Source organism: Miscanthus floridulus, chromosome 19, assembly GCF_019320115.1.
Source record: "Miscanthus floridulus cultivar M001 chromosome 19, ASM1932011v1, whole genome shotgun sequence".
Taxonomy (NCBI): Eukaryota; Viridiplantae; Streptophyta; class Magnoliopsida; order Poales; family Poaceae; genus Miscanthus; species Miscanthus floridulus.
The window spans coordinates 94567063-94639151 of NC_089598.1; the positions used below are offsets into that span (position 1 = coordinate 94567063).

General features: G+C 44.5%; 2 protein-coding genes and 1 pseudogene across 2 annotated transcripts; all 3 read right to left on the reverse strand.

Moving 5' to 3' along the window:
- Nucleotides 1-525: 525 nt before the first annotated feature.
- Nucleotides 526-1704, reverse strand: LOC136528529 (BTB/POZ and MATH domain-containing protein 2-like; annotated as a pseudogene).
- A 1350-nt stretch (nucleotides 1705-3054) lies between these two features.
- Nucleotides 3055-3702, reverse strand: LOC136526410 (BTB/POZ and MATH domain-containing protein 3-like). The gene has a single exon (XM_066519077.1). The coding sequence runs from the start codon at nucleotides 3700-3702 to the stop codon at nucleotides 3055-3057; it is 648 nt and encodes a 215-aa protein (XP_066375174.1).
- Nucleotides 3703-27713: 24011 nt separating this feature from the next.
- Nucleotides 27714-28790, reverse strand: LOC136526411 (BTB/POZ and MATH domain-containing protein 2-like). Its single transcript, XM_066519078.1, has one exon. It carries the CDS (start codon nucleotides 28788-28790, stop codon nucleotides 27714-27716), a length of 1077 nt encoding a protein of 358 aa, XP_066375175.1.
- Between the last annotated feature and the right edge of the window lie 43299 nt (nucleotides 28791-72089).

The window sequence follows — 72089 nt, forward strand, 5'->3', positions numbered from 1 at the left end:
TCATAGATGAATAATCAGAGTTGATGAAATGCTAAAAGAGGCAGTTGCTGAATGTCAGTGCCTTCCTGTATTCTCTCTTTCTCGCCGTTCTCGCTCTGTAGCTACTTGCCTTGCCTTCCTCCGTCATCAGTGGCAGGAACGCTTCAAATTCGCCTTCTCAATGGCTCCATCCACATCTCTGCCGAAGGGCGAAGGCCATCCTTCAGCAGCGGCAGCATCTTGTCTCGCCACCTGCCTCCAAGGGCTCATCATCTCTATAAATTCAAGGAACGACACCGGACAATGCTAACATCCCTCTAGAAATAGTCTCGAAATCTAGGAGACGCACAAAAGTAAGGATGGTAATCTGAAGGACCTCTCACTCCCATTTGCCGTCTGATATCTCAGTGCTATAGATTTTGAAATAGATTAATTCACTAATAATACTGTATCTGAATTTTTCTGAATAATTAAGCTTCAAGCATAATCATAAACAAATAAAGAAAAAAATAAACACTAGAAACCACATAGGACTGCTTTCTGTCTCCTAGAGTAGAATATAATGCCCAACTACTACTTATTCTTTAGTGACCCTAACCAACTAACCAAGTGCAGCAGAAGTTCAGTCAAAACCGAGGGGCAGCTCGCCTCAAGATGCTTGTACCCTTCCGTCGCAGCGAGCGCAAAGAGATTCTCGGGGGCAGCCAAGATGAACTCGATGCAGCTGGCCTTGAGCTTGGCGCACCCGTGCTGCTCGGCCAGCGCCAGCGTGGTGGTGACGTTGCCCACGCTGATGTCCGTGGACACCTTCTCCTCGCACATCCTCTTGAGCCGCTCTAGCCCGTACCGGTCCGCGGCTTCCAGGAGATGCTGCGCCATCGCCGTCGCCTGCCACCCGCTCCGCTCCAGCTCCGGCGCCGTGTCGGTGTAGATGAAGCGGAGCATGGCCCTGAACACCTCCGCCTCCATGTCCTTGACCTCCACGCACGGCGCGGACGTGGACGCCTCCTTCGTGTGCCCGTACAGCTGGGCCATGAACACGGGCGACCTCGTCGCGAGCACGGACCGGTGCGCGGGGACGGACTCACCGGAGACGTGGAACGTCACGTCCGCGCCCTTCTGGCTCCGCAGCAGCTCGCCGAACTGCCTGTGCAGGTCGGAGGACGGAACGCTCGGGGGCGGGCGGCGTCCGACGCCACCGCATTCTTCGGTTCCCCGAGCAGGACGGTGATCGCGAACTGCACGAGGATGGAGTCGTCTTTCAGGTACCGACGCTGCCAACCTTCCAGCTCGCTCCGCCTGACGAGGTAGACGTCGTGGAAATCGTATCTGCGGAACGAGGCGGAGGAGATTTGGTCCGAGGAGTCGCCCAGTCCCGATTGGTTCGGATCCACCAGGCGGCAGGCGAACGACGCTGCCACCCCGCCGCCGGCTGCTTTGCTCATTAGCCTGAGGCGGAACATGACCCAGCTAGCGCCGTCGGAAGGGTGGTTCGGCGGCCCCACCGACCTGTTGGCGCAGAACTGGATCTGCCAGTCGTGGCCGCCGACGGCGCATTTCCTCGGCGCGGAGAACGACCTTGGCTTGTGCTTCGTCGCCGTGAAGCCGTTGATCTTGAACAGATGCTTGGAGCGCGCAGCCTCCGTGAGGTTCACGGAGGTGTGAGCCATGGCGGATCGAGGAGCGGGTCCGGGTGGAAGAGGAGCACGCGCGCGGTGGATCTCGCGTGAGAGAAAGGCGACGACGCCGTTCCTGCGTTCACGGTGGACAGGCAGGAGCCGTTTATATAGTATCTCAACAGAATTGCTATAAATCTCAATCATCTCCTAATATCTTGGAGCAAGATCTCAACCATGGATATACTCCTACATGGCAACCACGAGCCAAATTAATCTCTATCTCTGCGGGCCGCGCTCCCGAATTTCCTTCCCTGTTTATCGTCCATCAGGTTTACGCCGCCGTCGCCGCCACTGCTTGGTGTGCCGAGATCTCCGCCTGGTCTGCGGTGCAACCTCGCATCAGGCATGCTCCGCCTCATCTATCCGACTATCCCACGACGACTTCGTCGGAAGGGGCACGTATGCGCACCGCACTTGATCTGTCCGTCCACCTATCCCTCGGCCGGCCGGCCCAAGGTCGAGCTCCTACAGTCCTGCCCTGCCAGCCATGCTCATGTCGGTTCTGCTGCCTCATTTGATTGATTGCGATTCATTGATTCCCAGGGCTCCCCGGTTCTCCTGTGCCGTCCCCGACGACGAGCACAGCGTGGGCGCCGACACGACGCTGTCCCCGGACGCAATGGAGCTCGTCACTCGTGCCAAGGCCGCGCGCCGTCGACGAACACCAACAGTGCACCAAGGTTAGCTGTGCGCTGACATCTACATCCACAATTATGTTACTAGTTAGCATTCTGATGAGGTGTGTTACTTCCACAATTGCCAGAGATCACTTTGCATGTAGCAAAACACAGAAGGAAATGGAAACATTGGGAATTTCTCACTGTGTCACCTAAATATGTTTTTATAACTTCCTGTGAAACTATATGTTAGGTCAGGGGAAAGCAAACTTTTTTTTAATCAGAAAGGGCAGGGCAAGTATTGAGCAAGCAGCAAGATCAATACTGAATAAATGGTTCTTGCAAAACTAAATCTGTCAGGGTTCAGGGCAAGTTAGTATTTTTATGCTGTTGATATGATCGACTTGCTCCTGTAGTGTACCTTTTTTTAATCAGATCGGAAAGGGCGGGGCAAGTTTTGAGCAAGCAGCATGAACGACACTGAATAAATGGTTCTTGCAAAAATAAATCTGTCAGGGTTCAGGGCAAGTTAGTATTTTTATGCTGTTGACATGATCGAGTTGCTCCTTTTGCTACAGAAATTCAGAGAGAGAGCAGATACAATACAACTACTCTAAATTACATACTACAGAGACTATTCATCAGCCATCGCCAACGTGCTTCAGTTCTTTCTTCCACGCACAGCTCTCAGGAGGTCATTCAGAACCAATGGGGAGCTTGTCATGAGATGCTTGTAACCTTCTGTCGCCATGACGTCATCAAGGTTTGCAGCGATGAACTCAACACACCTGGCCTTGAGCTTCGGGCAACCGTGCTGCTCTGCCAGCGCCAGAGTCGTCGCTGCCGTCTCCACTCTGGTGCAAGGAATGCAAGCCCGACAATGGCCGAAGTCGGGGCAGGACGACATTAGTCTTTGCTGTGTCAGGCTCAGGTAGCTCGGTGACCACCGTGATGGTACATTCGGCAGTGAAAGAGTCGTTCTCGATGACCCGAGCCGCCTCCACATAATCCCTTTTGCGGAGCGGAATCCATCCGGAGCTCTCCTTCGCCTGCTTGAACGCGTGAGACATCTGACCTTCCATCCCGGCTGCATCCCTGACGCAATAGACGCGCTGCTGACGGGAGTTGGAGGAAGCATACAGCAGCCGGCATCTGAAGGCGGCCTTCACGTCGTTCCGGCGCGGCGCGCTGAGGAGGACGAGCCTGAACGCTATCCAGTAGCCGCCATCGACGACGAGGCTCGGGGTGTAGTGGACCTCCCGCTCGTACCCGCCCACCGCCAGCCGCTTGGACGGGAGCGAGTCCGTCCTCGCCATGGATTTGGTGGCCGAGTAGCCGTTGATCTTAAACTGGTGCACGACGCATGCGGCGTCGGTGAGGTTCGAGAGATGGACTGCTGCTGCCTGCTGCTGTACGGGCGAGGGCATCAGAAATCAACGGGGGATTCCGAGAGTGGGAACTGAAGCTCGCAAGTGAACAGTGAGCATAAAGTAGCGGAGAAATGTATCCAGCAGAAAGAAAATAAGCCAAGTCGATCTGAAAAAGTCTCGAGTGGATCCGTTTCAACAAGTGCGACATTAAAAAGAAGTCTCCATTGATTGATCTAAAATGTTTCGATTTCGTCTGAAAAACAGAACAGTTGACGGAACTTAAGAACCTGGGGTTTGAGCTTATTACCTCCATCCTCTGCGATGGCGGCGAGTCGGAACCGGCAGTGAGAATGGCGGATTGCGGGCGGCCTCACCGTCACCGGCGCAGGCGACTCACCTCTATTTGGGACCTTGGTGTTAGGATCGTAGGATTGGTACATCTATGTTTAACCCTTACATCCGTTTTGGACAATAGCTTCGTAACCTCGCGGACATTGATGTCGAGGCAGCTCTGGCTCGGTGGCGAGGTACAGTGGTGGTCCAGAGGGGCCGGTGTAGACCTGCAGGGACGACGGCGATGGTGGGGCATATCCCATCGCTTCCAGCACGACTTTAGATTGGTTTTAGGGTTTGTCTGTAAGTGGATGGCGGCTCCGTTGAACCTCGTAGTTCGAGCCCTCGCCCCCCACCTTCCTTTTATGTGTGCTGTGCGACAGGGGCCCACCAACCGAATTAGGGTTGGGCTCCCCCGATCAGGAAGCAGAGATAGGGCCCAATAGGCCGTTGGGCCTATTGATGGAGATCAACTAACATTCTCGCCCTTATCTCATTTCATCTTTCACTTTCATGTCATTTGCTTTTGTTCATTCCATTACAGATTAGCTCATAGAGCATGTCTCATCGTCACGGTCCATTGCCGATAGACTTAACAGCTACAACCCACTACTCTGTTCTGAAATAGATACTTATCTTTGGGCCTTCTTTTGTCCAGGAATATTTTAGGCTTTCCCTTAAACCCAAGCTAGCTACATGTTCTCTGAACACCACGTCCTCTGAACATGTTGGGTGGTAAGCCTTTTGTAAGCGGATCTGCGAGCATCCTTTCTTTACTTATATGCTCAAGATTTATGACTTGATTCCGGACTTTATCTTTCACAATATAATACTCCATGTCAATATGTTTGGTAGCACCACTTGACTTATGTTGTGAGTATCTTGTACTGCCAGATTATAATCGCAGTATTACTTTAGTGGTCTATAGATGTCGTCAACCACCTTCAAACCGGGTATGAACTTCATTAGTTAGTTCACCTGCCCGTTGCCTCATAGCACGCTACAAACCATCATACATTGTGGACGATGTAGTGACAGTTTGTTTTGAGCTTTTTCATGAAATAGCTCCCCTTTGCGAGATGATAGAAAATCTACGTCTGGATATGCATTCACTCTCGTATAATCAGAATCTGAATATCCCACCATGTAGAGTGAATCAGATCTTCTAAATGTCATCATGAGGCCTTTCGTTTCTTGCAAATAACTCAAGACTTTCTTTATCAATTTCAGTGTTCCATTCCAGAATTCTTCTGGAATCTGCCAAGTAAAACCCGGTAACAAATGCAAAGTCAGGGCGCGTACATACTTGAGCATGTTGTAAGCTTCCGATAGCTGAAGCATATGGAACCACTTTCACTTTATCGATTGAGCTCATATTGGTTCCTGGGGCATTGAAAATCCCCACATCTGTCGCCCTTGACTATAGGAGCAGGTGAGGGACTATATTTGTGCATATTGAATTTCTTTAAGATCTTTTCCATGTATGCCTTTTGTGACAGTCCTTATACCCTTTTTCTTTTATCTTGGTGAATCTCGATCCCTAGAACGAACGAGGCTTCGCCAAGATCTTTTATATCAAATTTCTTTGTCTCCAGTAGTAGACTGACATCACTACTAGCAAGTAAGATATCATCCACATACAGGACAAGGAAGATAAACTTCCCATTCTTAAACTTTGCATAGACACAATTGTCCTCTACATTCTCTTTTAAAACCCAAAATTTTTTATTGACTGATCAAACTTCAAGTACCACCGTCTTGAAGCTTGCTTTAATCTATAAATGGATTTTTTTAGACGGCATCCCATTCGTTCTTTTCCTTCCATGACAAAACCTTTCGGTTGTGCCATGTAAACATTTTCCTCCAAGTCTCCGTTGAGAAATACCGTCTTTACATCCATCTGATGTAATTTTCAATCGTAATGTGCCACTAATGCCATTATGATTCTAAAGGAAACTTTACATGAGACTGGAGAAAATGTCTCATTGTAATCAATTCCTTCTCTTTGCATATAGCCTTTTGCCACAAGTCGCGCTTTATATTTCTCTATATTCCTTTGAGAGCCAAGTTTTGTTCTGTAGACCCATTTATAGTCTACTGTTTTGACTCCTTTAGGAATTATTTCCAAAACCCAAATTTTATTGACATTCATTGATTTCATTTCATCTTCCATAGCCTCAAGCCACTTTGATGAATGATCACTTCTTATGGCTTCTTCAAATGAGGTGGGATCATCCTCCATTTGAAATTACTTAGTGTTATACACTTTATAATCAGCAGAAATAGCTAATTTTCTAACTCTTTGAGACCTTCTAGGGGCCTTCACATTTGGCACAACTTTTGTTTGAGGCTGTTGTTGCTCCCCCTCATGTGTGGCAATAGGTTCTATAGGATCCCGAGGAACAGGTTCCTCATCGTCATTCATTGTTGCCACAGGTGGGATAACAACAGGTACTGGCACCACAGTATCTAGCACTGTCGGTGCAGCTATAGCAGGTAGTGAGAAAAATGTCTCATAAATCATTAGAGTGGATGCATACACCCGCTCCACTTCAAGGACAATTTCTCGAGCTACCATGCTCCCCCTCATCTTTTCATCCTCTAGGAAAACAGCGTGTCTCGTTTCCACAAACTTTGTATGTCTCTCTGGACAGTGGAAAACGAAAACCTTTTGACTTTTCTGTGTTGCCAATGAAATGGCACCTTACTGTTTTGGGATCTAACTTCTCAATGTTTGGGTTAAATACTTTAGCCTCAGCAGGGCTCCCCCACACACACGCAAGTGGTTTAGTGAGGGTACATTTTCTGTCCACAGCTCATACGATGTTTTGGACACCGATTTACTTGATACTCTTTTGAGAATATGAATGAGGTTTTTAACGCCTCCATCCACAGGCTCAACTGTAAGGTGGAGTAACTTATCATACTGCTCACCATATCCATCAGGGTATGATTGATTCTTTTAGCTACTTTATTCTGCTGAGGTTCACCCGATATAGAATACTGGGCTACTATGCTATTCTTTTAGGGTATGCCGACCGTAGTACTCCTCCACGGTCAGACCTGACTATCTTAATCTTTAATATCTTAAATTTATCCAATATATCTTTTCTTTCTTTGATTGGATAAATATAGCCATAATGGGAGTAATCATCTGTGAATGTTATGAATGAATCATTACCATCCACACTCTTTATAGGAAACTGATCATAGATGTCTGTGTGAATAATCTGTAGAATTCCTGCGCTTCGTTTGTCATCTTTTCTTAATTCTTTTTACATACTTTCCTTTGTTCAAAAACTGAGAGCTCTAATGGAGGAAGAATATCATTATTAACTTGTCTTTCCATTCTCCCCCTCGAAATATGGCCTGAACGATAGTGCCATAATTTCGACAACACATCATGAGCTCTCTTATGCCACCATATCCAGAGTAACACTCTGTCACCAGCTGCTTTATCAGCTGAGTAGCATATGTCTTTGAAGTGTCAGTGAACTGACTCTTTATTCTATCGAGGTACTCGATGACCGTGTCACATTCTAGGATTAAGCCCACAATTGCGGGTTCAGTCATGTTCTTTATCATAGCCAAACATTTCTTGTTGGCAGTGATTCACTTTCTATGCTTAAAGGCCATAGGATATCTTTTGGGATTCAAAATCCCTTTCTTTAGTTGCCCAAGTGACATCATTCTCTTTTGTCTCCCTCATCGGTGCCACAATTTCAGTGGAACATGGTGAGGTGACTACCCAGTCCACCTTAGACAGGATGAAAACCAGATCATAACTTTTCTTAACATAAAATTAACACCATTTGCATGCCTTGATTCCAACGTTGGTCAAAATCAAAACGTACAACTATTCTTATACACTAATTCTACATCACCATTGGGCAGAAATAGAATTAATGTATAAATCATTAACTTTCACAATTGTTCTTACACACTAATTTTATATCACCATTGGGCAGAAGTAGAATTAATGCATAAATCATTAACTGTTATCAACTTTTCTTTACACTAATTCTACATCACCATTGGACAGAAGTAGAATTAATGCATAAATCATTAACTTTCATAATTATTCTTACACACTAATTCTACATCATCGTTGGGTAGAAGTAGAATTAATGCATAAATCATTAACTGTTATCAACTTTTCTTATACACTAATTCTACATCACCGTTGGACAGAAGTAGAATTAATGCATAAATCATTAACTTTTATAACTGTTCTCATGCACTAATTCTACATCACCGTTGGGCAGAAGTAGAATTAATGCATAAATTATTACAATTATGATATTGTTATTAACAACGTTGGTAAGAAAGTAACAACATCATAATCATATCAAAACTCTTTTTCTCCAATACCACATTGGTTCAAAATAACTGGAGAATCAATAATTTCTTTAGCAGCGGAAAACCTTTCTTTTTCTCCAATTAAATACCGCATTGGTTCAAAATAACTGGAGAATAAACAACTTTTCTTTAGCTGTGGAAAAATTCTCTTTTCCTTGAATTTTACCCACAGGAAAAAATTATATTTTCTATTTTCTTTAATCCATTAATCAATTTCCAAGAAATAAAGATTTACTGGAAAACTTTTCTTTTCTCTAGTTAAATATCATGTAGGTTTCAAAATCATTGGAGAGTATACATTTTCTTATACTCAATTTCTTGAATTTTACCCACAGGTAAAATACATTTTTCTATTTTTCTTTTGATCCAATTTGCATTTTTCTAATTTTCAGGAAATAAAATTTTACTGAAAAAGAAAAAATGAAAACTGATTCATTTCTTTACTATTCCTTCGGTCCAGCCGGCAAATCGGCCCAGCCCATCTATTCTCCACGCGCGCTGCCGCACCCAGGCCGCAACCTGGGCCTGGGCCGACAAAGCCGCGCCCGTGCGCTCGCCCGCCTGGGCCGCGGTCGGCCCGATCAAGCACCGCTGTCGGATTGCATCCGACGGTCGCCCGGCCGTTTCGCTCGAATAAAAAAGCCGACGCCGCGCGCCCCAGGCAAAACCCTAGAGTCATTTGCTCCGGTCCTCTCTCTCTCTCTCTTCGCAGCCGAGCACAACCGAGCGAGAGCGAGAGCAGCGACCATGGTGAGCTAGGCGGTGGAGCGAGCCTTGGCGCCGTCGCCGGCCCCCTCGCCGGCATGCATGCTCCCCAACGGGTGAGCACACTGCCGTCGAGCGGCCTAGCCGCGGCGCCCCCTTTTCCGAGCCCAGCGAGCAGCTGCCCCGGTTCGACCTTTCTTCTCCCGCACGCCGGCGTGACAGCAACGCTGCACGGCGGCGAGGTAAGCCACCCCCTTCCCCTTCTTTCCCCTGCGGTTTTGATTCTCTTTTCCTGTTCTTCGATTCGACCGATTGGGGATAGTTAGGGTTAGGGTTTCTTTTCTCTTTTGATTTCTTTTCCTTTTCGGAGTTCATCCGAATCTCTTTCCTTTTCTTTCTCTGATTTGGACTGATCTACCGGAGTTCAAGCCCGTGGCTCCCCTGGCCTCTCTCTTTCTCCTCTTCCTACTCTCGATGACCGAAGGAGGAAGATGAGATGGCGCCGCCGTGGAGCTCCTCGCCGGCGTGCGTGCTTGCCCAGTTGCGGAGCACGCCGCTGTCGAGTAGTCACGCGACGGTGCCCTATTGTTCGCACGCGCCAGGCTACCTAGCCCGGCGGCTCTGTCTCTGTCTCATCGGCCATGGATTTGATCGACGGCAGTGACAGGACGGCCAGGCTCTAGGTAGGTAGCCTCATGACCGTCCTCTTTCTCCATTTAGGGTTCGAGTTCCGTCCCGATCCGATCTGGATCGGGCATTTTCTTTGTTTTTCAATCTGAAACCCTAGATCTACACCCTATGCTAGGGTTCTTTGTTGAAACCGTGTCCACTTTTCCCGTACCCGATCTAGGGTTAGGGTTTCACAGAGTGAACCTAACTCTGATACCATTGTTAGGATCGTAGGATTGGTACCTCTGTGTTTAACCCTTAGATCCGCCGTGGACAATAGCTTCGTGACCTCGCGGACACCGATGTCGAGGCAGCTCTGGCTCGGTGGTGAGGTACAGTGGTGGTCCAGAGGGGCCGGTGTAGACCTACAGGGACGACGGCGATGGTGGGGCACATCCCGTCGCTTCCAGCACGACTTTAGATCTGTTTTAGGGTTTGTCTGTAAGTGGATGGCAGCTCCGTTGAACCTCGTAGTTCGAGCCCTCGCCCCCTCCTTCATTTTATGTGTGCTGTGTGACAGGGGCCCACCAACCGAATTAGGGTTGGGCTCCCCCGATCAGGGAGCAGAGATAGGGCCCAATAGGCCATTGGTGGAGATCAACTAACACTTGGGTCGTCAACTCGTCAATGGGCGGAAGGAAAGCAAGTGAAGGGCATGTTTGGTCGAATGAATGCAAAACGCAGGAATAGGAAAAAACAGAAGAACAAGGTAGGATGAAAAGTGAAAAATATGGGATTTTAAAATATAGGAACAGGAAATTTAGACTGTTTGGAACATAGGAATTTATAATATAGGAATTGTAACATGTTAGACAAATATAGGTACTTATCAATGCAAGCTTCAAAGTAGCATAGATTAAACAGTGACGTGCATAAGCTAGCCCAACGTCTAAGCAGCGTGGTTGTCTTGTACTTCGTGAAGAAAGAGAAAACCTGAGTTCTGATAGGATTTTTGTTTTCCTTTTAAATGAGAAGCCTGCAACAGTATTCCACAGAGAATCCTTTAATCCAAACGCTATTCTCAGAAAGCTTTCCACTGTTTTTGTTTCCTCTACTTTTTCTATGAAAATACTCCATTTCAAACAGGCCTGAAATGAAGAAAAGAAAATATGTACTCTGTACTAAAGAAGAGTGTTTTTTTATGTTTGCGCGTGGGTCCCAGCCATTACAATATGTTTAGTAGTAGTCCGAATTTCCAACAATATATATCGTGGTGTACTGGTGTTTAATACAGGTATTATAAATGTTTGTATTTTTTTTTATAAATTTGACTAAAACTAAAGAAATTTGAATCAAGACAAAGCTAAACTTGTTTACGACTAGCAGGTTGGTCGACACAAATAGCGCAGTTAGCTAGCTTGTTTCTAGTATTTGATTTTTTTATTCAAGTGTCATTTTTATCTATTTTTATTATTTATGTGATTATAATTGTTTCCTCTTAATACGTCTTTACTCTATCTATTGGCATGATTAACTCTGATTTAGAGCTATTGTTATCTTTTTTGTCTCCTCTTTTTTTTCTCTACTAGATAAATGCCCATGCGTTGCACAAAAAAAAATACAATATCATGATAATGGTAGTATGAGCGTGTAACAAAAAGTTTTTTTTCAAATGTGAAGTTAGAACATCAATATTATGAAAGCAGTTATGTTCTAATTGTATCCTCCAACACACCTAAGTTTCGCATCTTCTTAACAACATCCTTAGGTGCTGATTTGGCAAGCACCAGTAGTCAAGTAGTTAGAACCTCTTTATAAACGATATTCTTCGTGAATATATCCTTTTCCGACTTCTTTCCCTTCCCCTTTTTGACGTCCTTCTCAATAGCTGGCATGACCAAGATCCTAATATTCGATCTTGTCGTGGCTCTAGACAAAGCTACGTATAATTACCCATGCGAGAACACTAGTTCTGGTAAGTACACCCTGATGTTAGGGATAGTCTGCCCCTGTGCCTTGTTAACCGTCATGGTGAAGCTAAGCCAAATGGGAAACTGCTTACACTTAAATTGGAAATGGAATATCTCGTCGTCAGACGGGCATAAGGGTATGCAAGGCAGAAAAACTCGCTTTCCAGCATGCTGCTCCAACACAATTTCTACGTCTATAGTATTCTTTTGGAACCCCCATATGATAAGTCTGGTACCATTGCAAAGTTTATTCGCAGGGTCAATGTTCCTAAGCAATATGTCTGGGCAGCCAATCTTCAACTTTAGCATATGTGGCGGTAGACCATTTGGTGTCAAAGTGTTAAGAAATTCATGAGGGTAGTAATTGTGTGAATCATCCATCGCACAGTCGAAGCTATGGTACACCATCTGATCCCCTTGAAAATGGTCTATCATCTTCATGTTAATCATGTCGACCCATTCGTTCCGCGTAGACAATATCGCTCGAGGGGTAATGTAGTCTTTGTTTGGCATATTTTCATTGAGCCTAGGGAATATGCAATCAATCAGCGTATCAAGATCACCATCTTTCCCGTGTATGGTACGCATATATCACGAGAAAGGCAGACCTCATCGTAATCATGGGCCTCCTCAGAGCCTCCGCTGATGCAGAACAAGTATTCTGCAAACCACGGGTCGCTCTTTGCCCTTATGTTGCGCACCAGTTTTAGATGTCGCATGGAATCCCAAAGGTACGACATCCGCAGCGAGGCACCGACTGTCTGAGCCCTCGATCCTTTTCGAACAACAGGAAGAACTTGTCTAAAATCTCCACCGAACATGATAGTCTTCCCCTCGAACGGCAACTCAGGTCGGTCCATTATATCATGGAGGCTATTATCTAGTGCCTCGATACCCTGTCTCTTTATCATGGTAGCCTCATCGCAAATCATTAGGGATGCAATTTGAAGGAGCTTGGCAGTACCACTCTGTTTTATGAAGCTACAAAAGGACCCCTTTGTCGATGTTGAGTGGAATCTTAAAGCACGAGTGGACGGTTCTACCACCAAGCATTATCGAGGCTACAACACCAGATGTAGCTATTGCCACGGCAATCTTATTTTGACTGTGTATAGTAGCGAGCAGGGCCTTGTATAGATAAGTCTTCCCGGTGCCACTAGGTCCATCCACAAAGAATAGACCACCATTTTTGGTATCAACGGCAGACATAATCTCATCATGGGTAGCTCGTTGCTCCTCATTAAGGGTGTCTGATAGAGCCACATCATCAGCATCAACCTCAATGCTAGCCTCCTCAAAAATCTCCCTAGGAATATCATCGGAGGCGTCATATGAGTCATCGATATCAGGAAGTGGGTACATCTTTATATCCTTCTGCATTGATTGAAGCATTTTTTGAATATCTATGAGGAACATCTGCTCCACTATGAAGTTGGATTGATTGTTGCGCCTATAGTCCTCCGACATTGCCTATTTTTGTTTCTCCCAGAGTCCAAACACATCACTTGGCTCACAGAACACCAATATCATTGCAAAGAGCCTTCTTAACGCATATGGCATCATCCACTCAGTAGCCTCAGCCAAGCTCTCATCCAGCGTGTTGTCCGCTTCAATCAGGCCCCTTCTTTCTACAGCTTCAGGGAAGGTCGGTAGCATTATGCCATTAACGGTCTTAAGATCATCGAAGGAGGTTGCACCGGGCACGTTGTTTAGAAGAACCCTAAGATAGTAACACTCCTCCTCGTAGGATTGGCAGAGACGATCTGACTGATTTGTCGTAGAGTTTTTTCTTTTACCCTCCTCTACCATTTTTTGCCATGTGCGTGCCACGTATAGAACTCTAGAAAGTCCTTGTACAAGATACCTTGGGCTCTTTTGTCTGTCCTATTCATCTCGAAGTACGTTGTAAGCATTGACTTTTCAACTCCTAGGCGGTTAAGCACTCGTTGAACCCCCTTACGTCGGTGAAATGAAACCATATGCATGTCTGGAAGATGGAGCTATAAGTATAGTTGGCCATGCAGCCCGAGGCACGACGGCATGACACAAAGCCTGCTTTTTTAGCCCGACATGAGCACGGCCTGGCCCGGTGACATGCGGGCCTGGGCTGGCTCGTCTCGAGGGAGCAGGCCATGCCTGGGCCGCTGCTCAGGCCCATGGGCTGGCACGATATGGCCTGGCCTTCAACAGACGGCCCGACAACGGCTCGGCCAGCCACCCCCTCCCTCCCCCTCTAGGCTCCAGCCCTCCTCACTCCACTTCCCCTCCCCACGGCGCGCGGCCCAGCTGGCTGGCCCACCATCCCTCGAACCCTAAGTCCCCAAACCCCTCCTCTTCGGCTCTCCCCCACGCCGCACCCGCATCGCACCCCTCCTCAGTCCTCTCCCCCACCGCCCATGCCATCCCGCACTCGCGCACCCGCACCCGCACCCCTCCTCTCCCCCATGTGGCCATGCTGTCGCGCACCCGCACCCCTCCTCTCCCCCATGCTATCAAGCACCCACACCCCTCCTCCTCACGCACAAGCTCAAGCTCCGCCCCACCGGCCGCCGACGCCTCGAGCTCCTGCTTCCCCACGGCTCGCCAAATCCCCTCCATCCCCTTCTCTTCTCGTGGGATCCAACATCGAGCGCCGCCATCGCCTCCCGCAGTCTCGCCTCGCCCGCCGCGAGAACGAGCGCGCTGGCCCCAAGCTCTGCCCCTACGCTAGATCTGGCCATGAGCTCCGCCCCGACGCCACCTCCACTCCAACTCGCCTCCGCCGATGGTGGCCACCTCCTCCTCACCGTCACGCGCTGCTCCTCCTCCACATGCCTCCTCTGTGTGGATCTGGCCTCGTTCTCCATGGATCTGGCCTCCTCATCGCTCATCCTCTACGGATCCGGCCGCCTCATCGCTCGTCCTCCGCGGATGGAGAGGTCGGCAGGTCGTGTCGTCCTCATCCATGGCCTTCCGAAGCAACGACGACAGCCCGGCACCCTGGCCTCCCCCCCTCTCTCTGTTGGTGTAGTGGGCCTTGGGCCGGCCTGGCACGCTGGATTAGCCGTGCTTCTTGGGCCGGCCCAGCACGAACAATGGCCCAGCAGGCCATGCCTGGGCCATCGGCCAGGCATGAAGCCCATGGCGGCACGGCGTGCCTTGTCAGCCCAACCCCCATTGGGCTGTGCCGACCCGTTGCCAGGCTGGGCCAGCCCATTGGACATCTATAGCTATAAGGACAAAATAGAAGGGGACCTCTCACTCAAATCAAAACCATATATCCTCCACAAGGCTTTTGGTGGGGTTACCCATCTAGCATCTCTGTACTGCTTGATCTCATCGACATTTCCTTCACTATCCTCCTTATCAGCCTCTCTCATAGCCACAAACGCCCGGTCATGACCCTTATAAATGTATTTGAACAGGTATTTAACTGCTTTGATGCTCCCACATGTCTCAACATTAATATGACAGTTGAATAGACATAGTAGATATGGGTTGTAAGGCACGACCCATCTATTGTCAAGCTCATGTCCATGAACCTTTTCTTTTCGCCCGTCTTCACATCATCTATAAACTGGGTATGAATCCTTGCACTATCTGTGGCGTCACAAAAAGGTCGTGGGTAACGGTTCTTGCAGGAACCACGTCCATCTGTGCATGGGAATTGCGATTAAGCGCTCCACAAGGACCATGCATCATATGCTTTGTAACCATCTTGTACAATTCTGGGTACTTCTTGTTTGGGAGCTCAGCTGAGATGAGAAGATCATGCTGCTATGGGGATGTGATCTTGTACTTCCTCTTCATGATTAGCAAAAAATGTGCGTGTGGTAGACCCCTCTTCTGAAACTCCACAACATACACGTGTCCGGACCATTCCAAGGATATCTTTTTTAGCAACCTATCCTTTAGCTCTTCCAGTTTTGCTTTAAAGACACGAACAATTAGATCTGGACGATCTTGTGGTTCCTGGCCAGAGTAAAGTTCACACCTGATCTGATCCAAGTTCAAATTACATGTCATTGTTAGGAAGATGTCCGGTTTACCAAACCTTCATACTAGAGCCATGGCGTCCATGTACCGACGCCTCATGTCACGTGGGCCTTTGATAAATGATGAAGGCATGACCGTCCGCTTTCCAACAGCTTCTGCTCTACCCTCGTCGGCATGCAGGCTGTCAACCAATCCTTGGTAGAGGTCAGCCCTAATATCATCTTGATGGTTGCGTATATAATCCAATCGAGAACTCTCAATCTTGATGTACGTGTCAACCGTAAACTACTGGAAAAGGCATTTGTCGTCAAGTATGGGATTAAATATTCCTGGCCGCATCTGAAATTTATAGTAGTAGTAGTCACGCACAGACAAACATAGTCTACCAGGGGAGTCTTCTACACAAAATATATCTGTGAATTAGCAATGTTTGGAGAATAACCATTAAGGTATATACTTTGTGAAGTATTATTAAATAAGAAGAATATCAAACATGTTTGTTCTTCTGAATCACTATGGGCCTTTCGAAGGGCACGGTACTTGATTACTTCCTCCATACTAACTCCTTTTTTTGGAATATCCATATGCCAGCCGAGCTCACCCCTAGGAAAGAATAGAGGGTATGAAAGAGCATCGTAGCATCCATGATACGAGCAGATGCCTTGTCTGCTTCTATCTTTAACATGCAGGACAACACTATTTTGGAACTGACCAAGGAGTTTATTTCCCTCGATCCAGACAACAGCCACCTTTGAAGCTAACGACACATTATATGTTCTTTGATCTAGCCTCTAGTCAAGGTTCAATGTGATATGATAGTCCTCAAGGTGTTCAGCCTAGCCCATACTCCTAAGATGCTTTGAGTATGGGTTGTCACGAAGGATGGTCATCAGCCTCTCAATAAGTTCTTTGTCTTTTTGGCACTGCTCTTCACAACACCTTCGATAACGATGATCAAGACTTGGATCGTCATCATAGAAGTAAAGCTCAAGATGTCTTGGCTCCTTACCATCTTCTCTCCCAAAGATATTGTGATAGATTTGTTCGTGTGCATAGAAGGTGTATATGCCACTATTTCTCATGCTTGCAGTAGCGCTATCGAGGCGACATTATAAAGAAGTGAATAAGAAATGGCCATTGAAAAACCTGATGTTGTTACAAAGTGCCTAGCATCTGCGTTGGCACTCGACCCTCATAAGCTCATCAGGTATGTCTGGTGCACTGAGTTCAACCTTTCCACCGCGGCAACAGAACCCAAGTGTTTCATGCTCAAACTTCTTCGCACCGCAGTGCTTGCAATTCGCGACCGGTTTTAGCATATGTGTCTCTGTAGGTATGTTACTATACACCTTTTCGCACGGGTCAGGTACTTTAGGGATAGAAGCCATATCTTCCTCATGATCATCATTTTGGACATTGTCATAATCTTCCCCGTCTGAAAGGATGTTTAATTCACAATAGTTTAGATTAAGATAAACACATGAAATATTTGTAAGGGTTGGAATTTTTTTGTAATAAATACCATGCCTAGCGAAAAGGTAACCCTCATCCTCTTTCTCGTCATCTTCAAATATATCTCCCTCTTCATCATCTATGACCATCACAAATGCGTGAGTTAGTACAACTATGGGTAACAGTAAATAAAGGGGATTAAATAGTTTAGAGAGTGCTTAAAATAGTTTTAATTACCAGTGTCATCCAATACTGGTTGTGTTGGTATCGATGATGCAAGCTCAATGCTTGGTCCAATGCTTCCTGTAATGGACATAGTTGAGATGTGAATAACATTGTATTAGGTGAATAAAATAGGGTAGTAATGCCTCATTATTTACCATTGTTGGTCACGGCTGACTGAGGCAAGGGTGTGTTATTATCCGTGTGGTCTTCATCCATGCATTCACTATCATTAGGTATCGCTCTTGTTTTCCCACCAATGTGACACTCAAACAACGTGTTTCGACGGGTTAACAACGCATGCCTTGCTCCTGATGGAACACTGCACCTATATGTCATATGGCTGGGCAGTATACCACCGCATTCATCTTCATCCTTATCCTATAAATTTGATGGGATGTAAAGAGGTGATGCACTAGACTCTGGGATACCCCAATTGCTGTGGTTTACTGTAGATCCATGATGCCTAGCTGCTTTTGTAGTTGGCCACACAACCTCGGGAATATACATTGGGTTCTCCATAGCGATGGACTCAGGGTTTAGAGTGTGCTTCTGCACTTCCTTTTGTCTTCTCTGACCCGCTATGATGGACTCTCGCCCTGGGGTTTTATAACTCAGTCTTTGTTATTCATATATCGTTCTCTAAAGTACTGGCTTTTTGACTCTTTTTATTCGCCATGTTTTTCAGTAGGAATAGAAGTAGGGCTAGTAAAAGCAAGGTTGTGCACAGTGTCCACGCTATTTGTTGTACATAGTGGTTGCATTCCCCCTATAAGTCGCACTAATTATTAAAAATGTGTAGTTGTATGGACAAATTACTAAATATTATTATAAGGAAGGGCATTGCAGGTATCACAATTTAGTAGTGTATGTAATGTTACATTTGGATACTTCAGGGAGAATAGATTCAGCTTTTCTTCGATAATACGCTTCACGACGCTTCCAATTAACTTTATCCCATTGGTCTTCGGTCATTGCTGCACGTCGCTTCCTACTATTTGTTTTAATTTCATTCCGTTGCTCTTCAGTAATAGCTGCACGTCGTGCTCTTTCTCTTTGCCTTTTACGTTCCTTAGGATCGACGACTTCCATTAACTTAGATTCACTTTGGCCGCCTAATTTTCAAACTGAAAGAAAGGCATAATTATTTAGCATCTAATTAGCATCATTTCTATTATTGACACGTACATATCATCTTTATTTTTTACCTTCATTGATTGGGTTTGTTAAATCTTTGAATGGTCTCGAACAATCCTGTCCCTGTTTTTGAATACGTTTCATGTAGGAGAAAGTCTCTAAAAACACATAAAGAGACTCATTAGAATATGAGTTCAGAAATAGAGAAAATTGGTTCTATAGCATTGAAAGATCATGAAAATCGAAAAATACCATCGAAAAAACTCCGTTACGTAAAATACCATCGAAAGATAGAACTGTTACCTAAAAATAGCATTCCGTCATGTATTGAGGTAACGGCGTCAGTTCGGTGGATCTCCGTCCATCTAATAAAGGTGGAAAAACCCACTCCAACCTCCGCTCATCGAAGGCCAAAAAAAAAAGAATCTACTCAAAGGCATATCATCTCTCGAGGTCCCTCAGACTCTCGCCTCCACGCACCAGGCTCCGGTGATCCGGTCCATTGCTGGATCGTCGACGGTGGTGGCTAACAGGGCGGATCACGACATGTCAAGGCAAGGGCGGCTCCGGCGATTCCCAATTCGGCGGCTTCCTCGCGAGCGACGGCGGAGGCGGTCTTCAGCACTCGCAGTGCTTGGCACTGCGGCGACTTGTGCTCCTGCGTTGCAGGCATGGCCTGCTTGCCGGTAGCAGCAGCGCTGCTCGCTAATTGCCAAGCGCACGGGATGGGAGAGGATGGAGATGGTTGCCGGTGCCCAGACGACTTCTCCCGTTCACTGGCTTTCTGCCCCTTCCCGAGCGGCAGCGGCGATTGCCTTGGTGCCGGTGGCGCTCAGCTCCGGCCTCCGGCGTAGCGTCGGCTTCGACACGCGTGGGGTGTTTCGTGCTGCCCACACTCGGCTCCGTGTGGGGAGCTCCGGGCAGCAGGGTGGCGGGGGGGGGGGGGGCAGGCCCTAGTGCCCGTGGCGTTGAGCTTCGGCGTTTGGCTGCTGCGGGCGGAGTCACTGGCTGGTGTAGCGTAGCTCCGGCGGCGGCGGCATTCGGTGAACCGGGGCGAGCGCGGCTCCGGTGGCGTAGTGCGTCAGCGCTAGAGTGCTCGGCGGCATCGTCGGAGTCAAGGATAGGCTTCGGGCTTGAGCTCCGAGCTCCCTGGTATGAGGCTCTACCACTGTAGGCGGCTTGCCTAGGTTGATGCGACGTACAGGTTGTTCTTCATGTCCTCAGACGGATGCCAACAGACAGCGTTGACAGCAAAAGTAACAGAGTGCTAGATTGCGGAACGGATACTCACTTTCAATGGTATTTTTAGATACGATGAATTTTCGATGGTATTTTTCGAATCTCGCGTTCTTTCGGTGCTATGAAACTAATTTTCCCTCAGAAATATTGGTTTTCACAATAAAAAATGAGAAGTACTGTAGCAAGGCACGTAGCGTATGGAATTGCATCAAGTAGCAATATATGAGTTCAGAAATATTGATTTTTCCCAATAAAAACTTAGAAGTATTATAGCAAGGCACGTAGCGCATGTGGCCTGAGTACCTGAGTGGGCAGTCGGCGTGCCCCGCTAGTCATCGTTTCGTGCCGTCAAACGCGCACGATGTGCCTGCTTGATTATCTGTTGCAGTTTTCGGCAGGGAGCCTGAGACGCTCACGCGGCACGTTTGACGGTTGCACGTTGGAGTTTTGTAATCGCAGCCGTCGTATCAGACTCGGTTTTAGCCCGTGTTTAGTTGCTGGACCAAATTCTAAAAAAGTGCTACAGTATCTATTACATCGAATTTTGCGATACGTACATGGAACATTAAATATAGACGAAAAAAAATTAATTACACAGTTTGGTAGGAAATCGCGAGACGAACGTTTTGAGCCTAATTAGACCATGATTGAACACTAATTGCCAAATAAAAACAAAATGCTACAGTAACCCAAAATCCAAAATTCCCCTAGCTAAACACCCTCTTATTTTTGGGACGAGCGGACCAGTTTCGTACTCGATTTCTGGGCACCCGGCGTTCGGCGCAAGAAGGAAAGCTAGCTTCCGGTAGCCTCGTACTCGGTTTCTGGGCAGCCGGCGTTCGGCGAAAACTAGCGCGCGGCGCGCGGAAAGAGTCGAGGAAGTTTGGGCCGTAGGGAGTCGAGGAAGTTTGGGCCAGCAGTTTTCGCCGATACGGTCATATCTCTATATAGAATCCTGCTTCCAAAAAAGGCAGTGGATTGGACCACGTCGTTTGTTAGTCTGCTAACCGTCCGATTCGACGAACAAGCGATATCGACCGTTCGATCGTGGTCTTCGTGGTCTCCTACCCGTTAAGCCACGCAACCGGGGCCATCATGAATGCTCCAGAACCCACTTGACTCGCCCCCTCCGCCTCGGACGGATGCACGCTCGTACTCATGCGTCGCCTCTCCGTGCGCCGCCGCCTCCGTCGTCCTTGCTCCCGCCCCGCCGAGGCTCGACGACGCCCGGGGCTTGCCACGTCGACGGGTCGTTCTGCTCTGCCACACGCCGCCCGAGGTCTGAGGAGGATGGCGGCGCAGGGAGCCACGGACACGAACATGCCACATCACGGCGGAGAGAGGGCTGCGCTCTATGGCGAGGTGGAGCTCGGGCTGCGCGGATGGCCGGCAGCGCGGGTCCACGGAGCTACGAACAGGCTGCGGCGTAGCGACGTGAGGGCCACACGGACGGGCGGCGCGACAGCGCCCTGTCCACACGCGAGCTCCACACGCCTCGCGTGCCTACCGTTCGACAGAATGTCACACTCAGTCTAAGCTTACTCTAAACACCAGACGATAGCAATGCTCACACTGGCCCATGTGAAGATCCACGTTGCGTAAAGACGGAGGTGCAGCGCCGGCTGACGAGCTCCTAGCTTTGACACCCATTCACTACTTCTTCAACCTCCTGCGTGCCTGAGCAGTCAGCAAGAACATGTTCACATACGAAGGTAATTCCCCCTCCCCCTTCAAGTCCTACTTGACAGCGCAGGGCAAGATCCATATAAAATTCCACATTTTTAGATAATGAAACAACTTAATTGCAAGCTTTGTGATGAAACAGCCGAAGTATAGTGACCACTTGATCTTCTCAATTTGGTTTTCATACTTATGCTCCTCAACATTTTAGCATATGCTACATTTTTCTTCCATCTGAGTTTGTGGAAGAAAAAAGTTCTATAGGGTTTACCTTTTCTAAAATCTTAGCAAAGGGCTTCCATACTCATGTAAGATTCTTTCTTATAGGCACTCATCATATTGGGTATTATCATTTGTTTATGTTCTAGGTGAGTCTGCAGCTGCAATACCTACAGGTTGTAGTGGAGGCTTACTACCATGCTGCTTAATAGGGTTACATAATTATATATAGATAAAAAGTAAAACTTAATTTATATGATTTAAGATATTTTAGTAATATGAAAGCAAAAAATACATACTTATACCTTTTACTACACATACAGTTCAAATAATAGGCTCTAAAATAGCAACTCATGTGTGTCAAGTTGTTGCTTGACATGTGATTATGCTAATCTCATTGCTTTGATTAATGGTTAGTTCTTTGCTACTTGTAGTTGGGAAAATACAGGTCACAGCCAATTTTTTTTGATATGACTTCAGTACCAGGCTCACTATAATGTGTATCCAGAAATATTGGAATAAAAAATATGTTTTTTGCTGTAGTAGATCCTAATTTGACATCTAGAAAGTAATATTGCACTCATACAAGTAGATTTTAGTTATAGAAAGTCCTGCAATGATGCTATTGGGAAAAAAATAAAATATGAACAGTACACTGGTAGGGTTCCAACCACTGCAAAGTTCTTCGGTTGTTCTAAAGTTTACCGCTCAGTTTCTTTATTAACTCTGTCCTTTCTCCAAATTCATAACCATTTTCATCAGCACATATCAGATATGCAATGCAAAGAAAATATAGCAAAAGAAAGAAAAATATAACAGAAGTATCAAGAAAAGCATGAAGAACTTTAGAACAGGATAAACTATTCATCCAAGAAGAAAGACTATTGCTAAGAGAGGACTTGAATCTATGTAGGTGTAGCTTTGTAGCATATACAAAACAAAATTTCTAGGTACTACTTATTTTCCATTGAATACAGAGCTCTTGAGAACAAACATTAACTAGCAGCAGCTAGCAATACACAATATTCACAAACACCGCTGAGATCAGGTGAGAATCTATCTAATAATTTGTTCATGAGCCTGTTTTATACTTCTTAGGTTGATTTAATGCCAATTTCTTGGTTTCTTATCTCTTACATTGCACGTGCATGCGATGGATACACACCATGTACTCAGTGGTTTGTCTATGTGGAATGATCTGTTGACTAATAAACAAACTAAGTAACAAACAAAACAAACATGCATGCCAGCAGCTAATTATAGTTAGTTCCATTGATATTTATTTTGATCAAGTTATGTAGTAGACCCAAGATACTTTATAATATGTAATTAATTGTAATGTGACTCAAGTAATCTTAGTTCAAAATCTATGTCCACTTCCTCAAAGTGAACACTTCTCGGCGCACAAGATGCCTTCTCTTGGTGTTCATCAAGCTGCTCTTCTACGAATTCAGATGACAAACTTTTTTTTTCCTTTGTTCAGTTTTCATCACTCAAGGTCAACTTGTGATTACATATGCCTCCTATTTCAAATATATTTGGGACAAGCTCGGTAGTTGATGCCTTTCGTGAAGGTTTGAAGCACTGCTCCTAGAAATCCAAGGTTAGTGTGTAATGTAGTAAATCCACACTAATTATTTGACAGAATTGTTGTTTGCTTTATTAATCTTGTATGCTTCTGTGTCATGCAGGAGCAACAAAATTACTGAGCACAACAGTGGGTGCTAAAGAATATTACACTAATGATTTCCAATAGCCACTTTGAATATACTCAGATCAATATAAGCTTCCTCTAATACCATTTTCTTATACCTTGTTTGCTAAGTTCCCAAAATGTAAACCATGTTAGCATTTGCTAAATTCTAGAAGTTGCACGAGTAATTCATTGCTGCAACTTATCATTTATATTTTATTATGCACAAATAGACGAGAAACAAGAACAAAGCTCATCATATTTTATGAATTATGACTGTACACTCTATAAGGAAGTTGTAGGCTCTCGATTCAGCTAGACACTTATAATCTGTTATAGATTCATTTTCTTTTCAGTGGACCACATGTGTCATTATAAAATATATATTCAAGAGTTGGGTAAGTTCTATGTTTTTTTCACTTGTGGCTTGGCGATTGGCGTCAGTTCCTACATATGTACTGATTTGTATCAAGAGTTTTATAGATGTAAGTACTCAATTATAGATAGGAAGTTGCAGGCTCTCAATTAAGCTGAACATTAAATCTATTTAGTTTGTGTTATCACCTCATTCGTGCCATCAATTTATTCTTCACTATAAGTCGTGACAATAATTCTTAAAAACTTCACAAAATACTCAATTTCAGATCAACTACATTTGCCCAACTAAAGGTCATGGATTCACGTCTTCATCAATCTTGTATTGCTCCTTCATTTTTGTGAAAGACTATTATCGCTGATTTATCTTTGTCATGGAATGAAATATATTCCTATCATATTAGACGAGAATATGTCTAACACCTAGAGCTTCCTATTGAGCTTCAATACTCTATTGTTTAACCATAGGCCAATAAAATCACATGGGTTATCAAAGATGGCGCGGCAAAGCCGGGCCTAGGTTTTCTAGTTATAGTAGTAATTTGACCACCGATACGAAAAGAGTCGAGGAAGTTTGGGCCATAGGGAGTCGAGGAAGTTTGGGCCAGCAGTTTTCACCGATACGGCCATATTATCGTAATAATTTGACCACCGATACGAATACGGCACTGATACGAATATGGCCAATTTGACATAGGAAATTTTACGGAGGCACGCACACCAAAAGTTTTGGACGAAAGCTGTAAGTGTTTTTTAAGTAGTATAACAGATTACTATCATGTGACCGTTAGCTGAGGCCAAATCAAAAAGTCTTGGTATGATTTCGGTGAGCTCTGTAGTTCAGAATATCGGCAGATTTTCGCCGAAAATCGTTTCTATCGTCAGGGTCCGGTAAAAGCCCATACCGGCCTTTCAATTTCGGCCCAGTTTGAATTTATTTTCGGCCCAACCAAGCCTATATGGCCCATATATCTATGCCCTACTATATTACATGCTGGTTGAAGCCCTAAGCGAGCAGAATTTTATTTCTCTCTCCTCCTCACCCCTCAGCCGCCTCCTCCCTCCATTGCTCTCGATCTCCTGCTGCTCGCATGCCTAGGGAGCTGACATCCAGTCCTCTGCGGTTGGACGGGCAAAGTGCGAGGGGGAGCGAGTGCCCGTGGCGCTGGTGGGAAGGGAGCCGCCTGAGCCCTGAGGCGTTTGCGTGCGCTTGCGGCGGCGACGCTGCTCTCGGTCCGCCGCCAATCAGCCTGCAACCTCTCTGCTCCCGTGTTCCAGTGCATGAACTGTGGATCCCCGGCTGAAGCAACAGAGCAGCAATACAACTTTGCAATACAACAGTGCATCTTCTGTTGGAGATGAAAGATTATCGGATTTTTTGGTCAAAATTTGGGTTGATTTCGTCTAATCTCGGAGGGAAATTCAAATAGGTTTGACTATTTTTTAGACCGAAATTTTCCAAAAATCGCTGAAATTCGCGAAATCCGTTTCTACCGCTAGGGTCCGATAAATTTCATTGAATGATAGCCTGAACTATTCTGTTACCGATAAAAACCACTTTCTAAGTCTTTATCTAATTCTTGGTTGTCTTATATATTTAAATCCGAGATGGCCTTGCATATTCTGTTATGGACCTATAGCTTCCTTTTTCATAAAGTTTCGTTTGATTTATCACAATAGTGCTTTTCATGTCTTGGAGCCATCCTGTAGGAGCCTAACACCACTGTATCCACGCAATCATGACTCATGAGCCTGCTTGATGAACAACTTCGGTTGTAACTTATCTTTTTTATTGTCTCGTAGTAACTCACAATTCTTTAATTTATGCACAGAGGAAAAGAAACATTGTGAGTTGTATTTAACTCGTACAACATTGTGAGATTTGTCACGTAGTCCTAAATTTTAGCTTATTAGGTGGTTGCTTCGTGAAACAATGATATCTTTCTCTCACCTCGCTATCTCTCAGCACCATCAAAATTTCTACATGATTTTTCATTAGACTACCTACAAGTGTAGAAATATACTTGCCCTTAGCTAAGTCGCAGTGGGAGCATCTTGAGTTGTTCAAAAGTGGTTTCTCATCGTCCATGGCTTTGACTGATTTTGGTCATTAGACTGATGCCGGCCAGAATCTTGTTCTTGTCGCTTCATTGGTCTTTGCAAGTGTTTGATATACTTGACATCATCATCTAATAGTAATGAACCTATAGAAGATTAAAACATATTAGTCTCCAATTGTCCCAAGCATATTTTTGTCTGTCCAATTTTTATTGTTCACTCAATGTTGCTGCCTAAAGATGCAACCGAAATTCTATTCCTTGAGATCCATGCTCGTCGGTCTTTAGTGCCACCACTTGATCTTTAATATCTTCGACGATATTATCAAGGAGCATATGAAGTTTTTTTTTTAAAAAAAACACTATTTTTAGTAACTTTCTTCTTCCTTTTAATTTTCACTCGAACCAATATTGCCAAAATTTATTCTTTGGCATCATCATCTAATTAACATACAATTGGGTCCACCTACGAAAGCTTTGATTCGTGTCTAAGTATGTTGTCTTCATTTATATATAGATTAGATTATAATAGCATTTTCTTGCCATATTAGATGTGAAGTGAATCGAGTTATTTATTAATTGTATTTGATATAGATAGTCAATTTATTCTTGACAGTTAGATCACCATGAATCCAACACTTGTATTTTTTTTCTTCTCTAATTAATCTAGTAATTTGTAGACATTGTATTTGACACGGACATTCTGTTTATTCTTGGCATGGATCCAATGGTGCATGATCTTTTATTTATTTTGATTAATATCGTAATTTTTGTGTCTTATATTTGGCATGGATCCTCTATTTTATTTTTGTCTGTTAGATCATCATAAAATCTAACGGTTCATACTCTTTTCTTTTTTACACTCAATTTATTCTCAGCTGTTAGTTCATCTCGATGGATATTCTTCTCCTTTTCTTATTAATCTTATAATTTCTACTCTTTCCATGGACGTAGAGCTCTTTTTGTTACTGTTATCTTAATATATAATAGATTTTGAAAATGTTGTAGAGGAAATGAAACCGTGGAGGCAGCCTTCACCTTTTTTGGATCGGGTATAACTTGAACCTATATAACCCACGTATTCTATACTCACATCACACGCACACATACGCGTGTGTGTCCGTACACACGCAAAGAAGAGATTGAGAGGCGTCGCCGCCTCCGGTGCGTGGGAAACGCGCAGTAGCACCGAATGCGTACGCATGTGTGTACCCTAAAATTTCTGAAAAAATTCCGAAAAAGGTACGATCACTAAGGTTTGAACTCAAATGGGTAGCGTATCATTGTACAGACCTACCACTGCACCACAGACCCATTCATCAGCCTTCACCTTTTTGAAGACCTACCAGTGCACCAAATGTTTCTATGACCAACATAACACCGGGTTGTTTTAGTGTATGGAACTACGGAAGCCTAAGGGCGTGTTCTTTTCCATGGGAGAAGGGACTAAAGACTAAATTTTAGTCCTAATTAGTCCGTTTGAACCAAACACCAGGGACTAAAACAGAGACTAGAGACTAAAATGTAGTAGTCCCTTGAGAGGCTGCTAATTGACACTAATGAACCCTTTACAGCCCATACCTCTCTCTCGTCCCTCGCAGTCTCTCTCCTCCCCTTTAGTCCATTTTAGTCTCTGAAAACAAACAATATTTTAGTTTCTATTTTAGTTTCTGTTTTAGTCTCTAGTCCTAGTACTTAAGAAAAGAACACGCCCTAACTTATCAGTCGCATGGTTGTGCACCTGAATTTAAGTCTCAAACTTAAAACAGGATTTGGACAGCTTGAGAGCTGACGCTGACGCTTCCACGGTATTGATACAGATATAAAACACTAAAGAATCAAAATACAAGAAAAAAAACTCAAAACAAGTCCCATTATATTCCGCGACGCATAATATTGTACTAGGCCCTTATGTAATTTGAGGCGAAAATGCACGCACAACATATAGACACTCAGTCACGGCGAACCGAAAAAAAGAAACAAATGAACTGGAGCGACATGTAAAGGCATATAGTTACTTTTATTTATTAGTAGCTAGCTGCTTCAGTTCTTTCTTCCGTGCACAGCCATGAGGAGGTCATCCATAACCGACGGGCAGCTCGCCGTGAGATGCTTGTAGCCGTCCGTCGCCATGACGGCCTCAAGGTTTGCCGCGATGAGCTCGACGCATTTAGCCTTGAGACGGTAACAGCCGTGCTGCTCCGCCAAGGCCAGAGTCGTCGCCACCGTGTCGACGCTGACACCATCGTGGAGCCTGTCCTCGCAAGCCAGCTTGAGCCTGTCGATCCCGTACCTGTCCGCCGCCGCAAGAAGGTGCTGCGCCGTGTGCATGGCGCTGGCTCTCACCCCGCCGTCCCCGTCCTCCGGCCGGTCGAGCGCCAGGTCCGGCACCGAGTCGGTGTAGATGAAGTGGAGCATGGCTCCGAGTACCGCCGCCTCCATGTCCTTGATCTCGACGCGCGGCGAGCGCTGCTCCTTCATGTGGCCGAAGAACTCGGCCATGAAGACGGGGGATCTTGAGGCCAGTATGGCCTTGTGCGCCGCGAAGGATTGTCCGGCCGCGAAGAGCGTCACGTCGGCTCCCGTGCCCTTCTCCAGCAGCTCGCCGAGGTGTTGGTTCAGGCCGGACGACGGGACTAGATCATCTGCTGGGCGTGGGCGATGAGTGGTTGCATTTTTGTCGAGTTGTCTGAGCACCGCGAGGGTACACTCGACGATGAATGCATCGTCCTTGAGATAACCTGATGTTTGCAAAACACTTCTGGCCACGAGGGCACCTCCATAATGACAATCTCCAGAACGCTTGAACTTTTGTGACACGGGAGAATACCCTTGAGATGGCTTCAGATTCGCGGTCGGATCTATCAACCGATAGCCAAACGTCGCCTTGACATTACCGCCCTTGGGCACCTCATCGCGGAAGTAGAGATTAAGTGCAATGGAACAATTGCCACTGAACTCGAAATACTTTACTGGAAGCACATGAACCTCCCACGTATAGCCGCAGGCGTTCCATCTCCTCTTTGTGAGCACCTCGCCGTCGAACATGGCAGATGTCAAAGAAAATCCTTCGATCTTCATCTGCTTCGACGAGCGAACAACCTCGGTAAGAGTTTCCATGGTTTGGAAGTGAGCTGGGAAGTGGGAACGAATGCGAATGCGGTGGAGGCACACGAGTCTTTTCGCTTCTGTGTGGAGAGGGTGAAATACTAGCACAGTGCGATTTATAGCTCGGCTGTGTACGGTGTACCTTTCGGCCGGCGGTTGAGGTTCAGATGAGTTGAAACCGGTGACTGTTCGGCTGACGAGAAGCGTGCCGACTGCCGACGGTCAGGTTATTGAACTTAAATACTCAAAGAGTTGAAACCGGTGACTGTTCGGCTTCTGCGTGGAGTAAACCTTTTTTTTTTGTTTGAGCAACTGCGTGGAGTAAGCCTGTGTTGTCGTTTGACCATCCACGTTCCTGGTTCAACGCGGCATTTGTTTCTTTGGCTTTCAAAATGTCAGTTCTCAAACTTTTGCGTTTATATGCACAGCTTTTACTAGGACAGCGACCGTTAAATGCTTGGGCTGATTTGAAAAATGTAGCCCAGTAGCCTATGAGGCCCAATAGGTCGTGCAAGCTAGGAGCATCATAAGAGCCCCATCGAGCAGTTGGGCTAACCCAACGGATCGAGCCTACAAATTAAAACAAAGGGTTAGCGATAGATAGATCATGATACTATCTCTACCTCTGTCCCAAAATAAACTAACTTCTAAAATTATTCAAGTTTACCTAACATTATAGAAAAAGCTAATAACATCAATAACACCAAATAAGTATATTATGAAAATATATTTCATAAGATATCTAGTGATATTAATTTGATGTCATAAATTTTTATGCTCTTTTCTGTAAAGCTGTTCAAATTTAAAACAATTTAACTTAGGACAACTCTATAAATTAATTTAATTTTAGTGTGGGGTCGACGGAGTAATAAGAAGAATCCATGTATTACTTCTTCTCTTTTTTTTGGACCCGCCTCTCCTGCCAACATTGCTTGTGGTAGGCGCCGCCTTCTATCCATTCCCACCAGTGGCATCCATCCAATGACCTCTGCTATCGTCCTTCCTCGTTCGATTACTACTACTAGGATCAGGAATTACCATGAGGGCCAGAAACCACTAAGGAAAATAGCTAATTTGCCAAGAAAAGGATTAGTGGTGGCCAACTGTCAAGCATAACCCATTAAGGATAGAGGATAAGGGAAATTAGTTTTCTTGGCAGTTCTAGTCAAGGATGGTCTACTTGGAGGCAAGCCCTCAAGGAAAATAGGGTTGGGTCTAATTTGTAATGTGGACAAGGAAATTATTTCAGATGGTACAAGCACCAAGGATTTCATATTCTTGAGGGCCGAGGATTGCCGGGTTAATACTTATTTCCTTGGTGGATTTGGATCGTCAAGGTAATAGTCTTTTCCTTGACAACCACACCGTCAAAGTCAATTATTGTTTCGTTGACTTTATATAACACTCAAGGTAATGGTCTTTTCCTTGGCAGCGGCAACATCAAGTTAATTGTTGTTTCCTTGACGGTAGATGGTAGTAACACTCAGGGTAATTGATGTTTTCTTTGGCTGCCATTCCCACGAAGTTAAATGTTGTTTCCTTGGCGGTATAGCCCTTAGGGTAATTGTTGTTTGCCTTGGCTATCATCCCCGCCAAGTTAATGCAACCAAGAACATGCAGTTTTCAATAGCATATTTGTATATATAATCAGATGGAAACTACAATTATATTTGCATATACAACACATACAGAAAGCGCTCTCAAAGCCTAAAACTGAAATCACATAGGTCAACTGGTGACCAGATGAATTGACAAAGATTAAAGACAGCAGTGACACAGCACGAAAGCAAGAACATCGGAAAACGCAGCTGAAACAGAGATAACGCAGCGAGAATGCAAACTCCAGTAGCAAAATCGGCCTGGCCGGTTTGAAAACTGGCTTGGTCAGGTGAGGAAACCGGCTTGGTCTCTTTTCTGGATGAGCTGGCCTGGCCGGTTTGTCTAACCTGCCTAGCCAGTTTTTCTGCACAGCAGCCCGAGCCCAAGATCATCGTCGTCAACGCTTTTCAGCCAACTACGGTCATCATCATCATCTTCTAAGTTAGCATTGGTGTGTGTGTCATATATAATCTCCATGTGGTGATATGGTAGCCTACCAAAAGCACAATGTACATGTACGTAATATAATAGTTTCTTGTGGCAAGCAAAACTGAAGTAATAATAAAATCTTATTTAGAAATATCAAGTGCTGTAATTTGTGAGTGCAAATTCTGAACATATTTAGTAGCAATCAAGGTATCATTTTGGTAACTATAGGAAGCTTTGTTGATATGATCTCTAAAGATCTTTATCCCTAATTCATGTTCTCGCCCACTTATTGTGTTGCCATCAACTAGACATCCAGGAAATGGTGACGCTTATATTCAACAAAACTACAGCCTCTGTTGTTGTTGATCACATTTAATTGACAAGAAAAATGTTAATATGGCCACTGTTGTTGTTGTTGATCACATTTAATTTGGCCCCCTCGTAAAAGTGTTCAAGCTCCGCCACTGCCTATTGTAAGAGAAGAGATACAGGTCATGCGTATGGCCTGCATGCTTCGGCAATTGTATGGCCCCTGCATGCTTCAGCAATTATATATGTACCGGCACTCCATCAATACAGAACTTGAGCAGTTCTACTCTCTTATATGGTATCCGCTTAATTTTCGATCCAACTCTCTTGCTTCCGCTCCCTGTCATGGCGAGTCCTACCGACTCTACTTCCTCTGCGGCCACTAACCCATTCGCTGCTGAACCAGCTCCACCCCCAGCCTCCACCCTCGTGTTGCTGAACATCCCAGTCACCCTCGCTGCGACGGACGACGGCAACTTCCGGCAGTGGCGGTCCTTCTTCGACCTCACCTTCAAAAAGTTCGACCTCGTCAGCCATGTTGATGGCTTAGTCGCCGTCGCCGCCATGCTCAACGATCCGGAGTGGCTCCACAGATTGACTCCTGCATATTCCTGGCTCTACTCCACCGTGTCCAAGGAAATTTGGAGCGACGTCTACAAGCCGAACGCCTTCGCCTACGCCGCATGGATGGCAATCACCGAGCAATTCCTCGACAACAGCCTCCAGCGTGCCATCTACGCCCAACAGGAGTTCCACAACCTGTTCTAGGGGGACATGCTCATCGGCGAGTACTGCGGCCACCTCAAACGCCTCGCCAACACCCTCTATGACTGTGGCACCGCCGTCTCCGACCCGGCTCTCATCATCAACACCCTGCGTGGCTTGAGGAAGGTAGGTGGCGGCGTCATGGAGGAGAGTATGCCGATGGCCTGACTAAACTTGTTGTTCAGGCCATGCAGTGTGTTGATGATGAGCGCATGGTCGGATTGAGACGGCGGTGCCGCAGTCGAAAAGGGTGTTGGCGAGGCGCTTGAGGCGGCCGTAGTACTCGCCGACGGTCATGTCGCCCTGGAACAAGCTATGAAACTTTTGTTGGGCGTACATGGCGCGCTGGAGGCTGTGGTCGAGGAACTGGCCGGTGATCGCCGTTCACGCAGTGTAGGCTGAGGCGCTCGGGTTGTAGACGTCGCACCAAATGTCCTTGGACACAGTGGAGTAGAGCCAGGAGATGATGCAAGAGTTGACCTGGAGCCATTCCGGGTCGTTGAACATGGCAGCGGCGTCAACCGAGCCGTCGACATGGCTGACCAGGCCCAAACTTCTTGAAGGTGAGCTCGAAGAAGGATCTCGACTGCCTGAAGTTGCCGTCGCCCCTGGAGAGGATGCAGGAACATGGCTGTGGATGTTGAGCAGCACGAGGGTAGAGTGTGGATGTTGAGCAGCATGAGGGTAGAGGCGGGAGGTGGTGCGGGGTCGTTGGGCATGGCGAACAGGTTGGTGGCCGCCAATGAAGAGGTGGAGTCAGTAGGGCTCGCCATGGCCAAGAGTAGGAGCAGCGGAAGAAGGTGTGGATTAGAAAGCGATAGATACCCATTCATTTGACAGTGTGCGGTACATATACTTGATGCAGAATCACTGTTGGCCAAACAATTCTAAGTTGTCTAGAAGCCGGGATCAGCAGAAGAATGAGTAGCGCACATGCAGCCGCTAATAGGAGGCACACATACAACCGATGGACTCTAACTGAAGAGACCTGATCCTATGCTATCTAGAAATAGGTTGCTGACACCTGTAAGCTCCGCCACAATGGCCGGTTGACAGTTTCCCACTAGCACTTCTTTTGGTTTGTCGAGCACAACACAGGACAGGACGGTGATCGCATACTGTATTTTGTACTCATACGAGAAGAAAAAGGAGTTATCTTTGATCTAGACGCTGCCAGAAGATGCCAGTTTCAGCCTTGGCATTTGACATCACCGAAATCCTTCGCTTGTCCTAGGCGCTGCCAGAAGAGCCGATCACGGACACCTCCAGAGAAGGGTCGTGATTTTCCGTCCCGTGCAGACGTGCGGTCCACCACGGGGCAGGCGAACGCACTAGATTCAGGTTCTTTGCCGAGTGCCTGAGGCACTCGGCAAAGGCTAGACTGCACTCGGTAAAGCCTTTGCCGAGTGCGGCACTCGGCAAAGCACACACGGCAAAAAATTGATCGGCAAAGCACTCTTTGTCGAGTGTATTTTATCGGGCACTTGGTAAAGAAAAGCGATCGTCACGGCGCCGGTCCTGTTGACGGTCACTTTGCCGAGTGTCAACCCTGCAGCCACTCGGCAAAGATTTTTTTAATTTTTTTTAAAATTTCTTTGCCGAGTGCCAACCGGTGAGGCGCTCGGCAAATATTTTTTTTTAAAAAAAATTCTTTGCCGAGTGCCAAACCGTGAGGCACTCGGCAAAGAGCTTTTATTTTTTTTTTTGAAAATTTTCTTTGCTGAGTGCCAACCCTCCAGGCACTCGGCAAAGATTTTTTATTTTTTTTAAAAAAATTCTTTGCCGAGCGCCAACCCGGAAGGCACTCGGCAAAGAGCTTTTATTTTTTTTAAAAAAAAATTCTTTGCCGAGTGCCAACCCTCTAGGCACTCGGCAAAGATTTTTTATTTTTTTAAAAAAAATTCTTTGCCGAGCGCCAACCCGGAAGACACTCGGCAAAGAGCTTTTATTTTTTTTTGAAAATTTTCTTTGCCGAGTGCCAACACGCCAGGCACTCGGCAAAGTTTAATTTTTTTTAATTTCTTTGCCGAGTGTTATAGTCACAGCACTCGGCAAAGCTGGAAAATCTGTTTTCTGGTCGCCCATTTTGCCAGCTTTGCCGAGTGTTGTGACCATTGCGCTCGACAAAGGGGTCCTTTGCCGAGTGCAACACTCGGCAAAGTGACCCAAAACGACAAATTTCATTTTATTTTTGTATTCCATCATGACAAATATATTCATACAAACATATATATCTCATCCATCGCATATATATCTCATCCATCACATATATATCTCATCCATCCACACATCCATCCGCCCATATCACATCCATCACAATATATAATAATAAGTGCTCAAGTCCATCCAAATAAGTTTATAAGTCCATCAAAGTCCACAAGTGCATCACAAGTATATCACAAGTCCATCACCAAGTGAACAACAAATGTAAAAAATACAACATGCACTCATCTCGGCCACTGCGACTGTGGTGAAGGCCCAGATGCATCATTTGTAGGTGCATGAGGTGGATTATTCGAACCACCGTCAGATGGAGACTGTACAAAGGAGAAAAGATTGCATGCGAGACAAGATTATTTTGATAGCTAATCTAGGACGATAGAGACCATACAAGCAAAGCACAAGCGAAAGTAAAAAACTTTGATACTCACAGGAGTAGCTGCAGCTGCAGGACGTGGAGGCGGAGGTGGAACCAACAGCCCAGGTGGCAGAGACAAGCCCATACGTTGCCCAAGCCCTTGTAGGAAATCCGTAATGTCCATCAGCCTCTGCGCTTGGGCCTACTGCTCGGCCCGCTCGGCCTCCAGCTGGGCCCCCAGCTCCTGACGTTCCTTCACTTCTTGTTCCAGCCGGGCCTGCAATATTTCACTTCAATGTTTCAGTAATGCAAAGCTAATTAAGGTGTGTAAAGATCAATGTATGACGAGTAAAACAGGAATAACCTCGAGTGCGTCGACCCGGTGCTGTGCAGCGGTCGACCGTGTGCGAATGGCCGGGCTCTCGCTCGTGCTCCGTGCTTGGATCTGGGAGAGAGAGGGAGTAGAGGCCGTGTCGATGACATCGTCGCCAAGCCAGAACCGCCCATGCTTCTTGCCTTGCCCCGCCCTCATGACGGCCTCTCCATCGAAGTCCTGGGTGCTCGGATCGTGGTCTGCCCCATGGAGCGACCTCGCCACCTCAGTGTACTCACTGATGCGGGAGTGGACGCTTGGGTTCGTGTATGCCTCGGGCGGGTCCTCCAGGTTGAAGGAGACGTCGGACGTCGCCTTACCCTTGTGGGCCATACACCATGCCTGGAAGTCTGAGTAAGCCTGGCCACTATGTGACGCCGACTGCGAGAAAGACAGCACGATGATTAGAAATTAGACAGAACTGAGCGTGACAATAGATAAATCAATTCGCGTACTCATGCTTGTTTGTATCCGGCGAGGTTGCGGCTGCCTTGATGGTGTGCTGGACCTTGCATCAGTAAACGACGGTCCCGGGCATCTCTGTGCATCTTGAGATACTCCTCCGTGAACCACCTGTCCACCATCATCGCCCAGCACTCAGGATACGCTTGGCACCACTAGGGAATCACCTATACGTCATCAAGTATTGGACATATAAGAAGATCAAATTAAACCAACTTAATCTCAAAACGAATCAATATTGATGTTCTTCATTTACCTTAAGGTACTGCTCCCGGGTCAGCTGCATCTCTCTTGTGTCTTTCTTGGTTTTCCTCTCTCCAAACTTCGCCCCGTAGTAGGTTACGATGGCCTAGATGCGCGCCTCGTGATGCTTGTCGGTGACGAGTTTTTTATAGGCTTTGGTAGTTGCCTGCTCCGCCCTGGCCTCAAATCCCTTCTCGCATCTGTAATAAGTCTGCATACAAAAGCGATGTATCCATTCATTATTTCAAGAAAAGTCCAATGAATGCGACGTATTGAGTAATGTTGTGCAAGAGAGCTTACCCAAAACTCTGCCTTCACCCGCGCCGCCTTGTTGGGGGTACTCCGCATCGGAGGCGATGACGTAGTGGTCAAACGAGTAGGCTGGCTCCGTCTTCGATGCGTACGTGACAATGCCAGGGAAGTGCTGCCTGCACAGAAGACCTAGGATGTCGTTGACTAGCCGTGCGCTACCACCCGACACAACCACCCAGTTCCTGCACAAGTGATTAAGAAAAATTATTAGTTTTTTTCATCATATCATATGAAGTAGTGGTGATAACATATACAGTTACTTACTTTTGTCCTTCGGGGTGAATCACTGGGCGTTGGTGAGGAAGCGGAACCTGTGGGAGGCTCGCGGGACCTCGCAAGTAGACACTCGAAGAGGAGTTGGAGGAAGCGGAACCCGTGCCTGCCGCCTCCTCCCCCCCCTCCTCCTCCTCCTCTGTCTGCCGAACCAACTCCTCGTCTGACTCGTCCATGGGTGCCACCTCCTCCTGTGGCTGGCGGTCCTCCTCACGTGGCGTGGGAGGAGACGGCCCCCTCCTGCGGCTAGCGGTCCTCCTCCTGTTCGATCCCTCTGCCGCCCCCTCCGCCCCCTCCTGCGACCGGCGTGGTCTTTGGTAAATCGAGTTCACAGACCTAAGACGGTCGCCCGCCATCTTTGTTCAATCACCTACAATAAAAAAGAAAAACAAGACGTAATTAGAAATAGGTGCAAAAATAAACAAAACATAATTACAAAAAACATAGTATTACATGTATTAGAAATATATGCAAAAATGAACAAAACATAATTACAAAAAACATAATATTACATGTATTAGAAATAATCTTCATGATTGAAATTAGCTGGATCATAGGTCTTGTCATCACTATCAACATTGTCCAACTCATCAACACTATCCGAAGGAGGAATGTTGTCTTCATTGTCATTGCCGAAATGTAATTGCTCAAGCATTTGTATGTCCTTCAGATTTCGCACCTCGTCTCCAGCATCCTCATCATCATCCCTTTCATTATCTACTTCTATTCCTATCTCTTCGGTTAAGTCTATGTCAAACCTCCCTTGTAGCCCCTCTTCTTGATAGAACTCTCCATCATATGTGTTTGTGTTGAAGTTGTAATCTTCATCGTTTGGGACAGGTAGTTTACCGTGTGGCGATACCTTGTGCACAATAGACTAACCCTTAAGATGCTCGGCGTCTTTGCACGCGTATGACATATAATAAACCTGGACGGCCTGTTGAGCCACAATGTAGACATCTTTTCCTGGATAGACGGAATCCTGTTGAACCTCGACTAGCCCAAGCTTAGGGGTCCATCTCGTTACACCAGGATGAAACCAGTGGCATTTGAATATGACAGGAGTAAGAGGTTTGGAACCATAAAATGATAGTTCGTAGATTTCTTCAATTCTTCCATAATAGTCGAGTCCATCAGTGCTGGGCGTAACAACTCTGTTGTTTGTGGTTTGTCGATTGGGCCGACTCTACTCGTAGCTTGTTGTGTGAAAACGATATCCATTCACGTCATAACCGGTAAATGATTTGACCCTAATGGCACAGCCGTTTGCAACCTATCTTAACTCATCACTTATAGGCGCATCAGTTTGGGCTTTCTGTTTGAACCAACAAATGAAATCAGGGCTCCCTGGTCCCGCACCCCATGAAAGAAGGGTATCATTTTCTTGCGGGGTAGGTTGCCTTGATCCATGCCAGGATTGACGAAGAAATTCCCTGTACCAACGAGAAACAAGGGGGTTGGACGACGAAACAAGGACATACGACAAAATGAAACAAGTTCGTTTAGAACTTACCAAATGAACGGTTGCACCTCGACAAGGTTGGTCAACACATATAGCATGATACTGCGCCACTCTTCATTTTTCAATTGCTTAGTGGTCGATGCACTTGCGCTTCCAAGTTGCCCTTGGAAAAGGCTGAGGTTCGATTCATTTTCGCCAGCATTGTAACGAGGGGTGGATTATGAACGTTAGGAAGTTTCTCAGTGTAGTATTTCTCTGTGAAGTTCGACACCTCCTCTAGAATGTATGCCTCTGCAATGGAAGCCTCAATTCTGGCTTTATTTCTACATTTTTTGCGAAGAGTCTTCAGACATCTCTCGATTGGATAGCACCAACAGTTCTGCACGGGCCCCCCATCCATGCCTCATATGGGAGGTGCACAATCAAATGCTACATCGACAAGAAGCAGGCGGGTGGAAAGATCTTCTCCAACTTACAGAGCAACACGGATGCCGCTTTTTCCAAGTCATCAATGACGGTCCGAGAGAGCTCCTTGGCACAAAGCTGGCAGAATAAGTAGCTCAAATCTACCAGCACTTGCCAGACATGCTCCGGGACATAGCCTCGAACCATCGCCAGAAGAAGCCACTCAATCCATATGTGGTAGTCATGACTCTTCATCCCGTTGACTCACAGAGTGCCTAAGTTAACTCCCCTCTTTAGATTCGCTGCATATCCATCAGGGAACATTAGCTTCTTGATCCATTCAAGTACTTCCCTCCTTTGGTTCTTTTTCAAGACGAAATCGGCCTTAGGTCTTCTCTAGGTCTTGCCACGACTAGGAGGTTGCATATCTTGATTTGGTCTATCGCATAACGTTGCCAGGTCTACTCTAGCCTTTGGGTTGTCCTTAGACTTTTTAGTGTCCATGAGTGTTGCCCAAAGTGCCTCGGCGACATTCTTTTCAGTGTGCATTACATCAATGTTATGTGGTAGAAGAAGGTCATCAAAATAGGAGAGCCTCGTCATGCCCAAGATATGAGTCCACATATGCTGCTCATCATATCCCACAAAACCACCTTCTTCATTGGGCACGAGAGCACCTATCTGAGCATGAACCTCAGCACCATTCATCATCCACGGTGCAGGGTTTGTCACTTTGACGCCTTTCGTAAAGTTCTTGATGTCTTGTCTGAATGGATGGTCAAGAGGTAGGAATTGACGATGTCTATCAAACGATGAATACTTGCCACCCTTCTGCAACTAAATAAACCTCACACCTTCCTTGCATATTGGACATGGGAACTTCCCATGAACACACTAGGCGTAGAATATCCCATATGCCAGGAAGTCATGCAGGGAGTAGTGGTACCAAACGTGCATTTTGAAGGTTATCTTTGTAGCTCGATCGTATATCCATACCCCTTCGTCCCAAGCATGGACCAATTCATCAAACACGGGCTCCATGAACACACCCATATTACTCCCTGGGTGTCCAAGAATTATCAACGATAAGAATACGTTATGTCGTTGAAAGGAGACACCGGGGGGGGGGGAGATTAAGGGGGATAACAAAGATGGGCCAACATATGTATAGGGTAGCCATCATTCCATAAGGATTGAACCCATCTGTTGCCAACGCGACATGTACATTACGAGCCTCATCTGCTTTGTCACGATGTTTGTCATTAAAGTGGATCCAAGCTTCTCCATCGGATGGATGTACCATCTTGTCAGAATTGTACCGTTTGCCATTTTTGTGCCATGTCATCTGTTTCGCGGATTCCTCGGTCATGTATAGCCATTAGATCCTCGGTAGGAACGGAAGGTACCGTAGGATTTTCATGGGGATCGTAAGTTGCCTCTTCTGGCCATCATCAGAGTCTACCTCCAGGTACCTGGAGGATTTACACTTTGGACAGAACTTTGCATGCTCGTGTTCTTTCCTAAATAGGACGCACCCTTTTGGACAAGCATGTATCTGATCATACGACATCTTAAGTGCTCGAAGGAGTTTCTATGACTCATACATGCTCTTTGGCAGAATGTGGCTCTCCGGAAGCAGGGTGCCAATCACGGCCAACATCTTATCGAAGCTAGGTGGACTCAAGTTTAACTCGGACTTCAACCCCATTAAGCGTCCAATGGCATCTAGTTGAGACACCGTTGACCGATCGTGAAGGGGTTTTTGTGCCGAGTCCATCATATCATAGAACGCCTGTGCGGCTGCTTCCATCTCCTCCTTCTCACGTCCCTCATCAAACTGTCCTTGGTGAAAGTCATCTAACATGTCTGCTACCCTAGCATCAGCATCAAAAGCCTTCACCCGTGGTCTCACCACCTCCTCTCTCATACGATGGGCTTCACCATGGTGGACCCACTGGGTGTAGTCCGGCGTAAATCCATTCTTCACAAGATGTTTACCCATTTCCACCTTGTTTACCCTTTTCCTGTTTCCACATTTGCTGCAGGGACACAAAACTAGGCAATGTCCTTTAGCAGCGTTGCCAAATGCACTGTTCAAGAAAGCATCGGTCTTGTTCATCCATTCCGTGGTGTAATCACTCTGACTTCTCTAGCCCATGTACATCCACTGACGGCCATCCATCCTCTAACATATGTATCAGCGAGTAATGTAACCATCAATTGCATCTACATGGTGTTCCTACTGTCTAATAGGTGAGGATAGGTCCTAATCCCACCCGCAGATGCGTAGATGAGGTTAGTTTCCATGCTCTACTCCTATCCAAGATAGAATTTCGGTAGCACCTCCCCGCTGTTCTCTAGATACACGTCCTACCAAAGAAGAGTGTGTATCCAGAGAACAATAGGGAGGTGATGCCGAAACTCTATCTCGGACCAGAGCAGAACATGAAAACTAACCCATCTACGCATCCGCGGGCTGTCCAAAAAGCGTGGACAATCCAAAATTGATACGGTCATAGATATGCAAAGATCTGCATACCTCCAACCGTATCTCTTTCGAACGGGAGACGCCTAACTGGGTTACGCGATCTACGACAATGATACGAAAAGAGGGGTTATACCTAGGGTGGCGACGGAGTCAGGCTAGCGGGGCCATGGCGGGTCAGTGCAGTGGCGAGACGACACGGTGCATGCAGACCGACACGGTGGCAAGAACTCTGACTCAACTCCGATGGGCTCTTCTCTACAAAAATGGAACAAAATGCTGTCATTTACAAAAAAATTCGGCAGAACCTCCCCTGCACGGTGAGGTTTTCAAAACCTGCAAAAAACAACGGCATGATGGCCGACAAGCACATATGGCTCAACAGAAGCCATGTAGTTTGGATATCAATCCATGCAGAAGAATATATCCAAGTAGTACCACTACTTGTACTACTACTTTCACTATTGCTACTACTACTACCATTGGTTCTTCTACTACTACCACTATTTCTACAACTACTACCATTAGTTGTACTACTACTACTCCCACTACTTCTACTACTACTACCACTAATTCTACTACTAATACTACCACTAGTTGTACTAATACTACCACTAGTACAACTAATACTACTACAACTACCACTACCTCGACAATAATAAGTGAGAACGCATACCTGACGGGCGACGGGGTAGGGGCGTGCGGCGTCTGGATCGGGCGGAGTCGGGGACGGGGTCGGGCACGGACGGCGTCGGGGCGGGCGGTCCACGGGGCGCGGCCGGGGCACAGGGCCGGCCAGGGTCAGGGCGGCGCGGCCGGGGGAAGGGCCAGCCGGGGGCACGGCGTGGTCGGGCGCGCGGGCAGCGGGCGGCGCGGCTGGGGGAAGGGCCGCGGCCGGGGCACGGTGCGACCGGCGGCAGGGCGCGAAGGCAGCGGGCGGCGCGGCCGGGGGAAGGGCCAGCCGGGGGCAGGGCCAGCCGAGGCATGACGCGCGGGCGGCCAGGCGCGTGGGCAGCGAGGGCACGACGCCGGGCGGCGCGGGCGCGCAGGCGCATGGGCAGCGCGGCGGCCGGGCGGCGCGGGCGCACGGGCGGCCGGTGGCAGCGCAGGCGAGCGGGCCGGTGTGGGCGCGGCGCGGAGGCGGGAGCGGGCAGGCATGGGCGCGGGGCTAGCTGGCTGTGACTGCCCGACCGGCCAAAAACCGCTAAGTCCCCGCGCCCGCGGCTTTGCCGAGTGCCGGATCAGGGAGGCACTCGGCAAAGTCTCTGTTTTTTTGTTTTTAATTTCTTTGCCGAGTGCCCTATATCTGGCACTCGGCAAAGATTTAAATTTTTTTTTTAAAATTCTTTGCCGAGCGTCTCAGATCTGGCGCTCGGCAAAGAAATTTTTTTATTTTTAAAATACTTTGCCGAGTGCCCCCGGGACGGCACTCGGCAAAGATTTATTTTTTTTTATTATTTCTTTGCCGAGTGCTCCTGTGGATGCACTCGGCAAAGAGGAGATTTTTAAAAAAAATTTAAAACATTCTTTGCCGAGTGCCTGATGGCTGCAAAGACACGCTTTGCCGAGTGTCATGCCCCGGCACTCGGCAAAGTTTTTTTTTGTTTTTGGCCTCCAATTTTTTGTGCAGCCTTTTTAAAGCACCAGGAACTCCTAGTTACAATTTGGGAATTTTTATGGCTTTTTGTTATATTTAGTTACTTTATTTCGTTTACTTGAATTTTTTTCGGAAATTAGAAATTTGAACTGCACGTGCACGTGGTAGAAATTAGAAAATTGATAATCATGAAACTCCATTATTCGTAACACGTGCAGTTCAAATTTCTAATTTCCAGAAAAATTCAAGTAAACGAAATAAAGTAACTAAATATAACAAAAAGCCACAAAAAATCCTCAAATTGTAACTAGGAGTTCCTGGTGCTTTAAAAAGGCTGCACAAAAAAATTAGAGGGCAAAAACAAAAACAAAAAACTTTGCCGAGTGCCGGGGCATGGCACTCGGCAAAGCGTGTCTTTGCCGAGTGTCAGCCATCAGGCACTCGGCAAAGAATGTTTTAATTTTTTTTTTTAAATTTCCTCTTTGCCGAGTGTGTCTTTGCCGAGTGTCAGCCATTAGGCACTCGGCAAAGAATGTTTTAATTTTTTTTTTAAATTTCCTCTTTGCCGAGTGCATCCACAGGAGCACTCGGCAAAGAAATAATAAAAAAAAATTAAATCTTTGCCGAGTGCCGTACTAGGAGCACTCGGCAAAGTATTTTAAAAATAAAAAAATTTCTTTGCCGAGCGCCAGATCTGAGACGCTCGGCAAAGAATTTTTTTTAAAAAATTTAAATCTTTGCCGAGTGCCAGATCTGGGGCACTCGACAAAGAAATTAAAAACAAAAAAAAACAGAGACTTTGCCGAGTGCCTAACTGCAGGCGCTCGGCAAAGAAGGCCGTGACCGGGCGCCGTTTTTCACGGGCAGCCTATGCCGAGTGTAGAGATTTTGCCGAGAGTCTGGCACTCGGCAAAGAAGTCCTTTGCCGAGTGCCCGCCACTCGACAAAGAAATCTTTGCCGAGTGCAATTATTTGCCGAGAGCAGCACTCGGTAAAGAAGGTCTTTGCCGAGTGCCCGATTTTTAACACTCGGCAAAGAATTTTACACTCGGCAAAGTCTCTGTTTCCAGTAGTGACGGCGCCACCACGCCGGTCGCCGATCACGTCGCTAGCCAAGGAATGAATTTTCATGGCCGGTGGAATTTCATAGAAAACTTCAAATTAAAGAGGAAATGCAACATGATAAATAAAACTTAATAAACGGGTACAATTCATTCAGTGAAATCATCATAATATAAAAAGAAGCAATAGTTCTACTTCTACTAGCTAGATAGATAGGGTGCACCAAATCTTGGGACGGTTTGAGGAACCAATCAATTCTTCCACGCGCAGCCTTCAAAAGTTCAGCCAACACCAAGGGGCAGCTGGTCGCCAGATGCCTGTACCCCTCCGTTGCCACGATAGCATCGAGGTTTTCAGTGGATCCAGTGATGAGCTCGAGGTACCTGGCCTTGAGCAGCGTGCAGTCGTGCTGCTTGGCGAGAGCCAGCTGGTAGACTACCTAGAACTTTTAGGTGTAGATTAGTGGGTAAATACATAACTTAGATAGGGAAACTTGCTTGGTATACCACACGTCGAGCATAGTTGCAGCCATGGCGCCGCAGTGACGTGGCCGCCGGTGGCGCGGTGTTGTAGTCCGTTGAGCACCGTGCAGTGGAGACGCGGTCCATTGGCGAAGGCGAAGGCAGTGGATCTTTCCGTCGCTAGCAGCACCGCTTTCTTTAGATCGGGTTAGGGTTTCTCTGTAGGCGGGTTACGGCGGCTCAGGTCAACCTCATACCGTGTGCCCGGCCCTCACCTCCCTTTTATGGTGCTGTGCGACGAGGGCTCACCAACCATGGAGCGGTTGGGCGTCCCCGATCAGGGCACGAATCCAAGGGCCTAGGGCCAATTGGTGGAGATCAAACTAACATTCTCCCCCTTAATCTCACCTTATTCCTTAAACTTAACTTAACTTACTTTATCGTGTTCCTATTTTATCATAGATCAGTGCATAGAGCGTATCTCATCGTCACGATCTGTTGCCATTAGATTAAACAGCTACAACACACATCTCTGTTTTGAAACAGATACTCAACTAGGCCCTTAGTATCCAGAAATCATACGCTTTCCCATAAACTCATGTCGACTATGTGTTCTCTGAACGCACTGGGTGGTTAGCTTTTGGTAAGCGGATCCGCAAGTACTTACTCGGTACTTATGTGATCAATGCTTTCAAAATAATTCTAGATTTTCTCCTTTACAACATATACCTTAGTGTCAATGTGTTTGACAGCACACTTGACTTGTTATCTTAGGAGTTAACTTATTTTAAATGGTTATTTCTGTTGTCTACCATTGTTAAATCCGGGTACATATTTCCTTAACCTCTTTTGCCTGTTCCTTAAGCCTCATGATAAGCTATACTATGGTATGCATCACTAATGACATCACAACTGTTTCTTTGGAGTTTTTCCACAATAATACTCTAACCGCGAGTGTTAGCAACTGCTGTGGATTTCACTACACATCTTGCCAAGATTTAACTTTTGTACCCTCAACCATTTGAGAGTATTTGTTCTTTCTTACTCAGCATGAGGCCTATGATACTTTGCATAATTGCAAGACATTCTTAACTCCATTCCAGTGGTCTATATCTGAACTGGACTTCTGCCAAAATATCCTGGATACATAAAATACGTCAGGGTAAGTTCTTACTTGTACTTGTACACACATCAAGCTTCCAATAGCTGAAGCATATGGAACCATATTCTTTTGATCGATCTCATATCGGTTCTTGAAACACTTAAAGTTTCCAAAACTATTATCCTTGACTATAGGAGCAGACGTAGGTTTACTCGCATGCATATTTTACTTCTTTAGAATCTTTTCTAAGTATGCATTTGCGATAGTCCTAATATCCCATTTTCTTTTATCTCGGTGAATTTTGATTCCTAGAACCAATGACACTTCATCAAGATCATTCACATTAAAACTTGAGGACAAAACTTCTTCTTCTCCAATGATAGATTAACATCACTACTAAGGAGTAGAATGTCATTTATTCACAGGATGTGGAAAATGAATTTTCTATTCTTGATCCTCTCATAAACGCTATCATCCTTCTCATTTTCTTTAAAACCCAAACTTTCTCATTGTTTTCATCAACTTCAATACTAATGTCTAGAGACATACATTTAACCCATAAATGGATTTCTACAGGCGACATCCCATATGTTCTTTTCTTCCACGACAAAACCTTTGTGTTGTGCCATATAAACATTTTGATAAAAATCCTCGTTGAGGAATGCCGTCTTTACATCCATCTGATGTATTTCTAAATCATAATGTGCCATGAACACCATTATGGTTCTAAAGAATCCTTGCATGAGACTGGAGAGAAAACTCTCATCGTAATCTTTTCATTCTCTTTGCGTAAAGCATATTGCTATAAGTCGTGCTTTATATCTTTCTATATTTCCTTTGGAGTCACATTTTGTCTTGTAGACCCATTAACAGCCTACTATTTTGGCTCCATTAGAAATTACTTCTAAGTCCCAAAAAATTGTTGGTATTCATCTAATTCATTTCAACTTCCATAACTTCTTGCAATTTAAACGAGTAAACACTTCTCATGGTTTCTTTAAATAAGGTGGAATTACCCTCCATTTGAATTTCTTTACTAACATAGACTTCATAGTCATTGAAAAAACTAGTTTACTAATTCTTTGAGACCTTCTGGGGCCTCATCTACTGGCACTTTCATATGGGGCTGTTGTTGCTCTTCATTGCCAAGAGGCAATTGATTCTACAGGCTCCTGTATTACAAGATCCTTGTTTACATTATTCATCTTCTTCGAAAAGCCAACCACAGATGTTGTATAAGTCATACAACATCAACAGGTATTTAGAGATTCGTTGTTTTTGAATCACTGAAGTGGGCATGCAGTCCCACTTCTCTTCAAGTCTTAGGTCTCTACATACCGTGCTCCCCTAGATCTTTCCATCTTTTCTAAAGATAGTGATCTTATATTGGGTTTAATCCGTTAAAATCTCATATGACGCTTTTAGCACCACCTTAACATCTTTGAGACTGACTACGCTATTTTTCTGTCGGAACTTTAAAAGGTCTAGAAATTTAGCTATTTCTCTGCTTAGGGGTATCATTGCTGTAACTGTTGTACTCCTCCGACGGTCACATTCATCTTAATTAATCTTTATCTCACTCTTAATGAAGATTATCTTTCTTAATTGATCTTAATATTCTCCCTCTCGAAATATGGCATGAACTTTACTGCCATAATTTTGATAACTATTCAGAAATCCTATAATCGAGGAGACACTTATAACTTACTTCATTCACATGATTATGTCATGTAAACAAAGTTATTTCTTAATCTGTTTAGGAGTACACTTTTCTTATTTCACTTCAACAACTCAACGAGGTCTTTCATTAGCTGTACTTTTGTAAGTCACACTTGCATCTCTTCTTATCTTTTGGTTAGTATTGACCATGACAATGCATTTCTATTGTACCAAGGTTAATACTAGGGCAGCATAAGAGCTACCCAAACTTCTCTCACTATGCGGGATACAAAACATGTGAATCATCACAAAACTTCTCCTGCCATGTAGGATTGACTAGCATAAGTACTATGCCAAAACTTCTTCCCATGCGGGATATATCTATACGAAAACTTAGTCATGATGACTAAAACATTCACTTATACTTTATTTTCTAATTAAATCTTCCCGTTGGTTCCAATTTAATCAGAGAATTTGTAAACTAACAAAACTGTCCTAAACTGGCTTGACTCGAGCCTTTTCATTCACATATCCCAGCATTGCAGCCCATTGGCTTGCAGTCGAGTGATCTCGTCGGTTAAAGATAAAACATACAATATGCTTCTGCATCAATTGTACATCACCGTTGGGCAGAAAATATAATTAATGTATAGAACTCATAAATCAACTTGAAATACATATAACTACTCTTCAAAATTAAATTCTCCCATTGGTTTGAATTTAATTAGAAGATAATCAACTTCATTTCAGCGGAAGCATGTTAATAAAATACATTCTATTAGTTCAGGAGCATTTTTTGGTCCTTATCTAATCTCTAAAAAATTGACCATGTTGGTGTGAAAATTTATCAGAGACTTAAAACTCAAACTTGAACTTATTATAATATTATAAAATTGTCATCATCAACGTTGGTCAGAAAATGACAATACCATAATCTGACTTAAACAAACCGGACTACTCCTCTAATTAAATTTTTCCGTTGGTTCCAATTTATTTAGAGGATAAACATGATCATAATTTATGAAATATAACTGCTCTTCAAATTAAATTCTCCCGTTGATTCGAATTTAATTAGAAGATAATCAACTTTAAACTTTGCAGCGGAAAAATGAAAGTTTGTCTACTTTTCAGAAGCATTGTACTGTACTTATCTACTCTCTGAAAAAATTATCCTATTGATTCAAATTTTGACAGAGATAGGACATGAAAACATAGCCTAAAACATGAAAACTGTTTCTGAAAAATAAATCCTCTAAAAAAAACTTCAGCTACTGCATTTGGCCTGGACTAATAAAAATCAGCCCGAGGCCCAACTCGTAGCGGCAAAGCGTGGCCTAGCTCGGCCTGCTCGCGCGCGCGCTCTCGCGTCCCCGTGCCTAGGCCGCAACTTGGGCCTGGGCCAGGAATCTTGTTACCCGCCTGGGCCTAATGCCGGCTTGTGCGCTGTCAGCCGTCGGATGTCATCCGATGGTCCTCCATGCGCCGCGGCCGAACAAAATGCCCGAGCCGCGCCGTTCCCTGGAACCCTAGTTCACTCTCATCCCCTGCCTCTCTCTCTTCGCTCTTTCACGCGCGAGTAGGCGTCAGCGGTGGCGGCCATGGTGGCCGTCGGCGCCGGTGGCCGCCACCGCCGGTGAGGAAGACAACCACCAGACCAAGTCCGGCTCCCCTTCCTCCTCTTCCTTTCTCTTCCCTTTCCCCTTCTCTTCCTCAGCGCCGCAGTCAGAGACGACCACGACGCGACGGCAGCCTATGGTGGCCAAACAAAAAGAAGGTAGCGGCGAGGTAGGTCGTCTCCTAAGCCATCCCCCTTTCCCCTTCTTCTCTTTGATTGGTTCTTGCTATAATCTTCTCGGATCTTGTCCGATTGGGGTTTAGGGTTAGGGTTAGGTTGAGTTATGGTTAGGGTTTGAATATTGTTCTTCTTCCCTGAGCTGTCTATGCGGGTCAGGGATTAGGGTTCAAGTGAACCCTCTGCATCTCTATTTCTTCCCCGATTAGGGTTAGGGTTTCAATCCAAAATGGATCGAACACTCTATTTCTCTATCTCTTCGATTTCTTTTCAGTTTTCTACCCCAAACTAGAACTACACCCTAGAAAGTTTGGCTCTGATACCAATGTTAGACTAACTAGAACTTCTAAGTGCAGATCAGTGGGTAAATGTATAACTTAGATAGGGAAACTTGCTTGGTGTACCACATGTCGAGCGTAGCCGCAGCCATAGAGCCACAGTGACATGGCCGCTGGTGGCGTGGTGTCATAGTTGAGCGCCGTGCAGTGGAGACGCGGTCCATTGGCGACGGCGAAGGGAGTGGGTCTTTCCGTCGCTGGTAGCACCGCTTTCTTTAGATCGGGTTAGGGTTTCTCTGTATGTGGGTTACGGCGGCTCAGGTCAACCTCGTACCGTGTGCCCTGGCCCCCACCTCCCTTTTATGGTGCTGTGCGATGGGAGCCCACTAACCATGGAGCGGTTGGGCGTCCCCGATCAGGGTGCGGATCCAAGGACCCAATTGGCCGTGGTGGAGATCAAACTAACACCAGCGTCGCTGCTGCCGTGTCGACATCGATGCCACCACAGAGCCTGGCCTCGCAGATCAGCTTGAGCCTGTCAAGCCCGTACTTGTCAGCGGCCACAAGAAGATGCTGGGCCATGGTCACCGCTGCCACCGTCTCTTGCTGCTCATCGTTGTCGAGCTCCGACGCCGTGTCGGTGTAGATGAAGTGAAGCATGGCACTAAAGACGGCGGCCTCCATGTCCTTGATCTGGACACACTCGGAGCTCCTCTCGCTCATGTGGCCGAAGAACTCGACCATGAACACCGGAGACCTTGCGGCCAGGATGTTCTTGTGCGCGGGGAACCGATCGCCCAATGACATGAGTATGAAGGTGATGTCGGATCCCTTCTGGTTCTTCAGGAGTTCACCCAGGTGCTGGTTCAAGTTGGAGGATGGCACTGGTAGGGGCACATCCTTCTTGGTAGCTGGGATGACTATGTCCGGTAGCTCTCTGTGCACGATGCTGGTGCATTGCACGGTCACAGAACCATCGGCCTGGAGATAACCTCTTGAGCCTGGTGATGATGCTTTTATATCACATCTTTGCAGGTACGTTGTATGAATTTATATATTACTCCGTACTAGGTATTAGTATTACCGGTCCTTGGCTCGATCCATCTCCCGACGATAGATTTTTGTCACACGAAGATGCCATGACGAGGGAGGCACTGAGGCGGAAGCGACGGCTAACGCTGGCCCCGGCGCCATGGGCAGAGGTCGTGCCAGGAGGACATGAGCAGGCGTGCCTTGGGGAGCTGACGCCTGAGCCGCCGGGCAGCAGTTACCCAAGTAGGGCTAAAACCTCTAGTTTCCAAAATCTCAAACAGAAAGTCCCAACTAACGCGGCCATAAGCCTTCTCATAATCTAGTTTAAGAATTAGACCTGGTTTCACAGAAGTATGCAAGCTATGAACTAATTCATGTGCTATAACAACACTTTCTAAAATGTATCTCCCTTGAATGAAAGCACTCTGTGGGGGGACACTAGCCTATTTATAATGGAACCTAATCTCAGGGTTAAGACTTTTGAAAAAATCTTAAAGCTGCAATTAATTAAACTTATTGGCCTAAAATTCTTCATTAACTTAGCATCCTCAACTTTTGGAATTAAAGAAATCATAGCAAAATTCAGTCTACCCAGATCTAGCTTACCACGAAAGAAGTCATCAAACATAGCTAATAAATCTGCTTTAATCAGATCCCAAAACTTGTGGTAAAACATAAACGAGAGCCCATCAGGCCCTAGAGCCCCTTCAGCATAATAGCTCCAAACCGCAGCCTTAATCTCTTCTTCAGAAAAAGGTTTAACTAAAGCTTCATTTTCTTCAACAGTGACTAAATCATCATTGTTCCAAAAATTACTAGACAAGGACACATTAATCCTATCTTCTTTCCTAAAGAGGTTTTTGTAAAAGTTAACTGCAATATCCATCATGCCCTTTTGATCCTTTACTAGACCATTAGGCCCCTCTAATGCTTCTACCTTTTTCTTCCTACTCCTATGGTTAGCCATAGCATGAAAAAATGCAGTATTCCTGTCCCCCTCTAGTATATTTCTATCTCTAGACCTCTGCCTAACTTTAATCTCTTCTAAAGCCCAAATTTTATCTAAATCACTGGCTAGTACCCTCATCCTTTCTAACTCTGCGTGAGAAAGGTCACCCTCTTCCAAACACTGCTCTAAATTGTTATATTCTAAAGCTAACATAGCTTTTTGCTTGTTTAAATTAGCTACCTCATTGCTAGCCCAGCCTCTCACAAATCTCCTAAGTGTCCTAATCTTGAATTGTCAAATGTTAATGCTGCTAGTCTCTCTACAGGGTGTACTCCAAGCCTTCTCTACTTCCTTAACAAAGCTTTCCTGCTGTAGCCACCATTTTTCAAACCTAAATATTTTCTTTCCCAAATGGGCATTATCCCTAGCCTCTAATACAAGTGGATTATGATCACTAGGGAGTCTTTCCGAGCATCTAACCCTAGCTAAAGGGAAACATCCGTCCCAGTCATTAGTTACAAAGATCCTATCAATCTTTGCCATAATAGGATTCTCCTGATTATTAGTCCATGTGAATTTCATATTTTTTGCACTAAGCTCCACCAGAGCCCATTTGTGAATCCTGTCATTAAAAAGATCAGCCCACTTGTAATTAATATTACCATTGCTTTTATCTATAGCAAACCTAACAAGATTAAAATCTCCACCTAATAAAACTGGTCCATTCCAGGATTGCATGATAGAATGTAATTCTTGGATAAATGCCTCTTTACCCTCTTCATAGGGTGAGCCATAAACTACTACTAATTTCCAGATAAAACCAGATTTTTTTATCCTGGATCATAATACTAATAGTAAAATCTAAGGAAGAGCAAACTGAAGCAGAAAATTTTTCCTTGTTACATCCCACCAAATTACCACCAGCAGACCTCTTAGCCGGTAGAACAAACCACTCAAAAGGTACAGGTCCAGTTAAAGACTTAAGATACCTAGGAGTAAAGGACTCCTTCTTAGTTTCAGTAATCCCTACCACATCTGCCCTAGTGTTCTTAATCCTCTCCACTAAAGCAGGATGTCTACCAATTTTCCCAAGACCCCTAATGTTCCAAAAAAGACCTATCATTTAAACCTTCTATTTTTCTTCCTATGAGCTACTTTAGTCCATGCCTTTTCTATCTCATCCTCAAGCAAATCCAAAAGATCATACTTAGATGACAGAACAACTGGTGTTTGAGGGCCATCTTCCTCACTAATACCATAAGAATTATCAGGGACAACTATTTTACTATCATCACCTAACATAGACCCTATTTTAACCTTACTGGAAGAAATAGAAGAACCAAAAGCAATAGATCTCTTATTCTTATCTTCTACCCATCTCGGTGATACTTGCCCTTCAGGCTCAAAGCTGTCTAAATGAAGTTTCGACTTAGCATTAATGTTACTCAGATCATCAATAGTAGAACTGTTGAAGATAACAATGTCTAGGTACAATGTATAGGCAAGGGTGACGCCGTAGGGGCTCAGGTTGTTGAGCCAAGGCGTATGTGTAATAAATGTGTATGCGGATAGATAGGTCTAGCGTGTGAGTTTGTTGTAACAAACACCTGATGTATGTGCCACGCAGGGGGCTCTTCCCTGCCTACTTAACATGTACCGAGAGCCCTGAGAAGGGCATCTTGTTCCCCCCATTTTCTTTACATGGTATCAGATTAACACATATCCCTGCGGATTAGATCGATCCTCATGGCGACTTCTTCCGACGCCGCCGCTGCTTTCTCCTTCGGCTTCCTTCCACCCGTGACGGAGAAGCTAACCCGTGGGAATCACAGCATGTGGCTCGCTCAGGTCACGGCCACCCTGTAGGGTGCCCAACTCTGGAGCTACACCAAGCCCATCTCGAAGCCCCCTCCCGAGTTTCTCCCGGAGGATGCTGCCGCTGTTGCGGCAGGCAAGCAGATCGCACCGGTGGTCAACCCGGACTATGAGAAGTGGTTTGCCAAGGACAACCAAGTCCGTGGCTACCTCTTCTCCTCCCTCTCCAAGGATGTCTTCTCCCAGGTGGCATCTTCGACAATGGTGGCCGATCTATGGGCCGCGATCTAGGGCCTACAGGCCTCTTAGTCCTGGGCGCGCATCATGTCCACGAGGATGGCGCTCTCCACGGCGACCAAGGGCTCCTCCACTATGGCTGAGTTCTTTACCAAGATGAAGGGCCTGGCCGATGACATGGCGTCGGTCGGCAAGAAACTAGACGATGATGAGATCGTCTCCTACATCCTAATGGGTCTTGGGGAGGAGTTTGATTCGGTTGTGACTAGTGTGTCCAATCATGTCGAACCAATCTTGCTCCAGGAGCTCTAGGCTCAGTTGATGAGCCATGAACAACGGCGTGAGATCCGCGACGGCGGCTCCCATTCATCTGCCAACCTCGCCACCAAGGGCGGCCATGGTGGTGGCGGCGCTCCTTTCAACAACCACCGTGACGACCGTGGCGGCAGTGGCCAGGGTGGCTCTGGGCGCGGACGCAACGGCGGTCATGGCGGCAACGGCGAGCGTGGCCGCAACTTCCTCACTGGTGTCTTCTGCCAGATCTGTGGCAAGGAGGGGCATATGGCGCATCGCTGCTTCAAACATTTCGATGCCACGATCATTGGTCCCCCACAGAAGAGTGCCTCCGCCGCCATGACTTTGTACGGGGTGGACACCAACTGGTACATGGATACCGGTGCCACCGGCCACATCAACGGGAGCTAGAGAAGCTCTCGTTCCACGACAAGTACAACGGCGGCGAGCAGGTGCACGCTGCCAACGGGTCAGGTATGGATATCAGCTATGTTGGTCACAGTATTTTGCATACCCCACGTAGCCAAATTCATCTTAATAAAATCCTTCATGTACCACAAGCCCACAAAAGTCTTATTTCTGTCAATCGTCTAGCTTGTGACAATAATGCCTTCTTAGAGTTTCATCCCAATGATTTTTTCATCAAGGAACAGGGGACCAAGAGAACACTGCTGCACGGCAGGTGTAAAGGCGGTCTCTACCCCCTCAAGCCCTCACCAAATAACCAAGCTCTTGGTGTGTTCAAGCCGTCCGAGTCCGTGTGGCATGCTAGGCTAGGGCATGCATCCTCTGCCGTCGTCCAGCAAGTCATCAATCGTCATAGTCTTCCCTTTTGCAAGTCGAATAAAGATGCCATTTGTGATGCGTGTCAATGAGGGAAGAGTCATTAGCTTCCTTACCCTCGTTCTACCAGTGTTTCAGCTAGTCCTTTGGATTTAATTTTTTTAGATGTATGGGGTCCCGCACCATCTTCGGTCGGGAAGAACAATTATTATGTTTCATTTATTGATGATCACACCAAATTTACATGGGTTTATCTCTTGCGCCATAAATCTGAAGTTTTTGCTCGTTTTCATGATTTCCAAAGTCTAGTTGAACGCCAATTCGGACGCAAAATTTTGGCAGTACAATCTGATTGGGGCGGTGAATACCAAACCCTAAACTCCTTTTTCAAACACATAGGGATAGACCATCATGTCTCTTGCCCACATGCACACCAACAGAATGGCTCTGCCGAGCGCAAGCATAGGCATATAGTTGAAGTTGGTCTTTCTTTGCTTGCTCACGCCTCCATGCCGCTCAAGTTCTGGGATGTAGCTTTCCTCACTGCGGTCTTTCTCATTAATCGCCTACCCTCCAAGGTTATTGGCAATGAGACACCATATGAACGCCTCCTTGGCCACAAACCTAATTACTCCTTTCTTTGCACTTTTGGGTGGGCTTGCTGGCCGAATCTTCGACCATACAACACAAAAAAACTTCAGTTTCGCTCTAAGAGGTGTGTGTTCCTCGGTTATAGTGATTCCCATAAGGGGTTCAAATGCCTTGATCCCTCAGAAGGGCGAGTTTATATCTCAAGAGACATAGTGTTCGATGAACATGTTTTCCCATTTGCCCACCTTCACCCCAATGCCGGAGCACAACTTCGTGCTGAAATCGCTCTTCTCCCGCTATCGATTTTGCCTTCCTCCTCTACGTTTGGGGATGCAATTTTACTTGATCAAGATAGTCTTGATACTGTATCTTCTAACCCAGGTTCGAGTTCTGCTTGTCTTGCACCTGTAGAAAAAAATTGATGGAGTTTGATGCATCAACAGCGGTACAACATGATGATGAACCGGTGCTGCCTCACCCTCATTTCATGTGTTCCCTAGGTGGAGACAGCTCGGCGATCGGAGCTAATCCTCCTGGCGTGACTGACAGTACTGCCACCGGATCCAGCTCGGGATCAGCGTCTGTAACCTCGGAGCCGGTTCTGTCAACCACCAGTGCTCCTCCCTCAGGATCTTCTGCGGGCGATGCGATGCTCGTTCCTCTCACCAACCCTGTGGACTTGGGCATGGCTGCACACCGGGATCCACCGCCAGCAGGGGCTGGTACGCCTACTGCTGAGCTGATAGGCAAGATGCGTGGCTCCGGATCCTCTGTGCTTGATGCAACTACATCCATTCCTGTGGCTGATCAACCTCAACATCCTACAACAAGAGCCCAACAAGGCATTTGATAGCCCAAATGGTATACCGACGGCACGGTACGTTGGGGCATGTCCGCGATTGCTTCTGAGGAGCCATCCACGGTTAGCGAAGCTCTCCAGGATCCCAAGTGGAAAGGAGCCATGGATGTTGAATACAAGGCTCTCATGAACAACAAGACTTGGCAACTTGTTCCACCTCCCAACGGCAAGAACATTATTGACTGCAAATGGGTGTACAAGGTTAAAAGGAAAGCTGACGGCACCATTGACAGGTACAAAGCTCGTTTGGCTGCTAAAGGTTTTCGTCAACGCTATGGGATTGACTACGAAGACACGTTTAGCCCGGTTGTCAAGGCAGCAACCATTCGTCTTATACTATCTATTGCCGTGTCAAGGGGATGGACGCTTCGTCAACTCGATGTGCAAAATGCCTTTTTGCATGGCATATTGGAGGAAGAGGTTTACACGAGACAACCTCCCGGTTATGCAGATTCAAGAAGACCGAAGTTTGTTTGCAAACTTGAAAAGGCACTTTATGGACTTAAACAGGCACCACAAGCTTGGTATGCTAGATTATGTGCAAAGTTGGTGGCTTTGGGATTTGTACCCTCAAAGGCAGACACGTCACTCTTCTATTATAGTAAAGGTGACCACACTATATTTGTTCTTGTATATGTTGATGATATTATAGTGGCAAGTTCCTCACAAAAGGCAACGGATGCATTGCTCAAAGATTTAGAAAAAGAGTTTGCTCTCAAGGATCTTGGAAACCTACACTACTTCCTAGGCATAGAAGTAAACAGGCTCGGTGATGGTCTCAAGCTCTCTCAAGAGCGGTATGCAGCAGATGTGCTACAACGGGCAGGCATGAACAAGTGCAAAGCCATTGATACTCCTCTCTCTTCGACTGAAAAGTTAAGTGTGACAGAAGCAAAACCTCTTGGAGCTGAGGATGCAACAAGATATAGAAGCATTGTTGGGGCACTATAGTATCTTACTTTGACCAGACCTGACATCTCATTTTCTGTGAACAAGGTGTGTCAATTCCTTCATGCACCGACCTCTGTTCACTGGAGCACTGTGAAGCGAATACTTTGGTATATTCAAGGAACTCTCAAGTTGGGAATGAAGATTGGCCGGTCCGGGTCTACAATGGTGAGTGCATTCTCAGATGCTGATTGGGCAGGGTGCCCCGATGACAGAGGGTCCACTGGAGGCTTTGCCGTTTTTCTTGGACCCAATCTAATCTCCTGGTGTGCTAAGAAGCAAGCAACCGTGTCGCGTTCAAGTACAGAGGCAGAGTATAAGTCACTAGCAAATGCTACAGCTGAGGTCATGTGGATTCAGAAATTGCTTGATGAATTGAGAATACCACACCCTCGTGCAGCTAGACTTTGGTGTGACAACATTGGTGCTACCTATCTTTCTGCCAATCCAGTTTTTCATGCGCGCACAAAGCATATAGAAATAGATTTTCATTTTGTGAGAGAAAGAGTAGCACATAAGCTACTTGATATTCGATGGATACATACTGATGACCAGCTAGCTGATGGGTTTACCAAACCGGTTGTTGCAGCCAAGATTAACAAGTTCAGGTCCAATCTCAACCTAGTGGCTGGTTAAGATTGAGAGGGGATGTTGAAGATAACAATGTCTAGGTACAATGTATAGGCAAGGGTGACGCCGTAGGGGCTCAGGTTGTTGAGCCAAGGCGTATGTGTAACAAATGTGTATGCGGATAGATAGGTCTAGCGTGTGAGTTTGTTGTAACAAACACCTGATGTATGTGCCACGCAGGGGGCTCTTCCCTGCCTACTTAACATGTACCGAGAGCCCTGAGAAGGGCATCTTGTTCCCCCCATTTTCTTTACAAGAACCACTACCAGAAGCTATATGAGACTCATTAGAAATATGGACAGAACAACCATCATTAGACATACTCAGTTTATAGCTAGAAAGACCAAGAGAATCTTCTTTCTCTGGTTCATTACTAAAAGACTGTAAAAGGCAGGACTTATCATACTCTTGGTTTCTACTAATCTCAGAATCTAGTAGCACATCTAAAACCATTTGTTTTTCAGTATTGTCTATAGGTATCTCTAACCCAATCTTAGAAGCTACATTATCCAGATCAGCACTAGATAAGGAGATATTCATAGGTTTTTTACCTTTTGGTTCCTCCAGATTACTTTTCCTTTTGAGAACTTGAGCTCTCTTCAGGACAGTAACACCATCCTGTGGATTTCTTTTACTTCTTCTTTCAGGAAAAATAGGTCCCCATACCACCTTCTTAGCTTTAGCTTTCTTTTTTTCTTTACCCTGATCAGGGCCTGGGAGCTTTTCATCAGTAGAGTTTTCCCCAGCCTCTATGCCTATTGAAACACCATCTCTTGATTCTTCATGAGCTCCTATCTTCTCAGCATCTGACTCTGTACCAGTGCAGTCATAAACCCATTCTGAAGGAAGCAAGATACTTTCATCTTACAGTCTCCACCTCCATATAGCAAAGTCCTGTCCATCCTCAAACTCATCTTCAATCTCCATTGCCTTGAGCAAACTTATACAACTATCCTCATCAACATTGCTCCCATTGTATCCAGAGATAAACTCTAAGTCAAACAGGCTGCTGAGATTCTTGACTGTTTTGCTCCCCCCCCCCCCCTCCCCCCCCCGCCACAGAGGTAGAGCCCTTCTCGAAGCACATAGTTTTGGTATTCCCTGACTCTTTACCCTGCTGATCATTAGGTTTGTCATCATGTGGTTCATTTCCTTTCTCACCCTCTTTGTCACCATCTAAAGGGTCATCTTCTGGTGGATCATCATCCCCATCATCTCCGTCTCCCTTATCCTCACCTTTTTCCAACTGGACAAACCCTTCAGTGGTGAAGCTTATAACAAATAACTCATCTTTCATTCCTACCATTCTCTTCTTAGGAATCCTTGTTGGATCTCTACACTTCACCTTGATTCTCACCATTGCGTAGAAGCTAGCAAAAAGAGACTGCCAATCAACTTCTACCAGTTTCCCAACAGTAGATGCCACTTGCCAGAGTGTCTTCCAGTCACACCATTTGGGTGGTATACCAACCACCTGCACCCACACTTCAGTCAGAGATGCCACTGGCTCTATATTACCATTCCAGACCTTCAAAGAGACCATAACTGTTTCATATGGATGAAAATGGTACGGATATTTATTCGACCGTCCGTTCGACCGAACAAATATGAACACTTATCTGGATAGTTACTCGGATATCCGTAATTTTTTTCGGATACGGATACTAAAACGGATATCTTAGGCGGATATCAAATACGGATGTAATATCATCGATATCCGGCGGATATCGGATAATCCGGTTAAGTATCGGATATATCCGGATATTTAAAAACGGATATTATCCGGATATTATTCAAACGACCTTGGATGGAGAAATGATCAAAATAAAAATTGTAGATCTCAAAAAGTTATGAAACTTTGTTGTTTACAACTTTTTCGTTTGAAATCATTTAGTGCTTCAAAATTTAAACCGTCCAAACTTTCTCAAATGGAAAACTAGTTTATAGGCGTCAAAATTTAAAAATCACAAATTTGAACCATCCAAACTATCTCAAATGGAAAGTTGACCAAAACAACAATTGTAGATCTTGATGAGTTGAACAAACTTGGTATTCAAAACTTTTCAATTTAAAGTCATTTAGAGTTCATAATACTAGAGTCAAAGTGTTGTTTTTTCATTTGACCAAATTTGACTTGGTCAAACTTGCTCAAATGAGACACTAAATGACCTCAGATGAAAAAACTCTGAATACCAAGTTTGATCGTCTCAGCAAGATATACAATTGTTACATATCTCATTTTCCCATTTGAGAAAGTTTTATCAAACACTAGTCATAAATTCTTGAATCTTATATAGACTTTCTGAAACTATGTCACACACTTGTGAAATTTGAACTACATTTTGTTCAAACTTTCTCAAATGAAAAAATAGCCTATATAAGGATTGTAGATCTTGATGAGCTGAACAAACTTGGTATTCAAAACTTTTCAATTTGAGACAATCTAGGGTTCCGAAAACTAGTTTGTAAATGTCGAAATTTAAAAATCACAAATTTGAACCATCCAAACTATCTCAAATGGAAAGTTGACCAAAACAACAATTGTAGATATTGATGAGTTGAACAAACTTGGTATTCAAAACTTTTCAATTTGAAGTCATTTAGAGTTCATAATACTAGAGTCAAAGTGTTGTTTTTTCATTTGACCAAATTTGACTTGGTCAAACTTGCTCAAATGAGACACTAAATGACCTCAGATGAAAAAACTCTGAATACCAAGTTTGATCGTCTCAGCAAGATATACAATTGTTACATAGCTCATTTTCCTATTTGAGAAAGTTTTATCAAACACTAGTCATAAATTCTTGAATCTCATATAGACTTTCTGAAACTATGTCACACACTTGTGAAATTTGAACTACATTTTATTCAAACTTTCTCAAATGAAAAAATAGCCTATATAAGGATTGTAGATCTTGATGAGCTGAACAAACTTGGTATTCAAAACTTTTCAATTTGAGACAATCTAGGGTTCCGAAAACTAGTTTGTAAACGTCGAAATTTAAAAATCACAAATTTGAACCATCCAAACTATCTCAAATGGAAAGTTGACCAAAACAACAATTGTAGATCTTGATGATTTGAACAAACTTGGTATTCAAAACTTTTCAATTTGAAGTCATTTAGAGTTCATAATACTAGAGTCAAAGTGTTATTTTTTCATTTGACCAAATTTGACTTGGTCAAACTTGCTCAAATGAGACACTAAATGACCTCAGATGAAAAAACTCTGAATACCAAGTTTGATCATCTCAGCAAGATATACAATTGTTACATAGCTCATTTTCCTATTTGAGAAAGTTTTATCAAACACTAGTCACAAATTCTTGAATCTCATATAGACTTTCTGAAACTATGTCACACACTTGTAAAATTTGAACTACATTTTGTTCAAACTTTCTCAAATGAAAAAATAGCCTATATAAGGATTGTAGATCTTGATGAGCTGAACAAACTTGGTATTCAAAACTTTTAAATTTGAGACAATCTAGGGTTCCGAAAACTAGTTTGTAAGCATCGAAATTTAAAAATCACAAATTTGAACCATCCAAACTATCTCAAATGGAAAGTTGACCAAAACAACAATTGTAGATCTTGATGAGTTGAACAAACTTGGTATTCAAAACTTTTCAATTTGAAGTCATTTAGAGTTCATAATACTAGAGTCAAAGTGTTGTTTTTTCATTTGACCAAATTTGACTTGGTCAAACTTGCTCAAATGAGACACTAAATGACCTCAGATGAAAAAACTCTGAATACCAAGTTTGATCGTCTCAGCAAGATATACAATTGTTACATATCTCATTTTCCCATTTGAGAAAGTTTTATCAAACACTAGTCATAAATTCTTGAATCTTATATAGACTTTCTGAAACTATGTCACACACTTGTGAAATTTGAACTACATTTTGTTCAAACTTTCTCAAATGAAAAAATAGCCTATATAAGGATTGTAGATCTTGATGAGCTGAACAAACTTGGTATTCAAAACTTTTCAATTTGAGACAATCTAGGGTTCCGAAAACTAGTTTGTAAATGTCGAAATTTAAAAATCACAAATTTGAACCATCCAAACTATCTCAAATGGAAAGTTGACCAAAACAACAATTGTAGATATTGATGAGTTGAACAAACTTGGTATTCAAAACTTTTCAATTTGAAGTCATTTAGAGTTCATAATACTAGAGTCAAAGTGTTGTTTTTTCATTTGACCAAATTTGACTTGGTCAAACTTGCTCAAATGAGACACTAAATGACCTCAGATGAAAAAACTCTGAATACCAAGTTTGATCGTCTCAGCAAGATATACAATTGTTACATAGCTCATTTTCCTATTTGAGAAAGTTTTATCAAACACTAGTCATAAATTCTTGAATCTCATATAGACTTTCTGAAACTATGTCACACACTTGTGAAATTTGAACTACATTTTATTCAAACTTTCTCAAATGAAAAAATAGCCTATATAAGGATTGTAGATCTTGATGAGCTGAACAAACTTGGTATTCAAAACTTTTCAATTTGAGACAATCTAGGGTTCCGAAAACTAGTTTGTAAACGTCGAAATTTAAAAATCACAAATTTGAACCATCCAAACTATCTCAAATGGAAAGTTGACCAAAACAACAATTGTAGATCTTGATGATTTGAACAAACTTGGTATTCAAAACTTTTCAATTTGAAGTCATTTAGAGTTCATAATACTAGAGTCAAAGTGTTATTTTTTCATTTGACCAAATTTGACTTGGTCAAACTTGCTCAAATGAGACACTAAATGACCTCAGATGAAAAAACTCTGAATACCAAGTTTGATCATCTCAGCAAGATATACAATTGTTACATAGCTCATTTTCCTATTTGAGAAAGTTTTATCAAACACTAGTCACAAATTCTTGAATCTCATATAGACTTTCTGAAACTATGTCACACACTTGTAAAATTTGAACTACATTTTGTTCAAACTTTCTCAAATGAAAAAATAGCCTATATAAGGATTGTAGATCTTGATGAGCTGAACAAACTTGGTATTCAAAACTTTTAAATTTGAGACAATCTAGGGTTCCGAAAACTAGTTTGTAAGCATCGAAATTTAAAAATCACAAATTTGAACCATCCAAACTATCTCAAATGGAAAGTTGACCAAAACAACAATTGTAGATCTTGATGAGTTGAACAAACTTGGTATTCAAAACTTTTCAATTTGAAGTCATTTAGAGTTCATAATACTAGAGTCAAAGTGTTGTTTTTTCATTTGACCAAATTTGACTTGGTCAAACTTGCTCAAATGAGACACTAAATGACCTCAAATGAAAAAACTCTGAATACCAAGTTTGATCATCTCAGCAAGATCTACAATTGTTACATAGCTCATTTTCCCATTTGAGAAAGTTTTATCAAATACTAATCATAAATTCTTGAATCGCATACAGACTTTCTAAAACTATGCCACACACTTGTGAAATTTGAACTACATTTTGTTCAAACTTTCTCAAATAAAAAAATGGCCTATATAAGGATTGTAGATCTTGAATCCATGACCATGACTCCATGAGACCCATGAAGCCATGAGCTTGGCTATTTCTACTCATGCCGCGAAGATTGGTGCTTGTATGATGTTTGATGTATGATGTATCTGTATCTTTATCTTATTGTTGCTTTACTCTTTAGTCTTTCGGCTTAATCTAGATGGATTATGGACTCATAGAGTGGTGTAATGGTTTGCGCACGTATGATATATATATATATATATATATATATATATATATGCTGCTTTTACTCAATATCCGAATAGATATTTGTATCCGACCTTCTCCGAATCCGATTCATACCGTATTCGATACTCATTATTCGTATCCGTAACCGAGTCAATCCGTATTCGTATATGTATCCGAACGCTATCCGTGTCCGAATCCGAATCCGAACAGAAATATGAAAACAAATATAATATGAGTGATATCCGTTCGTATCCGATCCGTTTTCATCCCTACTGTTTCATTCTCCAAGTAGAAATAAGTTGCTTTGTTGATGACAACACTCTCCACCTTCTTGTGTGGGGGGGAATCTGGCCATGTAACTGAAGTCATCCATTTTTTTCAGTTGCCAAGGCCAGTCCCTGTCAATAAGCTCCTTCAGATACCACAACAGACTCCTGATCCAATTCTCCATCTTCAATTGTGAAGATCCCACAGTTATCAAAACCTGTCCACAGTTTGAACCTATCCTCTGCTTGATTGACATCAATGTGGAAGAAGCCCAGACCCTTGCTAGCACTGTCTCTTTATGACAAATGCGCACGACGAGGACTGGGTTTTGTTGGAAATTTATAGGCCAAACAGTGTGGAAATTTTGGCTTGCCTAGACAAGCAAGGCAAGAAGATTACAACAGGTTAGGAAAGCTAGAGATGATGAGTCTTCGTCGTCCTTTAGTTCGGCACATGCAAATACTCCCTCCATTATCATTTGTTAGGCTTAAGGTGATTTCTCAGTTTTGACTTTATATTAGGTGCGGAAACCATACGAGGCAAAAGTCCATGCGCATACATCAGCAATTTACTCATACGCAGCGAATACGAAGCGTTTCTTTGGCGATGGACCAACGGCAGGCAAGCTTGGTTGATTTTAGTGGGCTACAAACGTTTAGCTGCATGCATGCACATGCATGAATATACAGCGCAGTCCTCAGCTCGTCATTAATGCTCCAATTCTCTATCTCAATTTTCTTGGTACCTATGAAACTATTCTCTACGCCTAACAAATGATAATGGAGGGGTAGGAAGTACTCCATTCGTTCTAAATTATAAGACTTTTTATCTTTTTCTAAACACATAGTTTTTATATGCACTTAGATATACACTATACCTAAATATATAGTAACAACATTGTATCTAGAAAAGTCAAAGCGTCTTATAATTTAAAACGGAGTGAGTACTACGCAACACTGCACTCAATGAGTTGAAGTTTCCATCTTCTAATTACCCAATCAAAGGGGCACAGAGATAATATAAGGGCACCCATAATTGCTGACTCATAAACTGCTCTAAGCATTCTTTTTTATATTTTAATAGAAGAGAGAGAGAAAACTACCTCTTGAGAGCAAGGCTAATAAGGCTGCAGGCTGTAAAAATCTTTGCAGCCTATCTCTCAGCCCATCCATATAGTAGTTATATTTTCATAATTAATACATAGCTCATTTGTCTTTCTCACAGAGTTTCTTGGTTATTGTGTCCAAGCCGGCTGTAAGCTTATAGCCCGCTTCTCCTCTCTCCTCCACCTTAGCATTAAGCCTGCTTGCAGCCCTTTATTATACTTGCTCTAATCAATAGCTAGGTTCATACACACATCCAAGATCATATGAGAGTGTCATGTAGGACCATCCACGTTATGAGCTATATGCTAAAACTTAAAATTAGCACTATCGAAGAAGTTGGCTTAGAGCTGGTAACTAGGTTATACCATTGCGGGTAAGGGGTCCGGGCGGCTTATCGTGTTGCAAAACGTATAGCCAATTGGTGTATGGAATACATATAAGATTTTCAGAGGTGGCTATAAACCATTTGTAGAGGCGGATATACCAAATTTGTACATAAAAAATATCACTGTTTAATTTATGTGAGGCCCGCCAGCAAGTCACGCACGGTCTCAAGTCATAAGGGCAGTCCCAATGGTGTATTGATGATGGTTTCTATCCTCATTAAATGACTTGCCACGTAGGCAAAACGCTGACATGGCAACGTAATTAATGAAGAAAGAGAGCAAAAATCCTAGAAATGGTTTCCTCATGAAGAAATCAGGTCTTCTCTTGACCCAATACTCGAAGAAACTATGAAATCGCCATTGGGGAGAAACCACCAGTTTTCAGGGGGCTCGTGTCGCACTCCCATTGGAGGAAGGAGATAAAGTTGGGAAAGAGAAAGAGAAAATAATTATTACTCATAAAAACCATGGGTTGAAAAGCAGTACTTTTTTTATGCGGTATCCTATGTTATAAAAACTATTAGTTTCTTTTATTGGGACTACCCTAAGTCATGTGATTTTTCACATGAAATCGAACTCACAACTTTATACCTCACGCGTTACTTCCCTTACCACCACTGCGCCTCCGTGACTAGGTAGCAATGCGTTCCTTTTGTATTCACTTTATGAATATTTTAATGCATATTTGAGACCCCAAAACAAATACAAAAAAACTTTGAACCAGAACGTTTTAGATATGTTTCACTAATGTAACTTTGGTTTATGTCATTTCTCAGTATGAGGTAATTTGATAATTCAAAAAAAATGAATTTCAAAATTAATCTTAAAACAAAACTTCTAAGCCCTAAATGATTTCAAATGAAAAAAATCGTCAACTACAAAGTTCATATCTCTTCAAGTACAGTAACTTTGGTTCATAACATTTCTCCATCCAAGGTACTTTGAAAAAAATAAATTTCAAATAATGACTCCTTGCAAGGATCCTAGAGGAGACAAAGCTGTTTTTGTAGTGAGGAAGTGAGGAGCCTGAAAACATGGCTTCTCCGACCTCTTTCTCATAAACTTATACAAATTGTTATAAGACTGTCACTAGAGCCATTTTGATACACGACTTCGGCGCCCTTTGGGAGGGCTCCGAATGCGGCTTCAGCTTCGGCTCCTGCCAGAGCCCTACCAAATGCCCAGTTGAAAAAGAGCTTCACTTGAGGAGTCCATAGGGAGCCGGAGCCGTTTCTATGAAGGATTGATGGAACCCAAATTTGTGGCTTCGCGCGGCTCCGTCCGAGTTCACGAGCACAAAGACTCCGGTGCCCTCCTCTCTCAGGCAGGCTATGCCATGTCCGCCAGTACGCCATGCTGGTGCGGTGCCTAGTGCCCGAGTGCTCCACTTGAAGCGTGACACCTTCTGGCTCCGCCTCAGTAGGCACGTGGCCCGGCAGCCGGTGCCGTGCGCCCCTGCCGCCCTGGACGAATACCAGCAGCCATGGTTGCGCTCTGTGTCTCAAGGAAGAAGGACTTCTTGTAAAATAGACCCTGTCAAATCTCATAACTTTTCTCTTATCTTTTTGTGTCATGCTATTCTATCAAATAACCCCTTCATTGTTTTATGGCGTTGAATTCCAGTTCAAGAATGTGTTCTATCAAATAACCGGTGCATAACTGTAACAAATCGTATTACGAAGTGACATCAAGCATAAATCATATGTACAACCAATTAAATAAATCAGGGGCACTATAGACATTTAACATCTCTCATCTATTCTAGAAAAATAGGAGAAGCCGTATTGCCAAACGTTTTTCAGAATGGCTTCTGCTCCTCTAGAGGAGCTACTCCTTCAAAGGAGCCAGAGCCGTTTTCGGAGGAGCCAGACCCTGCCAAACAAGCCCTTCAACTACACTAGAGAAGCCGCTTCACAACAGTAGCCAGGGCCCTACCAAACAAACCTTTAGGGCACTCTCTCAATGCAGAAATCACCATAATTTCTATAGACATTAATTGTATTGCCACCTAAGCATTTTGCTGACGTGGCAATGTAGTTATTGAAGAGAGAGAGCAAAAATTATAGAAACCGGATCTAAATTAGAAACCATGTCTACACGAGACCCAAGACATGAAGGGATGTGATTGATAGAGAATGGAACGAGAATGTATGTGATTGGATAAAATATTGTTATGTAGAAATGATTCATTGGAACCATAGTTTCTATATATAGTGTGTATACAAATTAATTGGTATAGAAATTACATGTAGCTTGTAGCGTTGGGAGTGCCATTGTAACCCCTAAATACCAACGTACAGCAAACAACGAAGTGCACAGGTTAATCTCGTCAGTAATTGCAGCGCGTGGTTAACAGTTGAACAGTGACGGGTTGTATTCTGCTGCATTGATTCATCACCTCTAGGGATGAAAACGGTCGGGAATGGTCGGAAAAATGTCTTAACCATTCCCGCTCCTGTATTTTTTTTTTGGCCCGGAACGAGAACGGGAACAGGAAGGCCGGACGAAAAAACGAATCCGGTATTACAGGATATCGGGAACGGAATATTTCGAACGGGAATGTGTCGATTACGATCGAGAAGCGGTAACACAAAACGGGAACATCGATATATGTAACCACATGAAACAGTAAGCTCGATGCAACAATAGCAATTATGCATAATCCATATGCAAACAGTGAGCTCGTCAAAATATTTATGCAAAGAAAACTACAGAACGACCAAAAAAAAGAAAATGGAAAAGAAAAATGAACAAAGGGCCAAACCTTGCTGCTCCATGCGTAAATTCCTGGGCCAAGCATGGAATGATGGGCCGCATGCATGACTCGTCAGCTCCTTGCCTCCTCTCTTCTGATGCACAGAGGCCAGCCGCCAGCTGGTGCATTTAGTCCCACCTCGCCAAGTGAATCACCGGTGGGTGCGTATGTGAGCTATAAAGCGGACCGAAGGGGCGGTGGGCAACTGGGCGGGGCAGTTGAGTCTTGGCTGGGTGGGTTGGGCTGTTTACAAAAACGGGAATTTCTCACGGGAGTTTTCCTGAGCAAATACGGGATCCGCTAATTCGGTCGGGAAATCACTCTAACCGATTTCGATCCCGGATTCGCCGAATTTTCCCGGATTTCTTCTCAAATCCGTTTTTTTTCCGAGAAAATGATATCCGGTCGGGAATTCTAGTACGGGAATTTCCCGTTCCTGCTTTCATCCCTGATTCACCTCTGTTCACCCGTTCGTTTCCAAGTGCCAAGCTCCATTCATCTCCATCTCTTCACCCGAGGGGTCGCCAGCTTTAATTGCATCTCTGTATGAATGGTACCGAGGTGAGAGCTATTCTTCTCACTCCAAGTACTGATACAGTCATTCTCGAACAGCCATTTGCATATCTGCGTAGCGGTAGCCTTGCCTTTAATCCTACGCCGTTAGCCAGAGCTAGCATCCCTTTATCTCTCTTTGAGACCTAGCTTCACCATGGAACCTAGCTGCGTGGATCTCACCGGGGCTGCGATCTCGGTGCACCTGCTGAAGCTCAACGGCTATTGCGCCACCGCTAGCATGGCTAAGTTCGACTACATCAAATCCAGATGGAACGTTGATGAGTATGGGTGGGAAGTCCGTTGCTATCCTTCATTCCAAGGTCGTTGGGTGACGCTAGACCTGAGCTGGAGTCCAGACCGAACTGCGCAAGGTGAGGGCGCCCCTGAGCTGTCGTCTACTGGATCCAAGTGGGAATCTTGGGCCATCCAAAGAAGAAAATGTCTCGAAGGTATTCTATTATCCAGAAGAATCATCGTGTCCGCTTCAACTCGTGCAAAGATGCGATTTTGTTAGATAAGGGAGCAAAGTTCCAGCCTCTACTATCCAAAAATGTTACACAGGCGAGAGTCACCGGTACAAAAGAAAGCCACGAGGCAGACACACTCGAATAGAAAAAAGACAGGGTTCAGCTCATCTAGAGAGCCAGGCGTCGAAACAGAAGCACTAAACATCAATACGGTTTGAGAAGTTCCAACCGAACTTCACAAAGACGGACGTGATCAGTGTCTCCCATCTTCTGCAACCTTCCTTGAATGATGGGTGTTCCTCCTCTTTATGCAGAATAGACCATTGACGGATCCAATATGTCGCCCTGAAAATTATCTGCATGGAAGTATTAGATTTAGCCTTGTTAAACACCATATTGTTCCTATTCAACCAAATCGCCCAACAGAACGCAACAGCTCCTAATAAAATTTGCTTTCTAAGCTTTAGGTCCAAACCATAAAGCCAAGAACCAAACAAATTAGCAACGCTAGTAGGTGGTCAAATTCCAAAGGTGATATATACAGTGTTCTAAACAAAGCTCACAAATTGGCAATTAAAAAACAAATGTTGAATAGTTTGAGTAGAGTTACAGAAACAACATTTGATACTTCCTTGCCAGTTCCTCTTTGCTAAATTATCTTTGGCAAGGGTTACCCCTTTTTTTAGATACCACAAAAAAATCTTAATTTTCAGCGGTATTTTTAGTTTCCAAAGAGGACTCTTGTCAGGGACGATTCCGTGTCGAATGAATCTTGTGTACATGGACTGAACCGTGAACAAGCCATTCTTAGTTAGTTCCCATCGAAACACATCTTGTCCATTCGTAATGCTGACTTACGCCACTTTTGAGACTAGATTGAACCAAGCAATTTGGTTTGCGTTAATCAAACCTCGTCTAAAAGATACATTAAGTGGTACGGTCCCAAGGACTTTTGCCACCATATCGTCTTTGTGCCTCACAATTCTAAATAAAGTAGGGTAGGCCTCGCTCAGTGGTCTATCACCTAACCAAACGTCCTTCCAAAAACGTATGTTTTCCCATTCGTGCACTTTAAAAGTCCCGCAAGTTAAGAAATAAGCTTTGGCCTTCATAAGTCCAGCATAGAAATGTGAATCTCCGGGCTTATATTGCACTTGAGATAAGGGTTTGTTAAACAGGTATTTCCTTCTTAGAAGGTTCTACCAAACCCCATCCTCATTAATCAGCCTAAAAAGCCACTTGCTAAAGAGACATCTATTTTGAAGGTCTAAGTTGTGTATTCCCAAACCACAAAAAAATTTTGGCGTACAAAGGACACTCCATTTGACAAGGCGGTATTTCTTTTTGTGTTCTTCACCTTGCCAGGAAAAGCGTGGGAGGTAATAATCTAATTTTTGAAGGACTCCTCTAGGGAGCTAGTTAGCACTGAGTTAATGAGGACAAGACATCCTCCAACAGATAATAGTTTACCTTTCTAGCTACAAAGCCTTTTCTGGAATCTGTCCTCAATGTCGGCCCAATCCTTGTTGGATAGTTTAACATGGTTCATAGGGATACCTAGGTACCAGAAGGGGAAGCCACCTAAATGACATCCAAATAGGCGCGCATACTCCTGTTCACAGTCCTTGGCCTTACCATAGGTAAACAACTCACTTTTATGAAAATTAGTTTTCAAGCCCGATAATTGCTCAAAGGTACTGAGCAGGAGCTTTAGTTCCCTAGCTTGTAGCATATCATGATCCAGAAACAAGATGGTATCGTCCGCATATTGCAGGATCGAGAGGCCATCATCAACTAGATGTGGGACAACCCCTCTAATTCTTCCATGGGACTTAGCACAAAAAATCAGAGTTGCTAACATGTCTGACACTAAATTGAATTGGATGGGAGACAGGGGGTCTCCCTGTCTCACTCCTTTCTTGGTTTGGAAGAAGTGTCCCACCTCATCATTCACTTTGATGCCTACATTGCCACCTCTCACTATTTGATCAATCCAGTTACATCAAACTGGTGAAGAACCTCTCATTCTTAAGGTTTGTTGCAAGAAAGCCCATCTAACCTTGTCATAGGCTTTATCAAAGTCTAGCTTTAAGATCACTCCATATAATTTTTTCCAATACATCTCATGGATGGTCTCATGTAGAATGACTACACCATCCAAGATATTCCTCCCTTTCATAAAGGCGGATTGGGATGGTTGAATAACCTTTTGGGCCACTAGGGCTATTCTGTTAGTTAAGACCTTTGTGAAAATCTTATAACTAACGTTCAACAAGCAAATGGGTCAGAATTGTTAAATCTATGTTGCCTCTTTTTGTTTTGGTAACAATGTAATTGTACCAAAGTTGAGACTAAAAAAAAGCAGGCTACCTTTGTGAAAATCAGCGAAGAGAGGTAGGAGGTCCCCTTTTATAATTTCCCAAAACACCTGGTAGAACTTGGCTGGGAACCCATCAGGTCCAGGAGCTTTATTATGCTCCATTTGGAAAATAGCATCTTTCCACTAGTAGGAATATCCACTTCTATGACGATCGGCTTTTGTCACTGAATGAGCCAAATTCATCATAATTTTAGTTTTATGACGAATTTATGACAAAACCCGGTTCGTCGTAGAAGTCACGTCACACTTGAAATTCTATGATGATTTTCGCAAAACGTCATAGAAGTGACTTGATCTATGACGAAAACAGAATGTCATAGAACTGTTTTGGCATGCATGGCAGGGGGCTGCCATGCTGGTGGGTGCTTTCGTTGAAGATGCTTTCCACGTGTACATGCTATAGCCGATTGCATTGGAGATGGTTCGGGTACATGTCACCTTCTTATTGCACAACATGGCCATCTCTGGTGCTTGCATGTTTTAGGTTCTTACTGGACCACGTGTAGTGTTCCTATTATTCCACATGTCAGTTTTCTATGGGCACATATGTTGTGTTGCGGTTGGATCATGTGTCACTTCTTCATTGGACCATGTGGCGTATTTTTATTTTTCCACGTGGCCGTTTCTTATTCGGCCACACGTCATGGCACTGTCCGTCCATGTTTCGCATTTTTATTCGGCCACATAGCTTGACGACATCCTTTCACGTGTCAGATCTTTAATAGCCCACGTGTCGTGCTCTGGCTATTTCACGTGTCATGCACTGGTTCCTCCACATGTCGCATTTTTATTTGATCACATGGCCTGTTCTGGTTCTACCGCGTGGAGTACAATCAATTTGTCATAGAAGTAATTCGAGATCGTCACTACTGCACAGATTGACTACATAACAATTCAGCCAGGCAATCAAATAACCATAATTAACATTTCACATGTTAGCATCGAACCACTGACAGAGTATCACATCAAACCATCACATGCATCAACACAACAGACCACAAATGTTCATCGCATCAAGCCATAGGAGTTGAAGATAGAGAGTTAATTATCAGGAGAGCTTACTCCTCCTCTTGCTGTTGCTTGAATTCCTCAAGCTCCCTTTCAGCCTTTTCTATCCTCATCTTTAGTTCATCCACTAGTTCAATAAGCTCAGATGTACTTTCCTATTCACTAGCAAGCTGCTCCTAAAGTGTCATCTTCGCTGATGTCTCTGCTCTGGTGGAGCTTCTCAGGATACCAGCATTCTTCAAAAAAAGGTTTTTGCTGCTTGCCTGGGAGGGGCGCTTGCCCTAGTAGAGGTAGAGAACCTTGGAAACAACATGAGCACTAGTCATTGGTTGCCGTCTATCAATAACAGGTTCTGCTTGCATAGCTTACATAGCTTCCTACGAAATTCAATCAGTAAAACATTAGGTTACAAATAGTGGAAGAGGACTTCAACTAAAAACCCAAGAGATTAATTCACAACAAGTAATGCATAGGACTTCCTCAGACGACTACTAATAGAGATTACATAAGCATAATGTATAGGTCTTTTGCAGCCTACTGCCAATAGAGATTGCATAAGCACAAAGTATAAGTACCATATTGAATGGTGTAAAATTGCAAATACAAAATTAAATGATGTTGCCATTTTAGTCTTCTGCTGCGTTTCCTTCTTTTATGGCAATGGGTTCAGTAGATTTCAAGGAAAGCAATTGAAGGTACTTACAACTACTGCTCTTGTAGCATCACTTAGGCCCTTTTTTTTGTACCGGTATGGAAGTCCTTGAAGACTTCCACAACATTAACATCTTCATCAGGTCGACCATGTTATTCAAGTCCTAGATCATCATGTTGTTCATCAAGTCCTTGATCATGTTCTATGGCCTTCCTCTTGTTCTCCTTCTATTCACAT

Excerpts from the sequence above, each read along its gene's own strand:
- LOC136526411 (XM_066519078.1), bottom strand. The coding sequence starts at position 28,790 with ATGGAAACTCTTACCGAGGTTGTTCGCTCGTCGAAGCAGATGAAGATC.
- LOC136526410 (XM_066519077.1), bottom strand. The coding sequence starts at position 3,702 with ATGCCCTCGCCCGTACAGCAGCAGGCAGCAGCAGTCCATCTCTCGAAC.